Genomic DNA, 72,089 nt, shown 5'->3' on the forward strand with positions numbered 1-72,089 from the left:
AACAACCAAAAGCGTGATAATCACCAAATAAAACTGCACTTTTTTGTAAGATATTGATTGAGGGACGAATTTAAGGCAGGGTCGCTGGAGCGAACTCTGAAGACCCCGACAATACATCTTCCGCACTCTCCTGCAACACAAGTAGAGGAACTCTGTGTCAGAGCGGCACATGGGTCTGAGCTTTGTGACTTTCCACCCTGCGCCTCATCAATGCTTTCTCACATTAAACACAGACAAGCAATCACTCAGGGAAAACCATAGGCAACGTTTACAGAAATACCTCCTTCAGTGAAAAGGAATTTTAATTAAACTCCATTAACCAGCTGGACACTGAATCAATGGAATGGGCGTGATGGACCAAATGGCCTCCTTCTTTGCTGCAACCTCTCTGGGATTCTATAACTTATCTTACGCCACCTTTTGGCCATAAGGGTCGAACTTGGAATCAAAAAGGGGGCAATCACGCTGCTGGGAGTATAGTATAGGCCCCCAAACAGTCAGGATGAGATAGAAGGGCAGATATGTCAGCAAAGGTCTGAGAAATGTAAGAATAATATGGTAATAATATTAGGGGATTTCAACTTCCCCAACTGGGATTGTCAAAGTGTGAAAGGCTTAGAGGGGGTGGAATTCTTCAAATGCATCCAGAAGAGCTTTTGATGCCATTACGTAGAAAGTCCAACAAGCTAGGTGCTGGACCTAGTTTTAGGGAATTTGGATTTCGATTTATTGCCACGTGTACCGAGGGTTAGGGTTAGTGAACCTAAAAGTGAACTCTCGGAAGGCGACGGGTCCTGATGGAGTCCCTGGTCGTGCACTCAGAGCCTACGCGGACCCACTGGTGGGTGTGTTCGTGGACATCTTTAACCTGTCCCTACTCTACTCCGAGTTCCCCACCTGCTTCAAGAAGACCACCATCATCCCGGTGCTAAAGAATAACCAGGCAACCGTGCCTCAATGGCTACCATCCAGTGGCCCTGACATCGATCATTATGAAGTGCTTCGAGAGCTTGGTCATGAGGCACATCAACTCCATACTCCCAGAATGCCTATTTCCACTGCAATTCGCATACCACCGCAATCAGTACACAGCAGACGCCATCCCCCTGGCCCTACACTCATCCCTGGAGCACCTCGGCAAGAAGGACGCCGACATCAGACTCCTATTTACAGCTCTGCCTTCAACACCTCCTCCCTCTGGCTCCTCCCTCTGGCTCCTCCCTCTGGCTCCTCCCTCTGCAACTGGATCCTCGACTTTCTGCCCCACAGACCACAATCAGGAAGGATAAACAAGAACATCTCCTCCACGATAGTTCTCAATACTGGGGCCCCGCAAGGCTGAGTACTTAGTCCCCTACTATACTCCTTATACACACACACAAAATTTGGCTCCAACTCCATCTACAAGTTTGCTGTACACAACCGTAGTTGGTCGGATCTCGAACAACGATGAGTCAGAATACAGAAGGGTGATAGAGAACCTAGTGGAGTGGTGTAGCGACAACAATCTCTCCCTCAATGCCAGCAAAACTAAAGAGCTGGTCATTGACTTCAGGAAGCAAAGTACTGTACACACCCCTGTCAGTATCAACAGAGCCGAGGTGGTGATGGTTAGCAGTTTCAAATTCCAAGGTGTGCACATCACCAAAAATCTGTCCTGGTCCATCTATGTCGACTCTATGACCAAGAAAGCACAACAGCACCCATAGCTCCTCAGGAAACTGTGGAAATTCAGATTGTCTACATTGACTCTTACCAATTTATACAGATACACCATAGAAAGCATCCTTTCGGGATGCATCACAGCCTGGTATGGCAACTGCTCGGCCCAGCACCGCAAGAAACTACAGAGTCGTTAACACAGCCCAGTCCATCACACGAACCTGCCTCCCATCCATTGATTCCATCTACACCTCCCGCTGCCGGGGGAAAGCGGGCAGCATAATCAAAGACCCCTCCCACCCGGCTTACTCACTCTTCCAACTTCTTTCATCGGGCAGGAGATACAAAAGTCTGAGAACACGCACGAACAGACTCAAAAACAGCTTCTTCCCCACTGTCACCAGACTCCTAAATGACCCTCTTATGGACTGAACTGATCTCTCCACACATCTTCTCTACTGAGTAGTACTACACTCCGTATGCTTCACCCAATGCCTGTGTCTATGTACTTCAGACCAGAAAAGGAGTGGGGTCCAACATGACAATCTGTGTGTGGAGCCAGAAGACGAGAGGGAGGTTTTAAATGAGTATTTTACATCTTTTTTCACTATGGAGAAGGACACTGTAGGTATAGAAATCAGAGAGGGGGACTGTGATGTACTTGAACAAATTAACATTGAGAGGGAAGAGGTATTAATGATTTTAGTAGAATTAAAATTGGATAAATCCCCAGGCCCAGATGAGATATATTCCAGGTTGCTGCAAGATACAAGGGGAGGAGATTGCAGAGGCTCGGACAATAATTTTCATCCTCTCTGGCCAGAGGAGAGGTGCCAGAGGCCTGGAGGACAGTGAATGTGGTACCGTTATTTACAAAGGGGATAAGACAGGTAGTTACAGGCCAGTGAGTCTAACATCAGTGGTGGGCAAACCACTGGGAAAATTCTGAGGAACTGAATTAATCTCCACTTGGGGAGGCAAGGATTAATCAAGGATAGGCAGCATGGCTTTCTCAAAGGGAGATCATGACCGGTATTCTCCAAAAATGGGGCTATTCCCCACGCCGGCCTGAAAACGGGCACGAATCACTCCAGACCTTTTTCAAAAAGTCCGGAGTGATTCTATGGCTTTAAGAGGGATAGCAGGGCGCCGACGTGCGCCGCGCAGCTCCTGCTGCTGATACGGGGCCCTGCACCTCTGGCCGTGGGTCCGCACTCCAGCCCCCCGCGCAACATGGCGGAGCCACACAGTGGGCCAGCGCAGAAGACGATAGCCCCCCACCCCCGCCGGATCAATCCCGCCGACGGGTAGCCCCCGATCGCGGGCCTGTCTATTGTGAAGACCCTCCCCCCGGAGTCTGATCCCCCCCCCCCCCACCCCCCCCAACCAGGACGGCCAGCATGGCCACGTGTCTGAGCTTCGGCCGTGTGGAACCAGGTTAGAACCATGGAACCCGGCCGATCGATCGCGGAGAATCGCCACGGGGGCCTGTTTCAACGGGACCCGACCGGCGCTGCGTCGACGCGCGCGCGCGCGGCTGCCAGCAATTCTCCAGCCCGTGGAGAATTGCATCCCGGTGCCGTGGGTCTGAGACCCCATTCTCCACCCCCGCGCCGAGCGCGATTTCGGTGCGGAGGCTCGGGGAATCCCAGCCTATAACTTTGATTGAATTTTTTGAGGAGGTGAAGAAAGTGTAGTTGATGTTGTCTATATTGACTTCAGTAAGGCTTTGGACAAGGTCTCGCAAGAGTGACTGGTCAAGAAGGTAAGAGCCCCTGGGATCCAGGGCAACTTGGCAAATTGGATCCAAATTTGGGTCAAGGGCAGGAGGCAGAGGGTGATGGTCGAAGGCTGTTTGTGTGACTGGAAGCCTGTCTCCAGTGGTGTTCCACAGGTATCGGTGCTGGGCCCTTATTGTTTGTAGTGTACATTAATGATCTGAATGTGAATGTGGGAGGTATGACCAGTAAGTTCTGAGATTATACAAAAATTGGTGCTGGAAACACAGCGAGAAAAGACAGCGAGAAAATACAACGAGAAAACACAGCGAGAAAATACAGCGAGGAAACAGCGATATAACACAGCGAGAAAACACTGAGAAAACACTGTGAGAAAACACAGCAAGAAAACACGAGACAACACAGTGAGAAAACACAGTGAAAAAACACAGCGAAAAAACAAAGTGAGAGAACACAGAGAGAAAACAGTGAAAAAACACAGTGAGGGAACACAGCGAGAAAACACAGTGAGAAAACACAGCGAGAAAACGCAGTGAGACAACAGAGTGAGAAAACACAGCAAGAAAACGATGAGAAAACATAGCGAGAAAAGACACGAAAAGACACAGTGGGAAACAGAGAATACAGCGAGAAAACACAATGACAATCAGTGAGAAAACACAGTGAGAAAACACAGTGAGAAAACACAGCAAGACAACACAGTGAGAAAACACAGTGAAGAAGCAGCGAGAAAACACAGTGCAAAACCATTGTGAGAAAACACAGTAAGAAAACACAGCGAGAAAACACAGCGAGAAAGCACAGTGAGAAAACACAGTGAGAAAACACAGCGAGAAAACACACTGAGAAAACAGAGTGAGAAAACACAGCAAGACAACACAGTGAGAAAACACAGTGAGAAAGGACAGCGAGAAAACACAGTGAGAAAACACAGCGATAAAACACTGCGAGACAACACAGTGAGAAAACACAGCGAGAAAACGCAGCGAGACAACACAATGAGAAAGTACAGCGAGAAAACACAGCGAGAAAACAGCGACAAAACACAGCGAGAAAACACTGTGAGAAAACACTGTGAGAAAACACTGTGAGAAAACACAGCGAGAAAACACAGTGAGAAAACACACTGAGAAAACACAGCGAGAAAACACACTGAGAAAACATAGCAAGAAAACACTGTGGGAAAACACAGTGAGAAAACACAGTGAAAAAACACAGTGAGAGAACACAGTGAGAAAACAGAGTGAGGGAACACAGCGAGAAAACACAGTGAGAAAACAGAGTGAGAAAACACAGCAAGAAAACTATGAGAAAACATAGCGAAAAAAGACACGAAAAGACACACTGGGAAACAGAGAGAATACAGAGAGAAAACACAATGACAATCAGTGAGAAAACAGAGTGAGAAAACAGAGTGAGAAAACAGAGTGAGAAAACAGAGTGAGAAAACAGAGTGAGAAAACACTGAGAAAACACAGCAAGACAACACAGTAAGAAAACACTGCGAGACAACACAGTGAGAAAACAGCGAGAAAAAGCAGCGAGCCAACATAATGAGAAAATACAGCAAGACAACACAGTGAGAAAACACAGTGAGAAAACACAGTGAGGAAGCAGCGAGAAAACACAGTGCAAAACCATTGTGAGAAAACACAGTGGGAAAACACAGTGAGAAAACACAGCGAGTAACTCAGCAAGATAACACAGCGAAAAAACAGCGAGAAAACGCATGTGGGGAAACACATGTGGGATAAAAGTGAGAAAACACAACGAGGCAACGCAGTGAGAAAACATAGTGGGTAACACAGTGAGAAAACACAGCGAGAAAACACAGTGAACAAACACAGCGAGACAACACAGTGAACAAACATAGTGAGAAAATGCAGCGGGAAAGGTAGTGAGAAAACACAGCGAGAAAACACAGTGAACAAACACAGCGAGACAACACAGTGAACAAACATAGTGAGAAAACGCAGCGGGAAAGGTAGTGAGAAAACACTGTGAGAAAACACAACAAGAAAACACAGTGGGAAAACACAGTGAGAAAACACAGCGAGTAACTCAGCAAGATAACACAGTGAAAAAACAGCGAGAAAACGCATGTGGGGAAACATATGTGGGATAAAAGTGAGAAAACACAACGAGGCAACACAGTGAGAAAACATAGTGGCTAACACAGTGAGAAAACACAGCGAGAAAACACAGTGAACAAACACAGCGAGACAACACAGTGAACAAACATAGTGAGAAAATGCAGCGGGAAAACACAGTGAGAAAATACAGTGAGAAAACACAGTGAGAAAACACAGTGAGAAAACACAGTGAGAAAATACAGTGAGAAAATACAGTGAGAAAACACAGCGAGCCAACACAGTGAGACAACACAGTGAGAAAACACAGTGAGAAAACACAGTGAGGGAACACAGCGAGACAACACAGTGAGAAAGGACAGCGAGAAAACACAGTGAGAAAGCACAGTGAGAAAACACAGCGAGAAAACACAATGAGAAAATACAGCGAGAAAACAGCGATGTAACACAGCGAGAAAACACTGTGAGAAAACACAGCGAGAAAACACAGCGAGAAAACACAGCGAGAAAACACTGTGAGAAAACACAGCGAGAAAACACAGTGAGAAAACACAGCGAGAAAACACAATGAGAAAATACAGCGAGAAAACAGCGATGTAACACAGCGAGAAAACACTGTGAGAAAACACAGCGAGAAAACACAGCGAGAAAACACAGCGAGAAAACACTGTGAGAAAATACAGCGAGAAAACACAGTGAGAAAACACAGCGAGAAAACACAGCGAGAAAACACAGTGAGAAAACACAGCGAGAAAACACAGTGAGAAAACACAGTGAGAAAACAGAGTGAGAAAACACAGTGAGAAAACACTGTGAGAAAACACAGCGAGAAAACACAGTGAGAAAACACAGTGAGAAAACACAGTGAGAAAACAGAGTGAGAAAACACAGTGAGAAAACACAGCGAGAAAACACTGTGAGAAAATACAGCGAGAAAACACAGTGAGAAAACACAGCGAGAAAACACAATGAGAAAATACAGCGAGAAAACAGCGATGTAACACAGCGAGAAAACACTGTGAGAAAACACAGCGAGAAAACACAGCGAGAAAACACAGTGAGAAAACACAGCGAGAAAACACAATGAGAAAATACAGCGAGAAAACAGCGATGTAACACAGCGAGAAAACACTGTGAGAAAACACAGCGAGAAAACACAGCGAGAAAACACAGCGAGAAAACACTGTGAGAAAATACAGCGAGAAAACACAGTGAGAAAACACAGCGAGAAAACACAGCGAGAAAACACAGTGAGAAAACACAGCGAGAAAACACAGTGAGAAAACACAGTGAGAAAACAGAGTGAGAAAACACAGTGAGAAAACACTGTGAGAAAACACAGCGAGAAAACACAGTGAGAAAACACAGTGAGAAAACACAGTGAGAAAACAGAGTGAGAAAACACAGTGAGAAAACACAGCGAGAAAACACAGCGAGAAAACACAGTGAGAAAACACAGTGAGAAACACAGTGAGAAAACAGAGTGAGAAAACACAGCGAGAAAACACAGTGAGAAAACACAGTGAGAAACACAGTGAGAAAACAGAGTGAGAAAACACAGCGAGAAAACACAGTGAGAAAACAGAGTGAGAAAACACAGCGAGAAAACGAGAAAACATAGCGAGAAAAGACACGAAAAGACACAGTGGGAAACAGAGAATACAGCGAGAAAACACAATGACAATCAGTGAGAAAACACTGCGAGACAACACAATGAGAAAACAGTGAGAAAACGCAGCGAGCCAACACAATGAGAAAATACTGCGAGAAAACACAGCGAGAAAACACAGTGAGAAAACACAGCGAGAAAACACAGCGAGAAAACACAGTGAGACAACACAGCGAGACAACACAGTGAGAAAAGACAAGAAGAAAACACAGTGAGAAAACACAGCGGGAAACACAGCGAGGAAACACAGTGATAAAACACAGCGAGACAACACAGTGAAAAGTCACAGTGAGAAAACACAGCGAGAAAACACAGCGAGACAACACAGTGAGAAAACAAAGCAAGGAAACACAGCGAGACAACACAATGAGAAAATACAGCGAGAAAACACAGCAAGAAAATAGCGATATAACACAGCGAGAAAACACTGTGAGAAAACACTGAGAAAACACAGCGAGAAAACACAGCAAGAAAACACAGTGAGAAAACATAGCGAGACAACACAGTGAGAGAACTCAGCAAGGAAACACAGCAAGAAAACACAGTGAGAAATCACAGCGAGAAATCACAGCGAGAAACCACAGCGAGACAACAGTCTGAAAACACAGTGAGAAAACACAGCAAGGAAACACAGTGGGAAAACACTGAGTAAACACAGCGAGTAAACACAGCGAGTAAACACAGTGAGAAAACACAGCAGGAAAACACGGTGAGAAAATAGCGAGAAAACACAGTGAGAAAATAGTGAGAAAACACAGCGAGAACACACAGCGAGAAAACACACAGAGAAAACACTGCAAGAAAACACAGCGAGTAAACAAAGCAAGAAAACACAGCGAGAAAACACAGCAAGAAAACAGCAAGAAAACACAGAGAGTAAACAGAGTGAGTAAACACAGCGAGAAAACACAGCAAGAAAACACAGCGAGAGAGAACAGTGAGAAAACACAGCGAGACAACACAGTGAGAAAACAGGGAGAAAACACAGTGAAAAAATACAGTGAAAAAACACAGTGAGAAAACAGGGAGAAAACAGTGAGAAAACACAGCAAGACAATGCAGTGAGAAGTCACAGCGAGAAAACACAGCGAGAAAACACAGCAAAACATCACAGCAAAACATCACAGTGAGAAAACACTGCGAGAAAACACAGCGAGAAAACACAGCGAGACAACACAGTGAGAAAACTCAAGAAGAAAACACAGCGAGAAAACACAGCGAGAAAACACAGTGAGGAAACACAGTGATAAAACACAGCGAGACAACGCAGTGAGGAGTCACAGTGAGAAAACATAGTGAGAAAACACAGCGAGACAATACAGTGAGAAAACACAGCAAGGAAACATAGTGAGAAATCACAGCGAGAAACCACAGCGAGACAACAGTCTGAAAACACAGCAAGGAAACACAGTGGGAAAACACTGAGTAAACACAGCGAGTAAACACAGCGAGTAAACACTGAGTAAACACAGTGAGAAAACACTGAGTAAACACAGCGAGTAAACACAGGGAGAAAACACAGCTAGAAAACACGGTGAGAAAACAGCGAGAAAACACAGTGAGAAAACACTGAGTAAACACAGTGAGTAAACACAGCACGAAAACACAGTAAGAAAACACAGCAAGAAAAGACGGTGAGAAAATAGTGAAAAAACATGGAGAAAACAGAGAGAAAACACTGCAAGAATACACAGTGAGAAAACACAGCGAGAAAACACGGTGAGAAAACAGTGAGAAAACAATGAGAAAATAGTGAGAAAACAGGGAGAAAACAGTGAGAAAACACAGCGAGAAAACACGGTGAGAAAACAGTGAGAAAACACAGCGAGAAAACACGGTGAGAAAACAGTGAGGAAACACAGCGAGAAAACACGGTGAGAAAACAGTGAGGAAACACAGCGAGAAAATACACAGAGAAAACACAGAAAGAAAACACAGCGAATAAACAAAGTGAGAAAACACAGCGAGAAACAGCAAGAAAACACAGAGAGAAAACACAGTGAGAAAACACAGTGAGAAAACACTGCGAGAAAACAGCGAGAAAACAGTGAGAAAACAGTGAGAAAACACAGTGAGAAAACACAGTGAGAAAACAGTGAGAAAACAGAGTGAGAAAACACAGTGAGAAAACACAGTGAGAAAACAGTGAGAAAACATAGTGAGAAAACAGTGAGAAAAACAGTGAGAAAACACAGTGAGAAAACACAGTGAGTAAACACAGCGAAACAACTAAGCGAGAAAACACAGCGAGACAACACAGCGAGACAACACGGCAAGAAAACATGAGTGATTAGGATTTGGAATGCACTGCCTGAGAGGCTGGAGGCAGATTCATTGTGGCTTTATGCCCACCATTGATTGAAGAATTGAAAGGTTACTGGTAAATGGCGGGGCAGAGGCAGTGTGCGAATTGTCCTTGCGAGGGCTGGAATAGACTTGACAAGTTGTCTGGCCTCCTTCTGCGTCAGAACCATTCTGATTCTACAATTTTAGATGGTTTCAGTGATACAGGGTCCATCAAAGGGATTAGTCACAAGGATGTATCATTATTTAGTGATCTGTATGGAATTTTGATAACTTCACCTGTTGAATGTGTGACGCACTCTCCTACTTAAAGATATCAGTGATATTTAAGTTACCACTCTTCGAACAAGAGTGACCAGGAATGATATTCAAGGCTGCAAGTCCAGAGAGAGATGACTGAATTCTGTGTGGAACTACAAAAATGTCACGGCAAATTTCTACCTGCTACACCTTTGTGTAAATTATCATCTAAGTGTAGTACGGAAATGATAAAGTCAGCAGAAACATTTGTCTGCCCACCCATTCATTTAAGGGGAGCGATGTGCAGAGTCGGAAGATATCAATTACAATTATGTAAATTTAGAGCTACAAACTACAGAATTCCTGCGGTGCAGAAGGAGGCCATTCAGCCCATCGAGTCTGCACCGACCCAACTGGGCCCACTCCCCCTCGCCCTATCCCCATAATTCCACCTAGCCTGTACATCTCTGAACACTAAGGGGCAACTTAGCATGGCCAATCCACCTAACCTGCACGTCTTTGGACTGTGGGAGGAAATCGGAGCACCCGGAGGAAACCCACGCAGACATGGGGAGAAGGTGCAAACTCCACACAGACAGTGACCAAAGGCTGGTATTAAACCCAGGTCGGTGGCCCTGTGAGGCAGCAGTGCTAACTACTCTGCCACTCTGCCACCCAACATTGGGCAGCTCATCACCACCTTCCCAGGGGCAACCAGGAAAATTAATGGTGGTCTAGCCAGCGATGCCCCCATGCCTCGAGCACACTTTAAAAACCCAGCCTGCCCAATGTTGCCCAAGCCAATCTAGATGCAGAATTCGGGACAGAGAGAAATTCCACTGTTTTACTTAACCGTGGAAGCTTTAGAAACTATCCAGGATCTTTTCCCATGAGGTTGAATGAAGAGCTTGTCCTCGGTACTGGAGAATGTTTTTCAAACTGAATGGACTTGTTGGATACAAGTGGCCTTCTCCCGATCCTTTGCATAGTTTTTGCATATTCTGATCAGTTAACAGTGGGCCTTTAAATTATAATTTAGACAGTCAGACAAAAGATAGTAATATGTCTGATGTATCTTAGTAATAGATCTAAGATATTGTTGTGTGACTTGGGGAGGGGGGTTACAGTTAATGCATTTGCAATTGTCTCACCTCAGACAGAGTTCAGATTAAACTGTGACGGATCGTTCCTCCGAAGACAATGTGTGAGTTTGTTCAGTCTTAACCCAGTTCCCAAGTTGCCAGCACCAGCTCTCTGCTAAAATCAGCTTTCATTTTAACTTTCTTGTTCTGAGAAGGTATTGGAAGGGACGTGGGTGGAGCGGTGGTTTGTGCATTTAACCCAGTAAAGACAGAGGGGTGTGATTCAGATTAGAGCAGCTAATCGTGAACTTGCAACAACTTAAAATAATAACGTTGGCCAATGTGCGACTCTTAAATATTCTGAGGGAGCCAGAAAACCAAGGATGGAATGAGAGACACGCAACACATGTAATCATATCATATCTAAAAATGAATAATGTTCTTTAAAAACAGCAAAAGGCAAGTGGAATGATGTGAGGAAATTTGTCTTCTCAAAGGATAATTAATACCTGGAATATTATCAGGGTGGATGGAGCAGGGCAGTACGCCTCTGGCGTATTCAAGAGAAAATTGGAGAATTGTAGATTGGTCTTTTACGACTTTATTTATCTTTGTAAGAGTGAGTGCTTCGGTTATTGAGTTGGATGATCAGCCATAATCATAATGAATGGTGGAGCAGGCTCAAAGGGCCGAATGGCCTCAGCCTGTTCCTAGTTTCTATATTTCTATACACAGACGATCCTCAGAAGCTGGACTGTGCCTGACCCTGACCATGTCAGTGCAAGGGAAGAACAAAGAACAAAGAACAAAGAAAATTACAGCACAGGAACAGGCCCTTCGGCCCTCCCACCTGCGCCAATCCAGATCCTTTATCTAAACATGTCGCCTATTTTCCAAGGATCTACTTCCCTCTGTTCCCCGCCCGTTCATATATCTGTCCAGATGCATCTTAAATTATGCTATCGTGCCCGCCTCTACCACCTCCGCTGGCAAAGCGTTCCAGGCATCCACCACCCTCTGCGTAAAAAACTTTCCACGCACATCTCCCTTAAACTTTCCCCCTCTCACCTTGAACTCGTGACCCCTTGTAATTGACAACCCCACTCTTGGAAAAAGCTTGTTGCTATCCACCCTGTCCATACCTCTCATAGTTTTGTAGACCTCAATCAGGTCCCCCCTTAACCTCCGTCTTTCCAACGAAAACAATCCTAATCTACTCAACCTTTCTTCACAGCTAGCACCTTCCATACCAGGCAACATCCTGGTGAACCTCCTCTACACCCTCTCTAAAGCATCCACATCCTTCTGGTAATGTGGCGACCAGAACTGCACGCAGTATTCCAAATGTGGCCCAACCAAAGTCCTATACAACTGTAACATGACCTGTCGACTCTTGTACTCAATACCCCGTCCAATGAAGGCAAGCATGCTGTATGCCTTCTTGACCACTCTATCGACCTGCATTGCCACCTTCAAGGTACAATGCACCTGAACTCCCAGATCTCTCTGTACATCAATTTTCCCCAGGACTCGTCCATTGACCATATAGTCTGCTCTTGAATTAGATCTTCCAAAATGCATCACCTCGCATTTGCCTGGATTGAACTCCATCTGCCATTTCTCTACCCAACTCTCCAATCTATCTATATTTTGCTGATTTCTCTGACAGTCCTCCTCGCTATCTGCAACTCCACCAATCTTAGTATCATCTGCAAAATTGCTAATCAGACCACCTATACCTTCCTCCAGATCATTTATGTATATCACAAACAACAGTGGTCCGAGCACGGATCCCTGTGGAACACCACTAGTCACCTTTCTCCATTTTGAGACACTCCCTTCCACCACTACTCTCTGTCTCCTGTTGCCCAGCCAGATCTTTATCCATCTAGCTAGTACACCCTGAACCCCATACGACTTCACTTTTTCCATCAACCTGCCATGGGAAACTTTATCAAACGCCTTACTGAAGTCCATGTATATGACATCAACAGCCCTTCCCTCCTCAATTAACTTTGTCACTTCCTCAAAGAATTCTATTAGGTTTGTAAGACATGACCTTCCCTGCACAAAACCATGCTGCCTATCACTGATAAGCCTATTTTCTTCCAAATGTGAATAGATCTTATCCCTCAGTATCTTCTCCAACAGTTTGCCTACCACTGACGTCAAGCTCACAGGTCTATAATTCCCTGGATTATCCCTGCTACCCTTCTTAAACAAAGGGACAACATTAGCAATTCTCCAGTCCTCCGGGACCTCACCCGTGCTCAAGGATGCTGCAAAGATATCTGTTAAGGCACCAGCTATTTCGTCCCCCGCTTCCCTCAGTAACCTGGGATAGATACCATCCGGTCCTGGGGACTTGTCCACCTTAATGCCTTTTAGAATACCCAAAACTTCCCCTTTCCTTATGCCGACTTGACCTAGAGTATTTAAACATCCATCAACAGCCTCAACATCCGTCATGTCCCTCTCCTTGGTGAATACCGATGCAAAGTACTCATTAAGAATCTCACCCATTTCCTCTGACTCCACGCATAAATTCCATCTTCTGTCTTTGAGTGGGCCAATCCTTTCTCTTGTTACCCTCTTGCTCCTTAAATACGAATAAAAGGCTTTGGGATTTTCCTTAACCCTGTTAGTCAAAGATATTTCATGACCCCTTTTAGCTCTCTTTATTGCGTGTTTGAGATTCGTTCTACTTTTCCGATATTCCTCCAAAGCTTCATCAGTTTTAAGTCGCCTAGATCTTATGTATGCTTCCTTTTTCATCTTAGCTAGTCTCACAATTCCACCCGTCATCCATGGTTCCCTAATCTTGCCATTTCTATCCCTCATTTTCACAAGGACGTGTCTGTCCTGCACTCTAATCAAACTTTCCTTAAAAGACTCCCACATTTCAAATGTGGATTTACCTTTAAACATCTGCTTCCAATCCACATTCCCTAGCTCCTGCCGAATTTTGTTATACTCTGCCTTTCCCCAATTTAGTACTCTTCCTTTCGGTCCATGAGTATTCTAAAACTTACGGAATTGTGATCGCTATTCCCAAAGTAATCACCGACTGAAACTTCAACCACCTGGCCGGGATCATTCCCCAATACCAGGTCCAGTATGGCCCCTTCCCGAGTTGGACTATTTACATACTGCTCTAAAAAAAACTCTCCTGGATGCTCCTTACAAATTCTGCTCCCTCTAAGCCTTCAACACTACACGAATCCCATTCAATGTTGGGCAAGTTAAAATCTCCCATCACGACCACCCTATTGCTCCTACATTTTTCTATAATCTGTCTGCATATTTGTACCTCTACTTCACGCTCGCTTTTGGGAGGCCTGTAGTAAAGTCCCAGCAATGTTACTGCATTAATAAAGAGGGGTGGAGAGAGAGTGGCAGTGGTGACGGTGGATAAGAGTGAGGGTGGGAGTGAGGATGGTGTGGGGGTGGAAGTGACTGTGAGTGGTTGGGGCAGGTTTGGGGGTGAGAATGGGAGTTAGAGTCACCACTTGGTGCTGACACAGAATTAAAAGTAAAATGCACCATAATCCTTCAAAATGCCCACGTTACCAATATAGGAAAGCATAAAATGTGGCCCAGAAAATCACAACTTAATCTGTGCTCCCTGTTCTTTTAAGCAATTAACATTTTAGTCCAAATGATGTAATTATTACAACATTATCACAGCCTGAAAAATAGACCCCTTCCTGTTATTATCTTATCAGTGAGCTGTTGTAATAAAACATATCTGCAACGCAGAAATAGCAGAGTCAGCGACGCATTGAAATCTCCAGTTTCTGGACAGACAATACAGTCAGTACCTTTCTGGTAAGAGCTACGTCCTGACCAGGACAATGTCAGAAATATTTAGCTATGCTTCACTGGACATAATTACTGGCACAGCAGCCTCGCTCTGCACTGCTGCTAATGGCTCTTTGCTGTTGTCGGAAATCCATTTACCAGAATGTTTCCTCAGCCATTGATCTAATTTGTTGAATCAAATATTTATGTTGCCTCAATGAAAGGGTAATATTTGCCTTACAAAAGTCTTCTTTTCATGTTTTTGCGCTCATCTATAGTTCTTTCTATTTGAACAGTAACTCAATACTAGTGAATATTCCTGGGTCAAATGCGTTGCACAAGCTGGTTGCTGATGCTATCCATAACATTTTTATTGAGTGCATCTCTTAATTATAGGGAACATTCTCAGGGGAATCATCATTAAAGTTAAGATTTCATTCTTTTACCTGAAAGGGACACTGTTGTCGGGCTGGGTCTGGTGAATCTTTATAAGCGCGTGCATTCTGGTCTCTGAGATAGAACATAGAACATAGAACATAGAACAGTACAGCACAGAACAGGCCCTTCGGCCCTCGATGTTGTGCCGAGCAATGATCACCCTACTCAAACCCACGTATCCACCCTATACCCGTAACCCAACAACCTCCCCCTTAACCTTACTTTTTAGGACACTACGGGCAATTTAGCATGGCCAATCCACCTAACCCGCACATCTTTGGACTGTGGGAGGAAACCGGAGCACCCGGAGGAAACCCACGCACGCACGGGGAGGACATGCAGACTCCACACAGACAGTGACCCAGCCGGGAATCGAACCTGGGACCCTGGAGCTGTGAAGCATTTATGCTAACCACCATGCTACCGTGCTGCCCAAGATGGTAGCTTTCTTGGGCAGGGTTCTCCGTTTGGGGCACTTGCCTCTAAATCAGGAGATTGTGGCTGTAAGTCCCACCCCAGGACTGGCATTGAAATCAGCAATAACCATTGCAAGTACTAAAGGAGTGCTGCACTGTCAGAGGCCCTGCCTTTGGATGAGGGGTGTAATAGTTGCCATCCTATCTGTACCCTCGGGAGGGGGGTAAAAGATGCCATGGTGCTATTTGAAAGAAGATCAGAGGACTTATCCCTCAATCAACACCACTCAGCCAGGTTATCACATGTCTGTTTCTGGGATCTTGCTGTGCACCAGTTGGCTGCAACAGTGTCTGCATGTCCACTGAAATGCACAGAAATTCCAGCCGTTGTTTTAAACGAGTTAAAATAAACCAGGTGGAAAATGTGCATCACGTGAAGCTAACAATAATCCATTCAGTCTCTCCTGCCCAAAACAGTGGGAGGAAAGGATATTTGCCAATCACTGCCTGGCCCACAGCCTGCCTTTTATTAATATTTGTATCGTGGAGCAGACCAAACTCAAACCAAAGTCCAAACAGAGTCAGATGTGACGCTGCCAGATCTTTCCGACCTTCACCGTTACCAGTTTATACAGAATGGGGAAGCTGCTCAGTAATACATTCCCACGTCCCGGCCTCCTTGCTCTCATTGTCTGCTGTAGCCGGCCTGGTGATGGTTCTATGTTCAGCCAATTGCAAATCAGGAAGACACAAACCATCCATCACGCCCCTTGTTTTCCAAACTTCGAATGAAAGTGATGCCCATAAGGCTCATGCACCCAGCCTTCTCCAGGTTGGCACGGGGCCTGTTGTAATATGTCTTCAAGGGATATCAGCATGGCATCACTAGAAGGGAATTGTGTCATGTGATCCCTTTCTAGTTTCATAGAACATAGAACGATACAGCGCAGTACAGGCCCTTCGGCCCACGATGTTGCATCGACATGGGAAGTCAAAAACTAAAGGCCATCTAACCTACACTATGCCCTTATCATCCATATGCTTATCCAATAAACTTTTAAATGCCCTCAATGTTGGCGAGTTCACTACTGTTGCAGGTAGGGCATTCCACGGCCTCACCACTCTTTGCGTAAAAAACCTACCTCTGACGTCTGTCCTATATCTATTACCCCTCAATTTAAGGCTATGTCCCCTCGTGCTAGCCACCTCCATCCGCGGGAGAAGGCTCTCACTGTCCACCCTATCTAACCCTCTGATCATTTTGTATGCCTCTATTAAGTCACCTCTTAACCTTCTTCTCTCTAACGAAAACAACCTAAAGTCCATCAGCCTTTCCTCATAAGAATTTCCCTCCATACCAGGCAACATCCTGGTAAATCTCCTCTGCACCCGTTCCAAAGCTTCCACATCCTTCCTATAATGAGGCGACCAGAACTGTACGCAATACTCCAAATGCGGCCGTACTAGAGTTTTGTACAGCTGCAACATGACCTCATGGCTCCGGAACTCAATCCCTCTACCAATAAAGGCCAACACACCATAGGCCTTCTTCACAACCCTATCAACCTGGGTGGCAACTTTCAGGGATCTATGTACATGGACACCGAGATCCCTCTGCTCATCCACACTGCTAAGAATTTTACCATTAGCCAAATATTCCGCATTCCTGTTATTCTTTCCAAAGTGAATCACCTCACACTTCTCTACATTAAACTCCATTTGCCACCTCTCAGCCCAGCTCTGCAGCTTATCTATGTCCCTCTGTAACCTGCAACATCCTTCCACTTTTCGTCAGTATTCACTCAGGAAAAAAATAATGTTGTGGAGTAGAATGCTGAGACCCAGGCTATTAAAATAGATGGCATTGAGGTGCGTAGGGAAGAAGTGTTGGCAATTCTGGACAAGGTGAAAAGGGGGCAGCAGGGTAGCATGGTGGTTAGCATAAATGCTTCACAGCTCCAGGGTCCCAGGTTCGATTCCCGGCTGGGTCACTGTCTGTGTGGAGTCTGCACGTCCTCCCCCTGTGTGCGTGGGTTTCCACCGGGTGCTCCGGTTTCCTCCCACAGTCCAAAGATGTGCGGGTTAGGTGGATTGGCCATGCTAAATTGCCCGTAGTGTCCTAAAAAGTAAGGTTAAGGGGGGGTTGTTGGGTTACGGGTATAGGGTGGATACGTGGGTTTGAGTAGGGTGATCATGGCTCGGCACAACATTGAGGGCCGAAGGGCCTGTTCTGTGCTGTACTGTTCTATGTACACTGTCTACAACTCCACCGACTTTAGTGTCGTCTGCAAATTTACTCACCCAACCTTCTGTGCCCTCCTCTAGGTCATTTATAAAAATGACAAACAGCAACGGCCCCAGAACAGATCCTTGTGGTACGCCACTCGTAACTGAACTCCATTCTAAACATTTGCCATCAACCACCACCCTCTGTCTTCTTTCAACTAGCCAATTTCTGATCCACATCTCTAAATCACCCTCAATCCCCAGCCTCCATATTTTCTGCAATAGCAGACCGTGGGGAACCTTATCAAATGATTTACTGAAATCCATATACACCACATCAACTGCTCTACCCTCGTCTACCTGTTCAGTCACCTTCTCAAAGAACTCGATAAGGTTTGTGAGGCATGACCTACCCTTCACAAAACCATGCTGACTATCCCTAATCATATTATTCCTATCTAGATGATTATAAATCGTATCTCTTATAATCCTCTCCAAGACTTTACCCACAACAGACGTGAGGCTCACCGGCCTATAGTTACCAGGGTTATCTCTACTCCCCTTCTTGAACAAAGGGACCACATTTGCTATCCTCCAGTCCTCTGGCACTATTCCTGTAGCCAATGATGACATAAAAATCAAAGCCAAAGGCTCAGCAATCTCTTCCCTGGCTTCCCAGAGAATCCTAGGATAAATCCCATCCGGCCCCGGGGACTTATCTATTTTCACCTTGTCCAGAATTGCCAACACTTCTTCCCTACGCACCTCAATGCCATCTATTTTAATAGCCTGGGTCTCAGCATTCTACTCCACAACATTATTTTTTTCCTGAGTGAATACTGACGAAAAGTATTTATTTAGTATCTCGCTTATCTCCTCAGCCTCTACACACAACTTCCCACCACTGTCCTTGACTGGCCCTACTCTTACCCTAGTCATTCTTTTATTCCTGACATACCTATAGAAAGCTTTTGGGTTTTCCTTGATCCTACCTGCCAAAGACTTCTCATGTCCCCTCCTTGCTCGTCTTAGCTCTCTCTTCAGATCCTTCCTCGCTTCCTTGTAACTATCAAGCGCCCCAACTGAAACTTCACGTCTCATCTTCACATAGGCCTCCTTCTTCCTCTTAACAAGAGATTCCACTTCTTTGGTAAACCACGGTTCCCTCGCTCGACCGCTTCCTCCCTGCCTGACTGGTACGTACTTATCAAGAACATGCAATAGCTGTTCCTTGAACAAGCTCCACATATCCAGTGTGCCCAACCCTTGCAGCCTACTTCTCCAACCTACACATCCTAAGTCATGTCTAATGGCATCATAATTGCCCTTCCCCCAGCTATAACTCTTGCCCTGCGGGGTATACTTATCCCTTTCCGTCACTAACGTAAAGGTCACCGAATTGTGGTCACTGTTTCCAAAGTGCTCACCTACCTCCAGATCTAACACCTGGCCTGGTTCATTACCCAAAACCAAATCCAATGTGGCCTCGCCTCTTGTTGGCCTGTCAACATATTGTGTCAGGAAACCCTCCTGTACACATTGTACAAAGAACGACCCATCTAATGTACTCGAACTATATCTTTTCCAATCAATATTTGGAAAGTTAAAGTCTCCCATAACAACTACCCTGTTACTTTCGCTCTTTTCCAGAATCATCTTCGCCATCCTTTCCTCTACATCCCTAGCACTTTTGTTTTGAGTAGAGCACACACGCACAGCTCTGATGTCTTTGAGCTTTACACAAATTATAACTGTTCCCATGCGCCTCGTCTTAAAAAATGAACCCACAACATATTTACCCAATCCCTTATGAGTGATTGGCACCTCAGTATCATTAAAACAAAGAACAGAGCCCAGAATTTATTTTTGGCACCAGGGCCCTGGCAATCACTCACAACAAATGTTTGTATTTGTGCGAAAGGCTGAAAGATCGATGAATATATTTAAGGCTGAGATAGACAGATTCCTGATTGAAAGGGGAGTGATTGAATGGCGGAGCAGACTCGATGGGCCCAGTGGCCTAATTCTGCTCCGCTGTCTTATGGTTTTATGGAGGATTATGGAGAGCGGGCAGACAGGTAGAGCTGGGGCGAATATTAAGTCAGCCCTAATCTTAATGATGTGGAGATGCCGGCGTTGGACTGGGGTGAGTAAGAAGTCTTACAACACCAGGTTAAAGTCCAAAGGGTTGTTTCAAACACTAGCTTTCGGAGCACTGCTCCTTCCTCAGGTGAATCTGAGGAAGGAGCAGTGCTCCGAAAGCTAGTGTTTGAAACAAACATGTTGGACTTTAACCTGGTGTTGTAAGACTTCTTACTGATCTTAATGAATGGCAGAGCAGACTCAGTGCGGGTGATGAGAGGCAGTGTGGACCTCTTGTCTGCACATATCTCCAGGGGCAGAACTCCTGGTTTCCTCTCAACCCCCTGATTAAGGAACCAGAATGTGATGAGCAGTGAGTGACGACAAAACCCTGCTCCAGGATGGAACAGTGCCTTTAGAGGGGCGGACGCAAAGCTTGGAAGGAAAAACAAAGACATCTCCAAATTAATGGAAGCCAAGTTGTATTTTTGTTTTTCACAAGTTTGAGTTTCTACCCCGCAGATTAGTAATATTGCTACAATAAGCTTATCATTGTTGTGTATTAATGTGAAATGTAGGAATGGAAATTTCCACTTGGTAATTCACCGAAAACAGGTTGCTTTGCAGTTTGGGTGTGGTGAGGAATGGCGAATTACTGGTGAGGTTTCCGCTGCTCTGTGACGTTGCTGATTAACTCCGTACTGATTGGGAGGTCGGGGTGTGGTGGCGTTGCTCAATTAATTACTCAGCAATAACCAGGCTGAAATGTTCCACACCACAGTGACCTCAGAAACAATGTGTGAACAGAGAAGAAAGGCATTTTGCATAGAGTGACGTCCTCGCAAAATCAGGCCACATAATTTGTGAGTCATTTCTACACAAAGCCAAGAGGATGTGAGTAACTATTTTTAAAACATATTCCATCAGCGTTGGAAACGCCATTACCTGCAGCAATTGCCCTCCATCCTGGAAGTTGACAGAACTTAACTAGCTGCATGGCGAAATCATTGACATTAATTTCAGATGAGGCGTTGGACCCAGAGCTCTTCCGTCCATTCAGCTAAATGAAGAAGATCCCACTACTTCTCGACAGGCAGTTCTCCCAGTGATCTGGCCAACATTTATTCTTCAGCCAAATCCACTAAAAGGGCTCTCTCACCTTTAATTTTGATTTAATTTATTATTGTCACATGTATTAGTATACAGTGAAAAGTATTGTTTCTTGCATGCTGTACTGACAATACATACCGTACATAGGGAAGGAAGGAGAGACTGCAGAATATAATGTTACAGTTATAGCAAGGTGTAGAGAAAAGATCAACTTAATACGAGGTAGGTCCATTCAAAAGTCTGATGGCAGTAGGGAAGAAACTGTTCTAAAGTCAGTTGGTACCTGACCTCAAACTTTAGTATCTTTTTCCTGACGGAAGAAAGTGGAAGAGAGTATGTCCGGGGTGCGTGGGGTCCTTAATTATGCTGGAATTGTAGACAGAGTCAATGGATGGGAGGCTGGTTTGCGTGATGGACTGGGCTACATTCACGGCCGTTTGTAGTTTCCTGCGGTCTTGGGTAGAACAGGCTCCATAACAAGCTGTGATACAACCAGAAAGGATGCTTTCTATGGCGCATCTGTAGAAGTTGGTGAGGGTTGTAGCTGACAATCCAAATTTCCTCAGTCTTCTGAGAAAGTAGAGTCGTTGGTGGGCTTTCTTAACTATAGTGTCGGCATGGGGGGGACCAGGACAGGCTGTTGGTGATCTGTACACCTAAAAACTTGAAGCTCTCGACCCTTTCTACTTCGTTCCCCTTGATGTAGACAGGGGCATGTTCTCCACTACGCTTCCTGAAATTGATGATAATCTCCTTCGTTTTGTTGACATTGAGGGAGAGATTATTGTCGTCGCACCAGTTCACCAGATTCTCTATCTCATTCCTATACTCTGTCTTGTCATTGTTTGAGATCCGACCCACTACGGTGGTGTCATCTGCAAATTTGAAAATCGAGTTGATGGGGAATTTGGCCACACAGTGATAGGTGTATAAGGAGTATAGTAGGGGGCTGAGGACACAGCCTTGTGGGGCACCGGTGTTGAGGATGATCGTGGAGGTGGTGTTGTTGCCTATCTTTACTGATTGGTCTGTGGGTTAGAAAGTTCAGGATCCAGTCACAGAGGGAGGAGCCGAGGGCAAGGCCACGGAGTTTGGAGCTGAGTTTCGTAGGAATGATGGTGTTGAAGGCTGAGCTGTAGACGATAAATTGCAGTCTGACATAGGTGTCTTCTCATTACTGTTTTACTCGAGCATAAAATCTAAAATATTGAGTCAGGAAAACAAAACTGGGTGACTTTAAAAAACCCACCCAGAATTAGAAAAACATATTCAGGGTCAAATTGGAAACTTTATAGAAATAAGAAATAATTCATTATCTGGATCGTGCTGTGCACAAACCATGTTGTGCAACATATAATGACAGCATAGGAAGGATTGTGGGATTTCTTAAAGGCATGAAAGTTGCTTTGGAAATGTACCTTTCAAATCTTTTCTTTGTTTGTTTTTAAAATCCTGCCCATATCTCTCCACCTCCTCTCCACCTCCTCTCCACCTCCACCTCCTCTCCACCTCCACCTCCACCTCCACCTCCTCTCCACCTCCTCTCCACCTCCTCTCCACCTCCTCTCCACCTCCTCTCCACCTCCACCTCCTCTCCACCTCCACCTCCTCTCCACCTCCTCTCCACCTCCACCTCCATCTCCTCTCCACCTCCACCTCCACCTCCACCTCCACCTCCACCTCCTCTCCACCTCCACCTCCACCATATCTCTCCACCTCCTCTCCACCTCCACCTCCTCCTCCACCTCCACCTCCTCTCCACCTCCACCTCCTCTCCACCTCCACCTCCACCTCCACCTCCACCTCCTCTCCACCTCCACCTCCACCTCCTCTCCACCTCCACCATATCTCTCCACCTCCTCTCCACCTCCACCTCCTCTCCACCTCCACCTCCACCTCCTCTCCACCTCCACCTCCACCATATCTCTCCACCTCCTCTCCACCTCCACCTCCTCCTCCACCTCCACCTCCACCTCCTCTCCCGCCTCCACCTCCTCTCCACCTCCACCTCCACCTCCACCTCCACCTCCTCTCCACCTCCACCTCCACCTCCTCTCCACCTCCACCATATCTCTCCACCTCCTCTCCACCTCCACCTCCTCTCCACCTCCACCTCCACCTCCTCTCCACCTCCACCTCCACCTCCACCTCCTCTCCACCTCCTCTCCACCTCCACCTCCTCTCCACCTCCTCTCCACCTCCACCTCCACCTCCACCTCCACCTCCTCTCCACCTCCACCTCCACCTCCTCTCCACCTCCACCTCCACCTCCACCTCCACCTCCACCTCCACCTCCTCTCCACCTCCACCTCCACCTCCTCTCCACCTCCTCTCCACCTCCACCTCCACCTCCACCTCCTCTCCACCTCCTCTCCACCTCCACCTCCACCTCCACCTCCACCTCCACCTCCACCTCCACCTCCACCTCCACCTCCTCTCCACCTCCACCTCCTCCTCCTCTCCACCTCCACCTCCACCTCCTCTCCACCTCCACCTCCACCTCCACCTCCACCTCCTCCTCCTCTCCACCTCCACCTCCACCTCCACCTCCTCTCCACCTCCACCTCCACCTCCACCTCCACCTCCTCTCCACCTCCACCTCCTCCTCCTCTCCACCTCCACCTCCACCTCCTCTCCACCTCCTCTCCACCTCCACCTCCACCTCCTCTCCACCTCCTCTCCACCTCCACCTCCACCTCCTCTCCACCTCCACCTCCTCTCCACCTCCACCTCCACCTCCTCTCCACCTCCTCTCCACCTCCACCTCCACCTCCTCTCCACCTCCTCTCCACCTCCACCTCCACCTCCACCTCCACCTCCTCTCCACCTCCACCTCCACCTCCTCTCCACCTCCACCTCCTCTCCACCTCCACCTCCACCTCCACCTCCACCTCCACCTCCACCTCCTCTCCACCTCCACCTCCACCTCCTCTCCACCTCCATCTCCTCTCCACCTCCACCTCCACCTCCACCTCCTCTCCACCTCCACATCCACCTCCACCTCCTCTCCACCTCCTCTCCACCTCCACCTCCACCTCCACCTCCTCTCCACCTCCACCTCCACCTCCTCTCCACCTCCACCTCCTCTCCACCTCCACCTCCTCTCCACCTCCACCTCCTCTCCACCTCCACCTCCTCTCCACCTCCACCTCCACCTCCACCTCCACCTCCTCTCCACCTCCACCTCCACCTCCACCTCCTCTCCACCTCCACCTCCTCTCCACCTCCACCTCCACCTCCTCTCCACCTCCACCTCCCCCTCCACCTCCCTCTCCACCTCCACCTCCTCTCCACCTCCACCTCCACCTCCACCTCCTCTCCACCTCCTCTCCACCTCCACCTCCTCTCCACCTCCACCTCCACCTCCACCTCCTCTCCACCTCCACCTCCACCTCCTCTCCACCTCCTCTCCACCTCCTCTCCACCTCCACCTCCACCTCCTCTCCACCTCCTCTCCACCTCCTCTCCACCTCCACCTCCACCTCCTCTCCACCTCCTCTCCACCTCCTCTCCACCTCCACCTCCACCTCCACCTCCTCTCCACCTCCACCTCCACCTCCTCTCCACCTCCTCTCCACCTCCACCTCCACCTCCACCTCGTCTCCACCTCCACCTCCTCTCCACCTCCACCTCCACCTCCGCCTCCTCTCCACCTCCACCTCCACCTCCTCTCCACCTCCTCTCCACCTCCACCTCCACCTCCTCTCCACCTCCACCTCCACCTCCACCTCCACCTCCTCTCCACCTCCACCTCCACCTCCACCTCCACCTCCACCTCCACCTCCACCATATCTCTCCACCTACTGAAGTTCACACCGATCCCTCATGGGGACCACCAGAACTTTCCATCCACTCCCAGGTCCCCAATGTGGCTGCACTGAATGTTCTGCCTCAGAACTCCTGCAAAGTTTATGGGTTGTGTAGGAAGGGTGACAATGAACGACAGCTGAAAAGGTTCATTATAAGATCGTCAGCAGCTCTTGCAGAACACTGAATATTCAAATTGCACCAAGCATGAGCGTGGGTCACAAAACTACAAATCTCAAGCGTGCCCCTTTCTCCCCCGTCGACTTTGTAAAGAGACGGCACAGACACACACCTAAGTCAGTGCGTAGTCTTTGAGCTTGGTGCTTAGTCTGTGCAACCGCCCCGAGTGTGTGATGACACCAGTTGGCAATGCTTGGGATGCACCCAGGTTATTGCCCGCGTGACGGGTGGCATCAGGCACACCCAGGGTATGAACAGTGGCTGCTGGGTTTGCCGGATTGGTAACAGGATAGGGCTCCACCTCCTCCCGTGCCGGATTCGCACATTGTGGACTCGGTGTTGACGGTGCTGGCACGGGTCTCTTTAACAGATGACACCGGTTCCTAACATACAGGGCGTCATCTGAGGCGGCCACATAACTATTTGGATAGAGGGCATGGCTGTGAACCACTGCCAGTTTGCCAAAGCCGTGTGTGAACATAAGAACATAAGAACTAGGAGCAGGAGTAGGCCATCTGGCCCCTCGAGCCTGCTCCGCCATTCAATGAGATCATGGCTGATCTTTTGTGGACTCAGCTCCACTTTCCGGCCCGAACACCATAACCCTTAATCCCTTTATTCTTCAAAAAACTATCTATCTTTACCTTAAAAACATTTAATGAAGGAGCCTCAACTGCTTCACTGGGCAAGGAATTCCATAGATTCACAACCCTTTGGGTGAAGAAGTTCCTCCTAAACTCAGTCCTAAATCTACTTCCCCTTATTTTGATGCTATGTCCCCTAGTTCTGCTTTCACCCACCAGTGGAAACAACCTGCCCGCATCTATCCTATCTATTCCCTTCATAATTTTAAATGTTTCTATAAGATCCCCCCTCATCCTTCTAAATTCCAACGAGTACAGTCCCAGTCTACTCAACCTCTCCTCGTAATCCAACCCCTTCAGCTCTGGGATTAACCTAGTGAATCTCCTCTGCACACCCTCCAGTGTCAGTACGACCTTTCTCAAGTAAGGAGACCAAAACTGAACACAATACTCCAGGTGTGGCCTCACTAACACCTTATACAATTGCAGCATAACCTCCCTAGTCTTAAACTCCATCCCTCTAGCAATAAAGGACAAAATTCCATTTGCCTTCTTAATCACCTGTTGCACCTGTAAACCAACTTTCTGTGACTCATGCACTAGCACACCCAAGTCTCTCTGAACAGCGGCATGCTTTAATATTTTATCGTTTAAATAATAATCCCGTTTGCTGTTATTCCTACCAAAATGGATAACCTCACATTTGTCAACATTGTGGTTTGCATTCTGACTGTCTGACCAGGATCCAAAGTGCAGATTCCTTTCCCTCTTTGTCACTATCTATGTCGGTTTCACTCAAGTCGTTTCCACTTTGGGTTGTAACAGGGTTCGTGGCCAAAGGGTCAGGGTTCTGTTGCATCTGGAGATCATTCTCTGTGCTGGCGAGGGCAGCTCCTCTCTGGACAGATTACTCAGACTATGTAGTGTGGAGCAAAGTCTGTCTTGTCACGGAGGCATGTTTCGAGGAGGTGTTTTGCTGAAGGTATGACACACTCCACCAAACAGTTTGCGTGTTGATATAGGGGGCTGTTTGTCACACGTTCAAAGTTCCACGTGTGTGGAAAGCCTTTGAACTTGCAGGAGACAAACTACCAGCCGCTGTCCATCGTTAGATTTTGTGGCGTGTCATGTGCAGTAAAGTGTCCCTTCAGCTGGCCAATCACTGAGGTGGTCTTCATGTCGGGCAAGTCATCAACTTCATTCCACCATGAGAATCAGTCAACAAGAGCCAAATGTTCTCTCCCATTCCACCAAAGCACCTGCTGTGGTGAATGAGCTTTGTGCACGAGCAATGGGCTGGACCATATCCGGCGTGAGACACAGCAGAGTAAGTGTGGTCATCAGGAATTTGAAACAGAGTGGGAATTTAATTGGTACATTTTTTTGTTTTTGTAAGTTTGGCGTTCAGTTACAAGGTTAATAAGGAGTTGACCCACCCAAATAACTCAGTGGTAGTTTCCTGTCAATCGCCTGAAGCCTGGCTAGGAGTCAATAGGTGCTGAAGACATTGTTTTGAAGTTTAACTGGTGTGTGAGTAATCGGATTCAGCTCAGCTCATCTCTGCTCCAAATAAGAAAGGGGCTTCAAAGGGCATTCAACAATGTGCTTTGCACACGAGCAGTGGGAGAACGCACATCCAGAGTGAGGCACAGCGGGAGTCAGCGTGGGTATCGGCAATTCCTAGAGTGGTAATTCAGTGCGGAGCAGGAAGAGGTGCTCTTTGCTTTGTCACCTTGCTTTGTTACTTTTTAAATCTTCAGAGAGGGGCCTTGCCCGGCAGCAGCAGTTGAGGCTACAAGGCTGATTAGTAATTCATCGGTTAAGGTCGGATAGGTCTTTGCTACTTTTATCACTTATCTGGTGAAGACGCAAACAGAGCGGGAGCTGAGAGTCAGAGCGGGAGCGGAGAGTCAGAGCGGGAGCCGAGAGTCAGAGCGGGAGCTGAGAGTCAGAGCGGGAGCTGGGAGTCAGAGCGGGAGCTGAGAGTCAGAGCGGAAGCTGAGAGTCAGAGCGGGAGCTGGGAGTCAGAGCGGGAGCAGAGAGTCAGAGCGGGAGCGGAGAGTCAGAGCGGGAGCTGAGAGTCAGAGTGGGAGCCGGGAGTCAGAGCGGGAGCCGGGAGTCAGAGCGGGAGCTGGGAGTCAGAGCGGGAGCGGAGAGTCAGAGCGGGAGCCGAGAGTCAGAGCGGGAGCGGAGAGTCAGAGCGGGAGCGGAGAGTCAGAGCGGGAGCGGAGAGTCAGAGCGGGAGCCGAGAGTCAGAGCGGGAGCTGAGAGTCAGAGCGGGAGCTGAGAGTCAGAGCGGGAGCTGGGAGTCAGAGCGGGAGCGGAGAGTCAGAGCGGGAGCAGAGAGTCAGGGCGGGAGCGGAGAGTCAGAGCGGGAGCTGGAGCCGAGAGTCAGAGCGGGAGCTGGGAGTCAGAGCGGGAGCTGGGAGTCAGAGCGGGAGCGGAGAGTCAGAGCGGGAGCTGAGAGTCAGAGCGGGAGCCGAGAGTCAGAGCGGGAGCCGAGAGTCAGAGCGGGAGCCGAGAGTCAGAGCGGGAGCTGAGAGTCAGGGCGGGAGCCGAGAGTCAGAGCGGGAGCTGAGAGTCAGAGCGGGAGCCGAGAGTCAGAGCGGGAGCCGAGAGTCAGAGCGGGAGCGGGGAGTCAGAGCGGGAGCGGGGAGTCAGAGCGGGAGCAGAGAGTCAGAGCGGGAGCCGGGAGTCAGAGCGGGAGCTGAGAGTCAGAGCGGGAGCGGAGAGTCAGAGCGGGAGCTGAGAGTCAGAGCGGGAGCCGAGAGTCAGAGCGGGAGCTGGGAGTCAGAGCGGGAGCGGAGAGTCAGAGCGGGAGCTGAGAGTCAGAGCGGGAGCCGAGAGTCAGAGCGGGAGCCGAGAGTCAGAGCGGGAGCCGAGAGTCAGAGCGGGAGCTGAGAGTCAGGGCGGGAGCCGAGAGTCAGAGCGGGAGCTGAGAGTCAGAGCCGGAGCCGAGAGTCAGAGCGGGAGCCGAGAGTCAGAGCGGGAGCGGGGAGTCAGAGCGGGAGCGGGGAGTCAGAGCGGGAGCAGAGAGTCAGAGCGGGAGCCGGGAGTCAGAGCGGGAGCAGAGAGTCAGAGCGGGAGCCGGGAGTCAGAGCGGGAGCCGAGAGTCAGAGCGGGAGCTGAGAGTCGGAGCGGAGAGTCAGAGCGGGAGCGGAGAGTCAGAGCGGGAACGGAGAGTCAGAGCGGGAGCGGAGAGTCAGAGCGGGAGCCGAGAGTCAGAGCGGGAGCAGAGAGTCAGAGCGGGAGCCGGGAGTCAGAGCGGGAGCCGAGAGTCAGAGCGGAGTGTCAGAGCGGGAGCGGAGAGTCAGAGTGGGAGCTGAGAGTCAGAGCGGGAGCGGAGAGTCAGAGCGGGAGCGGAGAGTCAGAGCGGGAGCGGAGAGTCAGAGCGGGAGCCGAGAGTCAGAGCGGGAGCAGAGAGTCAGAGCGGGAGCCGGGAGTCAGAGCGGGAGCCGAGAGTCAGAGCGGGAGCTGAGAGTCGGAGCGGAGAGTCAGAGCGGGAGCGGAGAGTCAGAGCGGGAGCGGAGAGTCAGAGCGGGAGCTGAGAGTCAGAGCGGGAGCCGAGAGTCAGAGCGGGAGCTGAGAGTCAGAGCGGGAGCTGAGAGTCAGAGCGGGAGCGGAGAGTCAGAGCGGGAGCCGAGAGTCAGAGCGGAGAGCCGAGAGTCAGAGCGGGAGCCGAGAGTCAGAGCGGGAGCTGAGAGTCGGAGCGGGAGCCCAGAGTCAGAGCGGGAGCCGAGAGTCAGAGCGGGAGCCGAGAGTCAGAGCGGGAGCCGAGAGTCAGAGCGGGAGCCGAGAGTCAGAGCGGGAGCTGAGAGTCAGAGCGGGAGCTGAGAGTCAGAGCGGGAGCCGAGAGTCAGAGCGGGAGCTGAGAGTCAGAGCGGGAGCTGAGAGTCAGAGCGGGAGCGGAGAGTCAGAGCGGGAGCCGAGAGTCAGAGCGGAGAGCCGAGAGTCAGAGCGGGAGCCGAGAGTCAGAGCGGGAGCTGAGAGTCGGAGCGGGAGCCCAGAGTCAGAGCGGGAGCCGAGAGTCAGAGCGGGAGCCGAGAGTCAGAGCGGGAGCCGAGAGTCAGAGCGGGAGCCGAGAGTCAGAGCGGGAGCTGAGAGTCAGAGCGGGAGAGTCGGAGCGGGAGCCGAGAGTCAGAGCGGGAGCGGAGAGTCAGAGCGGGAGCCGAGAGTCAGAGCGGGAGCCGGGAGTCAGAGCGGGAGAGTCGGAGCGGGAGCCGAGAGTCAGAGCGGGAGCTGAGAGTCAGAGCGGGAGCGGAGAGTCAGAGCGGGAGCGGAGAGTCAGAGCGGGAGCTGAGAGTCAGAGCGGGAGCGGAGAGTCAGAGCGGGAGCTGAGAGTCAGAGCGGGAGCTGAGAGTCAGAGCGGGAGCGGAGAGTCAGAACGGGAGCCGAGAGTCAGAGCGGGAGCCGAGAGTCAGAGCGGGAGCTGAGAGTCAGAGCGGGAGCTGAGAGTCAGAGCGGGAGCGGAGAGTCAGAGCGGGAGCTGAGAGTCAGAGCGGGAGCCGAGAGTCAGAGCGGGAGCCGAGAGTCAGACCGGGAGCCGAGAGTCAGAGCGGGAGCTGAGAGTCAGACCGGGAGCCGAGAGTCAGAGCGGGAGCGGAGAGTCAGAGCGGGAGCGGAGAGTCAGAGCGGGAGCTGAGAGTCAGAGCGAGAGCGGAGAGTCAGAGCGGAGAGCGGAGAGTCAGAGCGGGAGCGGAGAGTCAGAGCGGGAGCGGAGAGTCAGAGCGGGAGCGGAGAGTCAGAGCGGGAGCGGAGAGTCAGAGCGGGAGCGGAGAGTCAGAGCGGGAGCGGAGAGTCAGAGCGGGAGCTGAGAGTCAGAGCGGGAGCTGAGAGTCAGAGCGGGTGCTGAGTGTCAGAGCGGGAGCAGAGAGTCAGAGCGGGAGCTGAGAGTCAGAGCGGGAGCGGAGAGTCAGAGCGGGAGCGGAAGCTGAGAGTCAGAGCGGGAGCTGAGTGTCAGAGCGGGAGCAGAGAGTCTGAGCGGAGAGTGGGAGCGGAGAGTCAGAGCGGGAGCTGAGAGTCGGAGCGGGAGCTGGGAGTCAGAGCGGGAGCTGAGAGTCAGAGCGGGAGCGGAGAGTCAGAGCTGAGAGTCAGAGCGGGAGCTGAGAGTCAGAGCGGGAGCGGGGAGTCAGAGCGGGAGCTGAGAGTCAGGGTGAGAGAGTATCAAATTGAAGGAAAAAGCATATAAAGTGGCAAAGATTGGTGGGAAACTAGAGGACTGGGAAATCTTTAGGGGGCAACAGGAAGCTACTAAAAAAGCTATAAAGAAGAGTAAGATAGAGTATGAGAGTACACTTGCTCAGAATATAAAAACAGACAGTAAAAGTATTTACAAATGTGTGAAACAGCAAGAGTGGCTAAGGTAAATATTGGTCCTTTAGAGGATGAGAAGGGAGTTTTAATAATGGGAGATGAGGAAATGGCTGAAGAACAGAACAGGTTTTTTGGGTCGGTCTTCACAGTGGAAGACACAAATAACATGCCAGCGACTGATAGAAATGAGGCTATGACAGGTGAGGACCTTGAGAGGATTTTTATCACTAAGGAGGGAGTGATGGGCAAGCTAATGGGGCTAAAGGTAGACACATCTCCTGGCCCTGATGGAATGCATCCCAGAGTGCTAAAAGAGATGGCTAGGGAAATTGCAGATGCAGTAGTGATGATTTACCAAAATTCACTAGACTCTGGGGTGGTCCCGGTGGATTGGAAATTAGCAAACGTCACACCACTGTTTAAAAAAGGAGGTAGGCAGAGAGCTTAACTTCGGTAGTAGGGAAGATGCTGGAATCTATCATCAAGGAAGAAATAGCGAGGCATCTAGATAGAAATTGTCCCATTGGGCAGACGCAGCATGGGTTCATAAAGGGCAGTAGATAACGGGGAGCCAATGGATGTGGTATATCTGGATTTCCTGAAAGCCTTTGACCAGGTGCCACACAAAAGGTTGCTGCATAAGATAAAGATGCATGGCATTAAGGATAAAGTAGTAGCATGGATAGAGGATTGGTTAATTAATAGAAAGCAAAGAGTGGGGATTAATGGGTCTGTCTCTGGTTGGCAATCAGTAGCTAGTGATTTCCCTCAGGGATCTGTGTTGTGCCCACAATTGTTCACAATTTACATAAATGATTTGGAGTTGGGGACCAAGGGCAATGTGTCCAAGTTTGCAGATGATACTAAGATGAGTGGTAAAGCGAAAAGTGCAGAGGATACTGGAAGGAGTCTGCAGAGGGATTTGGATAGGTTAAGTGAATGGGCTAGGGTCTGGCAGATGGAATACAATGTGGACAAATATGAGGTTATCCATTTTGGTAGGAATAACAGCAAACGGGATTATTATTTAAACGATAAAATATTAAAGCATGCCGCTGTGCAGAGAGACCTGGGTGTGCTAGTGCATGAGTCACAGAAAGTTGGTTTACAGGTGCAACAGGTGATTAAGAAGGCGAATGGAATTTTGTCCTTCATTGCTAGAGAGATGGAGTTTAAGACTAGGGAGGTTATGTTGCAATTGTATAAGGTGTTAGTGAGGCCACACCTGGAGCATTGTGTTCAGTTTTGGTTTCCTTACCTGAGAAAGGACGTACTGGCACTGGAGGGTGTGCAGAGGAGATTCACTAGGTTAATCCCAGAGCTGAAGGGGTTGGATTACGAGGAGAGGTTGAGTACACTGGGACTTGGAATTTAGAAGGATGAGGGGGGATCTTATAGAAACATAGAAAATTATGTAGGGAATAGATAGGATAGATGCGGGCAGGTTGTTTCCACTGGCGGGTGACAGCAGAACTAGGGGACATAGCCTCAAAATAAGGGGAAGTAGATTTAGGACTGAGTTTAGGAGGAACTTCTTCACCCAAAGGGTTGTGAATCTATGGAATTCCTTGCCCAGTGAAGCAGTTGATGCTCCTTCATTAAATGTTTTTAAGGTAAAGATAGATAGTTTTTTGTAGAATAAAGGGATTAAGGGTTATGGTGTTCGGGCCGGAAAGTGGAGCTGAGTCCACAAAAGATCAGCCATGATCTAATTGAATGGCGGAGCAGGCTCGAGGGGCCAGATGGCCTACTCCTGCTCCTAGTTCTTATGTTCTTATGTTCTACAGGTGTGCTGCAGCAGAAATGGAAAAGTATTTTTGAAAGCAAAACAATGTTTATTCTATGAACTCAAGTTAACATTTTTAAAACATACAGTGAACATCTTAGCAACCATTAATTCAAATACAACCCCCAAAGAATACAACACTAAGTAATCCTTTAAGCTTTCCTTTTAACATCCATATGACTTAAAACACCTTTTACCAGAAGCACATCAGGTTAAAGTCACTACTGTTATTAGTTTTAAATCACCAGGTTCAATTTACAGTCTTTAGATTACAGAGAGAGACTCTAATACACCTTCTGGCTGTGACTGCAGCTATCCAGCTCTGAAAACAAAACTAAAACACACCCTGCAGCAAACAGCCTAAAACGAAAGTAAAAAGCTGACAGACAGCCCAGCTCCACCCACTCTCTGACATCACTGCAGTAATAAACACCCATTTCTTAAAGGTACTCTCACTACAGATATTTATATACACACCCATTTATAAACAGATAGAAAAGGCATGTACAAAAAGGCAATATTGCAATAAGCATGCGGGACCTCAATATGCAGGTGGACTGGGAAAATCAGGTTGGTAGTGGATCCCAAGAAAAGGAGGGCAGGATTCTACCCCCCCCCCCCCCCCCCCCCACACACCCCCAGCCGGGTCGGAGAACCGCCAGGGGCGGCGTGAATCCCGCCCCGCCGCTCCGACGCCGGCTGCTGAATTCTCTGGCACTGGTTTTTTGGTGGGGGCAATGATCGCGCTGCGTTGTCGGGGGCTGTTGGCAGTGGCCCCACCGGCGATTCTCCGGTCCCCGATGGGCCGAACGGCCGCCCGTTTTCAGCCAGTGCCGCCAGTGTGGATTAGACCAGGTCCGTACCGGCGGGACCTGGCTTTGTGGGCGGCCAGCAGAGTCCTCGGGCGGGGGTGGGGGGGGTGGGGGGGTGGGGGGTGGCGTGGGGGGATCTGGCCCCGGGGTGGTCCCCACAGTGGCCTGGCCTGCGATCGGTGCCCACCGATCTTCGGGCGTGCCTGTGCCATGGGGGCACTCTTTCCTTCCGCGCCGGCCTGTGTAAAGCTCCGCATTGGCCGGCGCGGAGAAGAAACCCCCCCTGCACATGCACAGGAAACACGGCAGCAGTTCGGGGAACATGCAGGTACTCCTGCGCATGCGTCAACTTGCACCGGCCGGCGGAGGCCCTTCGACACTGGTTGGCACGGCGCCAACCACTCCAGCACCGGCCTAGCCCCCGAAGGTGCGGAGGATTCCTACAAATGTGCGGAGAATGTCTACAAAAATGATTTTTGGAGCAGTTTGTGACAGAGCCAAAGAGGGAACAGGCACTTCTGGATTTGGTGATGTTAATGAGGCAGACCTGATTAGAGAACTTAAGGTGAAGAAACCCTTAGGGAGCAGTGACTACAATATGATAGAATTTACCCAGCAGTTTGAGAGGGAGAAGCTGCAATCAGATGTAACGGTATTACAATTACAAAAGGGTAACTATAAAGACATGAGGGAGGAGCTGGCCCGTGTTGATTGGAGAAGGAGCCTAGCAGGAAAGACAGTGGAACAGCAATGGCAGGGGTTTGTGGGGGTTATTAGGGAGGCACAACAGAAATTCATCCCAAGGAGGAGGAAACATGCTAAGGGGAGGACAAGGCATCCATGGCTGACCAGAGATATCAAGGACAGCGTAAAAGCAAAAGAAAAAGCATACAAAGTGGCGAGGATTAGTGGGAAGCTAGAGGATTAGGAAGCCTTTAAAAACGAGCAGAAGACAACTAAAAAAGCAATAAGGTGGGAGAAGATGAAATATGAGTGCAAGCTAGCTAGTAATATAAAAGAAGATTGCAAAGGTGATTGGAGCGGCCATCACTAAGGAGAAGGTGCTGGGGAAGTTGAAAGATCTGAAGATGGATAAGTCACCTGGACCGGATGGACTACAGCCCAGGGTCCTAACAGAGATAGCTGAGGAGACTGTGGAGGCATTGGTGATGATCTTTCAGGAATCACTGGGGTCAGGGAGGATCCGAGAGGACTGGAAAGTGGCTAATGTAGCACCCTTGTTTAAGAAGGGAGGGAGGCAGAAGATGGGAAATTATAGGCTGGTTAGCCTGACTTGGTCATTGGTGAGTCGTCCAGTCTCATATATGCCGGAAAGCTTCCCAATAATATCATAGTCAAACAGGTCTTTGTATTCCAGCATCTCTGGGGACTGGTGCTGTAGAATGTGCACATCTGGATCAACCCCAGTGTAATGTTGTCCAGGAGCTCAGGAACAGCTAGACGTCCTTGCCAGCTACATGGAACTGGAACTTGCCCTGTGTACATTGGAGGGTGACTGTTCCTCCACAGCGTGTATGGTTTGTCCATTATGTGCAAGGCGATTGTCAGTGGAGTCTAGTGTAGCACAGGGATCAATTTCCTGCAGAAGCGGCTTCGACAATACTTTGCTTTTTGCCCCGTGTCAGTTTTGTCTTTAAATTTGGCATTGCCTTGATCAATGTTTATTTCACCTTTTCCCGCAATGAAGTCAACATTTTTGCAGTTTTCAGGGATTCACTGCTCTGCATGTTTTGATTTCGCTCCAGCTCATTTACTTCCTTCATGATCTGAACCTTGGAGGGGTGGCCCGCTGCAACGTGACCTGTGATAGCAGCGGGTTGTGGTGGCTTTGGCCAGCAACACTTGGCAAAGAGATTCCATTTGCCACAGTTTTTGCAACACTTACTAAATGTGAAGCACGTGTGTGCGCGTTGGCTGCAGCAAAACGGGCAGCCTGTGTTCTGTAAGGAGAAAACGCCCTTTTCTCCAATTTCCTTGGTGCTGCCCTAGTATTTTCAATGTTGAGGCAGATGATTGTGCCGATCATGGAGTTTCTGGATAAGTGATGTTAAAATCATGTCTGTCCATGATGACAAATTTTATGGGCACGTGTTTCTGTTCAAAGACTTTTCTTAGTACTTCAGGGACCTTTTCCTCCCCTTGAAAGGCAAAGGATTCACATTTTGAAACTGCTTCCGGGCCTGCTAGGTTCAACACCGCGTGTGTTTATATTTTCTTCAATTGATCAAAGAGGCCAGCATGGCAGTATATATGGGCCATTCATTCTCAAACACTTTCCAATTGTCAGCCATGTCCTCGTTGAAGATCAGCAGGTCAATGCGCCAAATCCCTTGTGCCATTTCGACCCACCCCTGACAACATGTAAAGTTGCTGGGTTGTGTAGAAATGGTGATAAAGGTCTACAACCTTAACTACTTCATAAGAACGTAAGAACTAAGAGCAGGAGTAGGCCATCTGGCCCCTCGAGCCTGCTCCGCCATTCAATGAGATCATGGCTGGTCTTTTGTGGACTCAGCTCCACTTTCCCACCCGAACACCATAATCCTTTATTGCTTTATTCTTCAAAAAACTATCTTTATCTGATAAGATCTTCTATAAGATCTTCAGCAGACCTTACACATCATGTCTGTGGCCACATCAGAGAGATCTCCCCCATGGCATGTCCCTTCCTGTATTCAGGTCGTGGCAATATATACATGAACATACATGGTAAAATAGGACTGAGTCAGCACGACTTTGTTAAAGGGAGGTCGTGTCTAACAAATCTGTTCTGTGAGGAGGTAACAAGGCAGTTAGACAAAGGAGAACCAGTAGATATGATTTATTTAGATTTCCAGAAGGCCTTTGACAAGGTGCTGCATAGGAGACTGTTAAATAAGTTAAGAGCCCATGGTGTTAAGGGTAAGATCCCGGCATGGATAGAGGATTGGCTGACCGGCAGAAGGCAGAGAGTGGGGACAGAGGGGACTTTTTCAGGATGGCAGCCGGTGACTAGTGGTGTAGCTCAGGGGTCGGTGCTGGGACCACAACATTTCACAATATACATTAATGATCTGGAAGAAGTTACTGAAGGCACTGTTGCTAAGTTTGCAGATGATACAGAGATCTGTAGAGGGACAGGTAGCATTAAGAAGGCAGGTGGGCTGCAGAAGGATTTGGACAGGCTAGGAGAGTGGGCAGTGAAGTGGCAAATGGAATGCAATGTGGAAAAGTGTGAAGTTATAATAATAATAATAATCTTTTATGTCATAAGTATGAAATTACTGTGAAAAGCCCCTAGTCACCACATTCCGACGCCTGTTATGATAAGCCGGTACGGGAATTGAACTCACGCTGCTGGCCTTGTTCTGCATTAAAAACCAGCTGCCTAGCCATTGCACTTTGGAAGGAGGAATTTAGGCATGGACTATTTTCTAAATGGGGAAATGCTTAGGAAATCAGAAGCACAAAGGGACTTGGGAGTCCTTGTTCACGATTCTCTTCAGGTTAACGTGCAGGTTCAGTCGGCAGTTAGAAAGGAAAATGCAATGTTATCATTCATGTCAAGAGGGCTAGAATACAAGAGCAGGGATGTACTTCTGAGGCTGTATAAGGCTCTGGTCAGACCCCACTTGGAGTATTGTGTGCAGTTATGAGTTGCAAAAAGTTGGTTTACAGGTGCAACAAGTGATTAAGAAGGCGAATGGAATTTTGTCCTTCATTGCTAGAGGGATGGAGTTTAAGACTAGGGAGGTTATGCTGCAATTGTATAAGGTGTTAGTGAGGCCACACCTGGAGTATTGGGTTCAGTTTTGGTCTCCTTACTTGAGAAAGGATGTACTGGCACTGGAGGGTGTGCAGAGGAGATTCTCTAGGTTAATCCCAGAGCTGAAAGGGTTGGATTACGAGGAGAGGTTGAGTAGACTGGGACTTGAAATTTAGAAGGATGAGAGGGGATCTTATAGAAACATATAAAATTATGAAGGGAATAGATAGGATAGATGTGGGCAGGTTGTTTCCACTGGCGGGTGACAGCAGAACTAGGGGGCATAGCCTCAAAAAAAGGGGAAGTAGATTTAGGACTGAGTTTAGGAGGAACTTCTTCACCCAAAGGGTTGTGAATCTATGGAATTCCTTGCCCAGTGAAGCAGTTGAGGCTCCTTCATTAAATGTTTTAAAGATAAAGATAGGTAGTTTTTTTAAGAATAAAGGGATTAAGGATTATGGTGTTCGGGCCGGAAAGTGGAGCTGAGTCCACAAAAGATCAGCCATGATCTCATTGAATGGCGGAGCAGGCTCGAGGGGCCAGATGGCCTACTCCTGCTCCTAGTTCTTATGTTTTGGGCCCCGTATCTAAAGAAAGATGTGCTGGCCTTGGAAAGGGTCCAGAGGAGGTTCACAAGAATGATCCTTGGAATGAAGAGCTTGTCGTATGAGGAACGCTTGAGGACTCTGGGTCTGTACTCGTTGGAGTTTAGAAGGTTGAGGGGGGATCTTATTGAAACTTACAGGATACTGCAATAGAATGGGCGTGGAGAGAATGTTTCCATTTGTAGGAAAATCTAGAAGCAGAGGACACAATCTCAGACTAAAGTGACGATTCTTTCAAACAGAGATGAGGAGGAATTTCTTCAGCCAGAGGCTGGTGAATCTGTGGAACTCTTTGCCGCAGAAGGCTGTGGACGCCAAATCACTGAGTGTCTTTAAGACAGAGATAGATAGATTCTTGATTAATAAGGGGATTGGGGGTTATGGGGAGAAGGCAGGAGAATGGGGATGAGAAAAATATCAGCCAGAATTGAATCGCGGAGCAGACTCAATGGGCCAAGTAGCCAAATTCTGCTCCTATGTCTTATGGTCTAAGATACATCCTATACCTCCCAACAGTGACATGCCCGGGAATAGAAAGTTGCAATAAGTGAGAAAACAGTTTACCAAAACTGAACGATAATGACAGTGACCGTTTAGCAAGAAGCTCCATTTAGATTCATTATCTTATCTTTCCCCTATCTTCCTGTCTTATCCTGCATATTACTGACATAGAATTTACAACACAGGCCTCACCAGGTTTGTGTCAGTGTTTCTGCTCCAAATGAGCTTTCCCCCTCTTCACCTCGCCCTATCAGCATGTCCTTCCATTGCTTCTCGTTTTTGTGTTTATCCAGCTTTCTCTTAAATGTGTTGATACTATTCACCCAACCCCTCCCTGTAGAAGCCGGTTCCACATTCTTATGCAAACATGCAAATTAGGAACAGAAGGACAATCAGTCCCTCGAGCTCGCTCCACTATTTAATTAAACCATGGCTGATCTAATTTTTACCTCACCATCACATTCCTGCCTAACACCCCGATAACCTATCCCCACCCTCCGCTTGCTTATCAAGAAGCTCTCAAGCTCTGCCTTAAAGATATTCGAAGATCCTGCCACGGGCAGCTTTTGAGGAAGTGTAAGGGCCTTGAATGACCACGGCAATCCCAATGGCCTGACCCAGGAATCACCCAGGAAGAAGTGGGACCGAGTTCTGATCAGCAGCAGGAATCTTGGTGATGTGTCTCTTACTCGGAGTTCAGGTCTACTGAGGCTAATTACAGTTTCCTACTTGCTGTCTCGGCTGATCACAGGTCGGCCATGGTACCTGAGATCCTCCTCTTTGACTGCTACTCCAAAGATCTGCAGGGTAGGTAGGTGTGGTGAATGAGATTCACAAGGCATTATAGTTACCAATATCACTCTGTTCCAAGTAGATACATGTATCAATATTGTAAGTACAGTTGCACTACCTGACCACCAGGGGGAGTAGCTCTGGGAGTACTCGAGAGTTTGTACTGGGCTCCCCCCTTGGCTCCGCCTAGAACTCCTCCCCCCTGGAGCTGCTGTATAAAGATCCGTGCCACAGAGTCAGCCAGCCAGTTCACCGAATGTTCAACGGCTAACAGGCTGGCTCTGTTGTAAGTATATTAAAACCGCTATTCTAATCCTACAAGCACGTGTCCGTAGAATTGTTGGTCCCAACAGTAGGGTTCTGGAGTTATGGGGATAGGGTGGGGGATTGGGCCTAGGTAGGGTTTTGTTTCAGTGGGTCAGTGCGGACGTGGTGGGCCGAATGGCCTCCTTCTGCACTATAGGAATTCTGTTACGCCTTTACAGTCTCATTTCATTCACAGAGAAGTTTGAGATATTTGTTCCGTGGCAAGTTGTTGTTTACATGTAAGTTCTTCAGGTGAAAGTTTGTTTGTCTGTTTCTGGTTTCTGTCGTTTCTTTAATAACTCATTATTGCTACGATGAGAGGAGCTGATGGGATAAATGACTTTATGAGATAATTGAATTAGTTCATGATTAAGCAGAAACCTTCAGCTGTTAACTGTCTAAAGGCCTTTTCTCCCGAAAAGAGAAAGTTGAGGGGGTGACTTGATCTTTGAAGTAATGTAAGGGCGCGATAAGGTAGATCTCATGATGTTGGACGGGATTCTCTGTCCCGGCAGCAAGTGATGGGGTTTCCCACTGTGGACCCCCCCCCCCCCCACACCCCCCCCCCCCCCCCCCCCCCCCCCTCCCCACCTCCCCGCACGCTGTTGGGAAATCCGCGGGCGAGAGTGTGTTGTTGCCGAAACGGAGGATCCGGCCAGCAGAGAATCCCGTCCGATGTTGCTAATATTTGCGAGAGACATGGGGCGGGATTCTCCCCTACCCAGCGGGGCGGAGAGTCCCGGAGGCAAGGAGTGGCATCAACCACTCCGGCGTTGGGCCGCCGAAAAGGTGCAGAACCCTCCGTACCTTCAGGGGCTAGGCCAGCCTCGGAGTGGTTTGAGCAGCATCGGCCGGTGGGGAAGGGGCTTGGCTCCATGCCAACCGGCATCGAATGGCCTCCGCCAGCCGGCGCGAGTTTGCAAATGCGCGAGAGCGCCAGAGTGTGCCGGCGTCATCCCAGTGGATGCGCAGAGGGGTTCGTCTCCGCACCGGCAATGGCGGACCAGTACAGCCGCCGGTGCGGAGGAATAGAGTGCCGCCACGGCACAGGCCCGCCTGCGGATCGGTGGGCCCCGATTGTGGGCCAGGCCACCGTGGGGGCACCCCCGGGGCCAGAACCCCCCGCCCCCCCCCCCCCCGCCCCTCCCCCCCCACCGAGTACCCCGGAGGCTGCCCGCGCAGCCAGGTCCTGCCGGCAAATACCTGATGTAACATACACCAGCGGGACCGGCCGGAAAACGGGCGGCCACTCGGCCCATCGCGGGCCAGAGAATCTCCGGGGGGGGGGGGGGGGGGGGGGGGCTGCCAGCAACCGCCGACCGGCGTCATTCTCGCTCCCGCCAAATCCACGCGCCGGAGAATTCGGGAGCTGGCAGGGGCCGGATTCACGCCCCCCCCAGAACTACGGACCACTTATATGAGGCAGCCACTACTAAACCCAACATGGAATTCAGCAGAAGCTTATTTATCCAGAGAGAGGTGAGAATGTGGAACTCGTTACCACAGGGAGTGGCTGAGATGAACAGTATAGAGACAGTTAATAGGAAGCTGGATAAACCCATGGTGATCATGATAATCGCTTAATGTCACGAGTAGGCTTCAGTGACATTACTGTGAAAAGCCCCTAGTCGCCATATTCCGGCGTCTGTTCGGGGAAGCTGGTACGGGAATTGAACCTGCGCTGCTGGCCTTGTTCTGCATTACAAGCCAGCTGTTTAGCCCACTGTGCTAAACCAGCCCCAATATAGGAACAGAAGAATATGGAGATCGGACAAGATGAAGAGAAGGTGGGAGGGAGTTCATGTGAAGTATAAATACCAGCAAAGACTGGTTGGCCGAATGGCCTGTTTCTGTGCTGTAAATACTGTGCCATTCTGTATATCTGACTATTGCCTGAATCATTGTGTATGTGTTACTGTTTTCAAACATTTACATTGATTTTGACACATTGCTCTCATGGTAACCTGACATGACATTGATTAATATCAGTAAGATATCAGTAAACACATCTTAATAAAAAATACCGCTGATTGAAGCTTTGATTAATACAATTATTAGCAGAAGATCTTCCTTGAATGAATCAGACCGATATCTCCTGGCTTTTCCCACTTATCACTGCTCCACTTGTGTCAGATTGGAATTGAGTAATCCGCTGACAGTTTCTCCCAGATAGTTAAGGATTCAGTTCGAGAACAGACGCTGGTGATGATGACATGAGCACGACTGTTGCCCCAGTATGTGTTAGCCTCAGTTACACGCTTCCAGTATTTACATTAGACCCAAACAGTGAAGAAAATGAATGAAAATCGCTTATTGTCACGAGTAGGCTTCAAATGAAGTTACTGTGAAAAGCCCCTAGTCGCCACATTCCGGCGCCTGTTCGGGGAGGCTGGTACGGGAATCGAACCGTGCTGCTGGCCTGCCTTGGTCTGCTTTCAAAGCCAGCTATTTAGCCCTGTGCTAAACAGTAGTAACTGTGAATCTGCAACCCAAGTGACATCACTCCTCACTGACTTCAGTGCAAAGGAGGATGCAGAAAGATAAGGAAGATCATTATCACCTCCTCAGCACCAATTAGCGATGGACAATAAATACTGGCATTGCCAGCAATGCTAATATCCTAATAACAAATGAAAAAAACATAAAACGGGCTGCTGATCCGTCATTGGTGCTTCGGACATCACCAGACAGTCAAAACCTGCCCCACTCTGCACAGGGCTGTTTATGGCAGATTGGTAAAAGGATAGGTTAATTTCAGTTGCTGATTTAATCTTAAATACAATTACGTCACATCCACAACACAGGAACGGGCTATTCAGCTTTAATGGTCTATTACAGTATGTATACTCACACAAATCTATCTCCTTGCAAATCAACTCTTCATACCGTGTCCCCCTATCCCTCCCTTCCCTTTCAGTGAATCTGTGGAATTCTTCACCACAGAGAGCTGCAGAGGATCCCGTTGACGGAGAATCCAGCCCTGTATGTCTCAATAAGGTCGCCTCTCATTCCTCTAAACTCCAATGAGCACAGGCCCAAGCTACTTAAGGAGGTTCACCAGGAGGTTGCCTGGTATGGAGGGGGCTAGCTATGAAGAAAGGTTGAGTAGATTAGGATTGTTTTCATTGGAAAGACGGAGGTTGGGGGGGGACCTGATTGAGGTCTACAAAATTATGAGAGGTATGGACAGGGTGGATAGCAACAAGCTTTTTCCAAGGGTGGGGGTGTCAATTACAAGGGGTCACGATTTCAAGGTGAGAGGGGGAAAGTTTAAGGGAGATGTGCGTGGAAAGTTTTTTATGCAGAGGGTGGTGGGTGCCTGGAACGCTTTGCCAGCGGAGGTGGTAGAGGCGGGCACGATAGCATCATTTAAGATGCATCTGGACAGATATATGAACGGGTGGGGAACAGAGAGAAGTAGACCTTGGAAAATAGGCAACAGGTTTAGATAAAGGATCTGGATCGGTGCAGGCTGGGAGGGCCAAAGGGCCTGTTCCTGTGCTGTAATTTTCTTTGTTCTTTGTTCTCCTGGTAAGAAAATCCTTCCATACTCGGGATCAACCCAGTGAATCTTCTCTGGACAGCCTCCAATGTCGGTATGTCTTTCCTTAGCTGTGGAGAGCAAAGCTATTCACGGTATTGCCTCCACATTCTCCAATACTGCAATTTGAAAGTGGGAATCAGAATGCATCATGTCATGAAGATCATGGGCATAATTGATGCTGAGGTGATGTCTGGGCACAGAAACATGGTAGTGCGGATCAGAATCATAGAATCATAGAATTTACAGTGCACAAGGACCCATTTGGCCCATCGAGTCTGTACCGGCCATTGGAAAGAACACTCTACTTAAGCCCACACTTCCAGCCTATCCCCGCCACCCCACCTAACCTTTGGACACTAAGGGGCAATTTATCATGGCCAATTCACCTAACCTGCACAGTCCAAAGATGTGCAAGTTAGGTGGATTGGACATGATAAATTTCCCTTAGCGTCCAAAATTGCCCTTAGTGTTGGGTGGGGTTACTGGGTTATGGGGATAGGGTGGAGGTGTTAACCTTGGGTAGGGTGCTCTTTCCAGGAGCCGGTGCAGACTCGATGGGCCAAATGGCCTCCTTCTGCACTGTAAATTCTATGATCTATGATCTTTGGACTATGGGAGGAAACCGGAGCACCCGGAGGAAACCCACGCAGACACGGGGAGAAAGGGCAGACTCCACACAGACAGGAGGAAAGAGGGGCCAGCTTCGAGTGAAGAAGTGGAGGTGGCCAATATTAACTGGGGAAAGAATCCCACTGCTAGCTGAGGCAGGTTAGCGTCAACATGAATTGAGAGGGGAAGAGTGCCAGTGTGAGCAAGCATGCCAACATGAACACATTAGCTGAGGGAATGAGTGCCAGTACTAACTGAGGGGTGAAGTAAGGGAGTAAGGGAGGTGTGCCAGCAATCTGCTCAGATAACTGCTTCCAAGCTTGCTCCTTAATTAAGCAAAACAATCACATCGTACAGGAGCTGTATATGATAATTAAATCAGCCTACTATCTATTGTTAAACTAACTCAGAATTTGGCTCTACACCTGTGATAAGTAATCGTATAAAACAATACTGCCTGCATCGGAAATGTATGAGTTAAAGTTTGTACTCTGACTCTTCCGTCTTTTAGGTAAGGCACTAAACTGATGCACAGAAGAAAAAGAGCTGCATTTTTACGGCACATTTCACAACCATCAGAGGTTTCAAACTGCTTGAGAGACAATGGCGGACTTTTGAAGTGTAGTCACCTTACAGGAAGCAGCAGCAGATTCACAGGCAGCCGGGCACTAATCAACAGCAAGATCTCAATAACCAGATCATTGGGATGTTGATTGAAGCATTGGCCAGGACACTGGGGAGAGTTCTTCTTTAACATAATGACATGGGAGTCATAGATTTCATAGAATTTACAGTGCAGAAGGAGGCCATTCGGCCCATCGAGTCTGCACCAACTCTTGGAAAGAGCACCCTACCCAAGCCCACACCTCCACCCTATCCCCATAACCCAGTGACCCCACCCAACACTAAGGGCAATTTTGGACACTAAGGGGCAATTTAGCATGGCCAATCCACCTAACCTGCACATCTATGGACTGTGGGAGGAAACCGGAGCACCCGGAGGAAACCCACGCACACACAGGGAGGATGTGCAGACTCCGCACTAACAGTGACCCAGCGGGGAATCAAACCTGGGACCCTGGAGCTGTGAGGCAGCAGTGCTAACCACTGTGCTACTGTGCTGCCCTTAACATCCACCTCGGTCTTTGACATCCACCTCGGCAGCCAAGTGCAACCTCAGTTTAGCATCTCATCCAACAGACAGCGCGTCGGACAGTGCAGCATTCCCCGGATTATTGTACTCGGAGAGAGTGGGACCGGAAGCTGGAACATTGTGTTGCAGAGCTGAGGGGGTCTGAAACAGAGACAGATCAGGTGAACACGAACGATCCCACATCCCAATGTCGAAGACGAACTCTCTGAGTTCTTGTAATTTCTCAGCCAGCATTGTCAGCAAAACCCTGAGGAGATGTAAGAGGTTTTCTCGAAATGTGCGCCTCCCCTTCCTATTCCCAGGCACTGAAGTTGTGAAACTGAATTTGTGCATTTGTCTATTGACTGTGCTGATGTTTGTAAGGAAGGAGTAGACACTGCTTTCAGCCCCTATCGAAGGCACAGTATCATACACGAGTCAGCACGCTCACACAGACTGACTCATCAGACAGCATTTGAGACCAGAGTGTAGCCAGGGATCCCTCTATGACAGCCCTCCCCCAGTAACTAATTAACACTTAGTTCACTGTAGTATTTTTGTAACCTATCCTGTTCTGCTTATCAGTAAAACATCAGCAGGTCAGGCATTTAACAGGTGTGACTGGGGAACACCATCCACCCCAGCAGAGTCTTGTTTACCTGCTGTTGTACAGGGGAGCAAGAGGATAGCTCAGGACCCAGACCTCCACTCACCTGACCCACACACAGAGATCTTCCTGATCGCAATGCTAATGGCAACCAATTAATTTTAATGACTTATTATCCGTGCCACGATTGGAACAGGCGGGCCATTGTCTCAAAAGTAACAAATTGCAATCTGCTTAATGCTTTCACTATTATGCAATCATTTGTGGTTTATTCAAAGGCAGTTTTAAGCCTAATTATATTGGTTTATATGCTTTTTATAAAACATTGTTTTCTTGGATACTTTGTTATTTCTTCAATAAAGATGGATGAGGGTGTGTTGGCTCTCTTATAGAATCATAGAATTCGTACAGAGCTGACGGAGGCCATTCGGCCCATTGAGTCCACACTAACCCTTTGAAAGAGCACACTACCAAGGCCCACAGCCCCGGCCTAATCCCTTAACCCCATCTAACCTTTTGGACACTAAGGGGCAATTTAGCATGGACAAACCTGCACATCTTTGGACTGTGGGAGGAAACCGGAGCACCCGGAGGAAACCCAGCGCAGTCACGGGGAGAATGTGCAGACTCCGCACAGACAGTGACCCGAGGCCGGGATCGAACATGGGACCCTGGCGCTGTGAGGCAGCAGTGCTAACCACTGTGCTACCGTGCTGCCCATGGAAACTTCAGCAACAACAGCTTGCCTTTACATCGCAGATTCTTCTGGATGAAACGTTAAACGAAGATTCAGTCCGTTTCTCAGCTGGAAACAAGCTTCCGGGGCATTTCTTGAAGAACAGCAGAGGATTTTTGCTGGCTGACAGGTATTCACCAACCTGCAAAACTAAAAATGTTTTAGTGAGGTTGACTGTGGAATAAGCATTGGCCAGGACACTGGGGATAATTCCTCGCCTCAGCAAAATAGTAGTCTGGAATCTTTTTACATCCACCTGAGATACCAGATGCAGCCTCAGTATAATTCTTCATTCGAAAGACAAAAAAGTGCAGCACTCCCTCAGTACTGACCCTCTGACAGTGCAGCACTCCCTCAGTACCGACCCTCTGACAGTGCGGCACTCCCTCAGTACTGACCCTCTGACAGTGCGGCACTCCCTCAGTACTGACCTTCTGACAGTGCAGCACTCCCTCAGTACTGACCCTCTGACAGTGCGGCACTCCCTCAGTACTGACCCTCTGACAGTGCAGCACTCCCTCAGTACTGACCCTCTGACAGTGCGGCACTCCCTCAGCACTGACCCTCTGACAGTGCAGCACTCCCTCAGTACTGACCCTCTGACAGTGCAGCACTCCCTCAGCACTGACCCTCTGACAGTGCGGCCCTCCCTCAGTACTGACCCTCTGACAGTGCAGCACTCCCTCAGCACCGACCCTCTGACAGTGCAGCACTCCCTCAGTACTGACCCTCTGACATTGCGGCACTCCCTCAGTACTGACCCTCTGATAGTACAGCACTCTCTCAGTACTGACCCTCTGACAGTGCAGCACTCCCTCAGTACTGACCCTCTGACAGTGCAGCACTCCCTCAGTACTGACCCTCTGACAGTGCGGTGCTCCCTCAGTACTGACCCTCTGACAGTGGGGCACTCCCTCAGTACTGACCCTCTGACAGTGCGGTGCTCCCTCAGTACTGACCCTCTGACAGTGCGGCACTCCCTCAGTACTGACCCTCTGACAGTGCAGCACTCCCTCAGTACTGACCCTCTGACAGTGCAGCACTCCCTCAGTACTGACCCTCTGACAGTGTGGCACTCCCTCAGTACTGACCCTCTGACAGTGCGGCACTCCCTCAGTACTGACCCTCTGACAGTGCGGCACTCCCTCAGTACTGACCCTCTGACAGTGCAGCACTCCCTCAGTACTGACCCTCTGACAGTGCAGCACTCCCTCAGTACTGACCCTCTGACAGTGCAGCACTCCCTCAGTACTGACCCTCTGACAGTGCAGCACTCCCTCAGTACTGACCCTCTGACAGTGCAGCACTCCCTCAGTACTGACCCTCTGACAGTGCAGCACTCCCTCAGTACTGACCCTCTGACAGTGTGGCACTCCCTCAGTACTGACCCTCTGACAGTGCGGCACTCCCTCAGTACTGACCCTCTGACAGTGCGGCACTCCCTCAGTACTGACCCTCTGACAGTGCAGCACTCCCTCAGTACTGACCCTCTGACAGTGCGGCACTCCCTCAGTACTGACCCTGTGACAGTGCGGCACTCCCTCACTACCGACCCTCTGACAGTACGGCACTCCCTCAGTACTGACCCTCTGACAGTGCAGCACTCCCTCAGTACTGACCCTCTGACAGTGCAGCACTCCCTCAGTACTGACCCTCTGACAGTGCGGCACTCTCTCAGTACTGACCCTCTGACAGTGCAGCACTCCCTCAGTACTGACCCTCTGACAGTGCAGCACTCCCTCAGTACTGACCCTCTGACAGTGTGGCACTCCCTCAGTACTGACCCTCTGACAGTGCGGCACTCCCTCAGTACTGACCCTCTGACAGTGCGGCACACCCTCAGTACTGACCCTCTGACAGTGCGGCACTCCCTCAGTACTGACCCTCTGACAGTGCAGCACTCCCTCAGTACTGACCCTCTGACAGTGCAGCACTCCCTCAGTACTGACCCTCTGACAGTGCAGCACTCCCTCAGTACTGACCCTCTGACAGTGCAGCACTCCCTCAGTACTGACCCTCTGACAGTGCAGCACTCCCTCAGTACTGACCCTGTGACAGTGCGGCACTCCCTCAGTACTGACTCTCTGACAGTGCAGGACTCCCTCAGTACTGACCCTCTGACAGTGCAGCACTCCCTCAGTACTGACCCTCTGACAGTCGGTTCTCCCTCAGTACTGACCCTCTGACAGTGCGGCACTCTCTCTGTACTGACCCTCTGACAGTGCGGCACTCCCTCAGTACTGACCCTCTGACAGTGCAGCACTCCCTCAGTACTGACCCTCTGACAGTGCAGCACTCCCTCAGTACTGACCCTCTGACAGTGCAGCACTCCCTCAGTACTGACACTCTCACAGTGCGGCACTCCCTCAGTACTGACCCTCTGGCAGTGCAGCACTCCCTCAGTACTGACCCTCTGACAGTGCGGCACTCTCTCAGTACTGACCCTCTGACAGTGCGGCACTCTCTCAGTACTGACCCTCTGACAGTGCAGAACTCCCTCAGCACTGACCCTCTGACAGTGCGGCTCTCCCTCAGTACTGACCCTCTGACAGTGCAGCACTCCCTCAGTACTGACCCTCTGACAGTGCGGCACTCCCTCAGTACTGACCCTCTGACAGTGCAGCACTCCTTCAGTACTGACCCTCTGACAGTGCAGCACTCCCTCAGTACTGACCCTCTGACAGTGCAGCACTCCCTCAGTACTGACCCTCTGACAGTGCAGCACTCCCTCAGTACTGACTCTCTGACAGTGCAGCTCTCCCTCAGTACTGACGCTCTGACAGTGCAGCGCTTCCTCAGTACTGACCCTCTGACTGTGCGGCACTCCCTCAGTACTGACCCTCTGACAGTGCAGAACTCCCTCAGTACTGACCCTCTGACAGTGCAGCTCTCCCTCATTACTGACCCTCTGACAGTGCGGCACTCCCTCAGTACTGACCCTCTGACAGTGCAGCACTCCCTCAGTACTGACCCTCTGAAAGTGCAGCACTCCCTCAGTACTGACCCTCTGACAGTGCAGCTCTCCCTCATTACTGACCCTCTGACAGTGCGGCACGCCCTCAGTACTGACCCTCTGACAGTGCGGCTCCCTCAGTACTGACCCTCTGACAGTGCGGCACTCCCTCAGTACTGACCCTCTGACAGTGCGGCACTCCCTCAGTACTGACCCTCTGACAGTGCGGCACTCCCTCAGTACTGACCCTCTGACAGTGCGGCACTCCCTCAGTACTGACCCTCTGACAGTGCGGCACTCCCTCAGTACTGACCCTCTGACAGTGCAGCACTCCCTCAGTACTGACCCTCTGACAGTGCAGCACTCCCTCAGTACTGACCCTCTGACAGTGCAGCACTCCCTCAGTACTGACCCTCTGACAGTGCAGCACTCCCTCAGTACTGACCCTGTGACAGTGCGGCACTCCCTCAGTACTGACTCTCTGACAGTGCAGGACTCCCTCAGTACTGACCCTCTGACAGTGCAGCACACCCTCAGTACTGACCCTCTGACAGTGCGGTTCTCCCTCAGTACTGACCCTCTGACAGTGCGGCACTCCCTCAGTACTGACCCTCTGACAGTGCAGCACTCCCTCAGTACTGACCCTCTGACAGTGCAGCACTCCCTCAGTACTGACACTCTCACAGTGCGGCACTCCCTCAGTACTGACCCTCTGGCAGTGCAGCACTCCCTCAGTACTGACCCTCTGACAGTGCGGCACTCTCTCAGTACTGACCCTCTGACAGTGCGGCACTCTCTCAGTACTGACCCTCTGACAGTGCAGAACTCCCTCAGCACTGACCCTCTGACAGTGCGGCTCTCCCTCAGTACTGACCCTCTGACAGTGCAGCACTCCCTCAGTACTGACCCTCTGACAGTGCGGCACTCCCTCAGTACTGACCCTCTGACAGTGCAGCACTCCTTCAGTACTGACCCTCTGACAGTGCAGCACTCCCTCAGTACTGACCCTCTGACAGTGCAGCACTCCCTCAGTACTGACCCTCTGACAGTGCGGCGCTCCCTCAGTACTGACTCTCTGACAGTGCGGGGCTCCCTCAGTACTGACCCGCTGACAGTGCGGCTCTCCCTGAGTACTGACCCCCTGACAGTGCAGCACTCCCTCAGTACTGACTCTCTGACAGTGCGGGGCTCCCTCAGTACTGACCCTCTGACAGTGCAGCTCTCCCTCAGTACTGACCCTCTGACAGTGCAGCGCTTCCTCAGTACTGACCCTCTGACTGTGCGGCACTCCCTCAGTACTACCCTCTGACAATGCAGAACTCCCTCAGTACTGACCCTCTGACAGTGCAGCTCTCCCTCATTACTGACCCTCTGACAGTGCGGCACTCCCTCAGTACTGACCCTCTGACAGTGCAGCACTCCCTCAGTACTGACCCTCTGACAGTGCAGCACTCCCTCAGTACTGACCCTCTGACAGTGCAGCTCTCCCTCATTACTGACCCTCTGACAGTGCGGCACGCCCTCAGTACTGACCCTCTGACAGTGCGGCTCCCTCAGTACTGACCCTCTGACAGTGCGGCACTCCCTCAGTACTGACCCTCTGACAGTGCGGCACTCCCTCAGTACTGACCCTCTGACAGTGCGGCGCTCCCTCAGTACTGCCCCTCTGACAGTGCGGCGCTCCCTCAGTACTGACCCTCTGACAGTGCGGCACTCCCTGAGTTATACACTAGAGAATGTCATCCAAGATGTTTGGGCTAAAGGCTCTGGAGTGAGACTTGAACTCGGTGTTTTGTGACTCACAGATCAGTGGTGCGGAGCATGGGCCATGACTTACACTTTTTAATATTTCAGGGACTGAGCTGTTGAAATGCACACCGTAAATGCTAGCGGTTCTTATGGATGGGAGGGTGAGCTGTGAGGAGGATGCAAAGATGCTTCATTGTGGTTTGGACAAGTTGAATGAGTGGGCAAATGAATGGGTAGCACGGAAGCATTGTGGATAGCACACTTGCTTCACAGCTCCAGGGTCCCAGGTTCGATCCCGGCTTGGGTCACTGTCTGTGCGGATTCTGCACATCCTCCCCGTGTGTGCGTGGGTTTCCTCCGGGTGCTCCGGTTTCCTCCCACAGTCCAAAGATGTGCAGGTTAGGTGGATTGGCCATGATAATGTGCCCTTAGTGTCCAAAATTGGTCTTAGTTTTGGGTGGGGTTACTGGGTTATGGGGATAGGGTGGAGGTGTGGATCTTGGATAGGGTGCTCTTTCCAAGAGCCGGTGCAGACTCGATGGGCCGAATGGCCTCCTTCTGTACTGTAAATTCTATGATACTGGCAGATACAGTAGAATTTGGAGAAATACGTAGCAGAAACAGGAAGGCAGATTATTATCTGAATGGCCATAAATTAGGAGAGGGGAGTGAGTGTGCAACAAGACCTGGGTGCCCTTGTGCGCCAACCAGCAGTCAGTAAAGAAGACAAATGGCATGCTCACCTTCACTGTGAGAGGATTTGAGTTCAGGAGCAGCGATGTCTTGCTGCAATTGTACAGGGCTTTGGTGAGGCCACACCTGGAATATTGTGTGTGTTTGGGTCGCCTTCTCTGAGGAAGGATGTTCTTGCTAATAATAATAATAATCTTTATTAGTGTCACAAGTAGGCTGACATTAACACTGCAGTGAAGTTACTGTGAAAAGCCCCTAGTCGCCACATTCCGGCACCTGTTCAGATACACTGTGGAGAATTCAGAATGTCCATTCCACCTAACAGCACGTCTCTCGGGGCTTGTGGGAGGAACCCGGAGCACCCGGAGGAAACCCACGCACACACAGGGAGAACATACAGATTCCACAATGATGATGGCCCTGGCGGGAATCGACCCTGGGACCCTGGCCCTCTGAAGCAACAGTGCTAACCACTGTGCTACCACGCCACTCTCTGTGCTATAGAGGGAGTGCAGCGAAGGTTTACCAGACTGATTCCTGGGATGGCGGACTGATCACAGAATCACAGAATAATACAGTGCTAAAGAGTCCCTTCGGCCCATCGAGTCTGCACTGATGCAGGAAACACACCTGACCTATCTACCTAATCCCATTGGCCAGCACTTGCCAAGTGCTCATCCAGGTACTTTTTAAAGGATGTGAGGCAACCCGCCTCTACCCCCCTCCCAGGCAGCGTGTTCCACACCGTCACCACCCTCCCAGGCAGTGTGTTCCACACCGTCACCACCCTCCCAGGCAGTGTGTTCCTGACCGTCACCACCCTCCCAGGCAGTGTGTTCCTGACCGTCACCACCCTCCCAGGCAGTGTGTTCCAGCCTCTCCCACCCTCCCAGGCCGTGTGTTCCAGCCTCTCCCACCCTCCCAGGCAGCGCGTTCCAGACCCTCACCACCCTCCCAGGCAGAGCGTTCCAGCCTCTACCCCCCTCCCAGGCAGCGTGTTCCACACCATCACCACCCTCCCAGGCAGTGTGTTCCTGACCGTCACCACCCTCCCAGGCAGTGTGTTCCTGACCGTCACCACCCTCCCAGGCAGCGCATTCCAGCCTCAACCCCCCTCCCAGGCAGTGTGTTCCTGACCGTCACCACCCTCCCAGGCAGTGTGTTCCTGACCCTCACCACCCTCCCAGGCAGTGTGTTCCTGACCGTCACCACCCTCCCAGGCAGTGTGTTCCAGACCCTCACCACCCTCCCAGGCAGCGTGTTCCACACCGTCACCCCCCCCCCCCCCCCAGGCAGTGTGTTCCTGACCGTCACCACCCCCCCAGGCAGCGCGTTCCTGACCGTCACCCCCCTCCCAGGCAGTGTGTTCCTGACCGTCACCACCCCCCCAGGCAGCGCGTTCCTGACTGTCACCCCCCTCCCAGGCAGTGTGTTCCAGACCCTCACCACCCTCCCAGGCAGTGTGTTCCTGACCGTCACCACCCTCCCAGGCAGTGTGTTCCTGACCGTCACCCCCCTCCCAGGCAGTGTGTTCCTGACCGTCACCACCCTCCCAGGCAGTGTGTTCCTGACCGTCGCCACCCTCCCAGGCAGTGCGTTCCAGACCCTCTCCCACACTCCCAGGCAGTGTGTTCCTGACCGTCACCACCCTCCCAGGCAGTGTGTTCCTGACCGTCACCACCCTCCCAGGCAGTGCGTTCCAGACCCTCTCCCACCCTCCCAGGCAGTGCGTTCCAGTCCGTCACCACCCTCCCAGGCAGCGCGTTCCACACCGTCACCACCCTCCCAGGCAGTGTGTTCCAGACCCTCTCCCACCCTCCCAGGCAGTGTGTTCCTGACCCTCTCCCACCCTCCCAGGCAGTGCGTTCCAGACCGTCACCACCCTCCCAGGCAGTGTGTTCCTGACCCTCACCACCCTCCCAGGCAGCGCATCCCAGACCGTCACCACCCTCCCAGGCAGTGTGTTCCTGACCGTCCCCACCCTCCCAGGCAGTGTGTTCCAGACCCTCTCCCACCCTCCCAGGCAGTGTGTTCCTGACCCTCTCCCACCCTCCCAGGCAGTGCGTTCCAGACCGTCACCACCCTCCCAGGCAGTGTGTTCCTGACCCTCACCACCCTCCCAGGCAGTGTGTTCCAGACCCTCTCCCACCCTCCCAGACAGTGTGTTCCTGACCGTCACCACCCCCCCAGGCAGTGTGTTCCAGACTGTCACCACCCTCCGAGGCAGTGTGTTCCAGACCGTCACCACCCTCCCAGGCAGTGCGTTCCAGACCCTCACCACCCTCCCAGGCAGTGTGTTCCAGTCCGTCACCACCCTCCCAGACAGTGCGTTCCACACCGTCACCACCCTCCCAGGCAGTGTGTTCCAGACCCTCACCACCCTCCCAGGCAGTGTGTTCCTGACCGTCGCCACCCTCCCAGGCAGTGTGTTCCAGACCCTCTCCCACCCTCCCAGGCAGTGTGTTCCTGACCGTCACCACCCTCCCAGGCAGTGTGTTCCAGACTGTCACCACCCTCCCAGGCAGTGTGTTCCTGACCGTCACCACCCTCCCAGGCAGTGTGTTCCAGACCCTCTCCCACCCTCCCAGGCAGTGCATTCCAGCCTCTCCCACCCTCCCAGACAGTGTGTTCCAGACCCTCACCACCCTCCCAGGCAGTGCGTTCCAGCCTCTACCCCCCTCCCAGGCAGTGCGTTCCAGACCCTCTCCCACCCTCCCAGGCAGTGCGTTCCAGACCCTCTCCCACCCTCCCAGGCAGTGTGTTCCAGACCGTCACCACCCTCCCAGGCAGTGCGTTCCAGACCCTCACCACCCTCCCAGGCAGTGTGTTCCAGACCCTCACCACCCTCCCAGGCAGTGTGTTCCAGACCCTCTCCCACCCTCCCAGGCAGTGTGTTCCTGACCGTCACCACCCTCCCAGGCAGTGTGTTCCAGACTGTCACCACCCTCCCAGGCAGTGTGTTCCTGACCGTCACCACCCTCCCAGGCAGTGTGTTCCAGACCCTCTCCCACCCTCCCAGGCAGTGCATTCCAGCCTCTCCCACCCTCCCAGACAGTGTGTTCCAGACCCTCACCACCCTCCCAGGCAGTGTGTTCCAGCCTCTCCCACCCTCCCAGACAGTGTGTTCCAGACCCTCACCACCCTCCCAGGCAGTGCGTTCCAGCCTCTACCCCCCTCCCAGGCAGTGCGTTCCAGCCTCTACCCCCCTCCCAGGCAGCGCATTCCAGACCCTCACCACCCTCCCAGGCAGTGTGTTCCTGACCGTCACCACCCTCCCAGGCAGTGTGTTCCAGCCTCTCCCACCCTCCCAGGCCGTGTGTTCCAGCCTCTCCCACCCTCCCAGGCAGCGCGTTCCAGACCCTCACCACCCTCCCAGGCAGAGCGTTCCAGCCTCTACCCCCCTCCCAGGCAGCGTGTTCCACACCATCACCACCCTCCCAGGCAGTGTGTTCCTGACCGTCACCACCCTCCCAGGCAGTGTGTTCCTGACCGTCACCACCCTCCCAGGCAGCGCATTCCAGCCTCTACCCCCCTCCCAGGCAGCGTGTTCCACACCATCACCACCCTCCCAGGCAGTGTGTTCCTGACCGTCACCACCCTCCCAGGCAGTGTGTTCCTGACCGTCACCACCCTCCCAGGCAGCGCATTCCAGCCTCAACCACCCTCCCAGGCAGTGTGTTCCTGACCGTCACCACCCTCCCAGGCAGTGTGTTCCTGACCCTCACCACCCTCCCAGGCAGTGTGTTCCTGACCGTCACCACCCTCCCAGGCAGTGTGTTCCAGACCCTCACCACCCTCCCAGGCAGCGTGTTCCACACCGTCACCCCCCCCCCCCCCCCCAGGCAGTGTGTTCCTGACCGTCACCACCCCCCCAGGCAGCGCGTTCCTGACCGTCACCCCCCTCCCAGGCAGTGTGTTCCTGACCGTCACCACCCCCCCAGGCAGCGCGTTCCTGACTGTCACCCCCCTCCCAGGCAGTGTGTTCCAGACCCTCACCACCCTCCCAGGCAGTGTGTTCCTGACCGTCACCACCCTCCCAGGCAGTGTGTTCCTGACCGTCACCCCCCTCCCAGGCAGTGTGTTCCTGACCGTCGCCACCCTCCCAGGCAGTGCGTTCCAGACCCTCTCCCACACTCCCAGGCAGTGTGTTCCTGACCGTCACCACCCTCCCAGGCAGTGTGTTCCTGACCGTCACCCCCCTCCCAGGCAGTGCGTTCCAGACCCTCTCCCACCCTCCCAGGCAGTGCGTTCCAGTCCGTCACCACCCTCCCAGGCAGCGCGTTCCACACCGTCACCACCCTCCCAGGCAGTGTGTTCCAGACCCTCTCCCACCCTCCCAGGCAGTGTGTTCCTGACCCTCTCCCACCCTCCCAGGCAGTGCGTTCCAGACCGTCACCACCCTCCCAGGCAGTGTGTTCCTGACCCTCACCACCCTCCCAGGCAGCGCATCCCAGACCGTCACCACCCTCCCAGGCAGTGTGTTCCTGACCGTCCCCACCCTCCCAGGCAGTGTGTTCCAGACCCTCTCCCACCCTCCCAGGCAGTGTGTTCCAGACCCTCTCCCACCCTCCCAGGCAGTGCGTTCCAGACCGTCACCACCCTCCCAGGCAGTGTGTTCCTGACCGTCACCACCCTCCCAGGCAGTGTGTTCCTGACCCTCACCACCCTCCCAGGCAGTGTGTTCCAGACCCTCTCCCACCCTCCCAGACAGTGTGTTCCTGACCGTCACCACCCCCCCAGGCAGTGTGTTCCAGACTGTCACCACCCTCCCAGGCAGTGTGTTCCTGACCGTCACCCCCCTCCCAGGCAGTGTGTTCCTGACCGTCGCCACCCTCCCAGGCAGTGCGTTCCAGACCCTCTCCCACCCTCCCAGGCAGTGCGTTCCAGACCCTCTCCCACCCTCCCAGGCAGTGTGTTCCAGACCGTCACCACCCTCCCAGGCAGTGCGTTCCAGACCCTCACCACCCTCCCAGGCAGTGTGTTCCAGTCCGTCACCACCCTCCCAGACAGTGCGTTCCACACCGTCACCACCCTCCCAGGCAGTGTGTTCCTGACCGTCACCACCCTCCCAGGCAGTGTGTTCCAGACTGTCACCACCCTCCCAGGCAGTGTGTTCCAGACTGTCACCACCCTCCCAGGCAGTGTGTTCCTGACCGTCACCACCCTCCCAGGCAGTGCGTTCCAGCCTCTCCCACCCTCCCAGACAGTGTGTTCCAGACCCTCTCCCACCCTCCCAGGCAGTGCATTCCAGCCTCTCCCACCCTCCCAGACAGTGTGTTCCAGACCCTCACCACCCTCCCAGGCAGTGCGTTCCAGCCTCTACCCCCCTCCCAGGCAGTGCGTTCCAGACCCTCTCCCACCCTCCCAGGCAGTGCGTTCCAGACCCTCTCCCACCCTCCCAGGCAGTGTGTTCCAGACCGTCGCCACCCTCCCAGGCAGTGCGTTCCAGACCCTCACCACCCTCCCAGGCAGTGTGTTCCAGTCCGTCACCACCCTCCCAGACAGTGCGTTCCACACCGTCACCACCCTCCCAGGCAGTGTGTTCCAGACCCTCACCACCCTCCCAGGCAGTGTGTTCCAGACCCTCTCCCACCCTCCCAGGCAGTGTGTTCCTGACCGTCACCACCCTCCCAGGCAGTGTGTTCCAGACTGTCACCACCCTCCCAGGCAGTGTGTTCCTGACCGTCACCACCCTCCCAGGCAGTGTGTTCCAGACCCTCTCCCACCCTCCCAGGCAGTGCATTCCAGCCTCTACCACCCTCCCAGGCAGTGTGTTCCAGACCCTCTCCCACCCTCCCAGGCAGTGCATTCCAGCCTCTCCCACCCTCCCAGACAGTGTGTTCCAGACCCTCACCACCCTCCCAGGCAGTGTGTTCCAGCCTCTCCCACCCTCCCAGACAGTGTGTTCCAGACCCTCACCACCCTCCCAGGCAGTGCGTTCCAGCCTCTACCCCCCTCCCAGGCAGTGCGTTCCAGCCTCTACCCCCCTCCCAGGCAGCGCATTCCAGACCCTCACCACCCTCCCAGGCAGTGTGTTCCTGACCGTCCCCACCCTCCCAGGCAGCGCATTCCAGACCCTCACCACCCTCCCAGGCAGTGCGTTCCTGACCGTCCCCACCCTCCCAGGCAGTGCGTCTAACACCGTCACCACCCTCCCAGGCAGTGTGTTCCTGACCATCACCACCCTCCCAGGCAGTGTGTTCCTGACTGTCACCACCCTCCCAGGCAGTGTGTTCCAGACCCTCACCACCCTTTGGGCAAAACACACTTTCCTCAAATCCCCCCTGAATCCCCCGTCCCTTTTGAACTTGGGTCCCCTTGTAACTGACCCTTCAGCTAAGGGGATCAGCTGCTCCCTATACACCCTGCCCATGCCTCTCATAATGTATGAGGAGAGATTTGAGTCGGTTAGGATTATATTCTGTAGATTGGAAGAATGAGGAGAGATCTCATAAAACTCTAACAGGACTGGACAGGGTAGATGCAGGAAGGATGTTCCAGATGGTGGGTGTGTCCAGTACCAGGGATCACAGTCTGAGGATACGGGGTAAACCATCTCGGACTCTTCACCGAGTTAGAAATTTCTTCACCGAGAAGTGTTGAGCCTGTGGAATTCCCTACCACAGAAAATAATTCAGGCCAAAACATTGTCTGCAGGATTCTCCTTGGGCGGGATCCTCCGCCTCTCCGGCAGCGCGCTCACACCCCTGGGAATCCAGGTGTGGAGGGACGGAGAATCCCGCCCTGTATGTTTTCAAAAAGGAGTTAGATATAGCACTTGGGGCCAAAGGGGGATCAAAGGATATGGGGGGAAAGTGGAAACAGATTATTGAGTTGGATGATCAGCCATGATCATAATGAATGGCGGAACAGACTCGAAGGGCCGAATGGCCTCCTCCTACCCCTATTTTCTCTGTTTTTATTATAAATACACATTCTGTATTTACTGATACCCATAATTGTGCCTCGTGTAAAAACCTTTCCATGTCCCTGGTGAATTCCACAGCTGACATCCATTACTCACAGTTATTAGTTTGCAAATGATTAATTACCCCCATTATAATTAACAGAGAAAAAGATGATTTTTCTTGGCAAGAGCTAAGCATTAATCATACTGAGACAAACACAAATACAAATAGAATCAAGAAGACTTTTGGTAATTTGCAAGCAGATAATGAAGGAGGGATTGGATTTAGCTCGCCCGACAGGATTTCTTTGTCCCTGTCAGTATAAGGACATGATAAAGAATCTTGTCATAGCTTCACGCTGACTACAGTTAATGCACAGATAGGATTCAATTTGATGTGTCTCTGTGAGTTGGTTAACGTTGTTATTAATGGCAGATTAAATACCTGGATGTTAGTCTTTTTAGTGCCAAAGTTTCTCTAATTCTTCATCAAAGCGGCCAGTGTTGATGTGTGAGCTAATGGGAGGTAGCTATTCCAATATGGAAGTTATCGCAGCAAGCTTTGATGTTGTCCTCTACCAAACATACTTAATCCGCTCTATATACCCTTCAAACCATTTCCGTGAGTGGCATTTGGCCTCAATATGAGCTTCCGCCTATATCTCCTTTGCCATAACACCACCTGATTCTGCCTTCATTACATTGCCTCAGTTCGGCTGCTGTTGAAAGCCTCACCCTGCCACTGCTACGTGTAGACTTGACTAATCCAATGCACACCTCCCCCCCCCCCCCCCCCGGTTGACCTCTCGCATTCTAACCTGAGGTCATCCAAAACTCTGCTGCCCATGTCCTAACTGGCACCTTGACTCGTTTACCCATCACCTCTGTGCTCACTGACCCCTGGTCAAGTGATGTCTCAATTGTAAAACTCTTCTCCTTGCTTCCCACTGGGGCCTCATGTTCCTCGCTCTAATCTCCTCCAGCCCCACAACCCTTCAAAGCATCTGCACTCATCAAATTTTTTTAATCGCTCCATCATCAGCGGCCGTGCCTTGGGCTGACTGGGCTCCAAGCTCTGGAAGTTCCTGCCTAATATCCTTCCTACCTCCCTGACCCTCTCTCTCCTGAAAACCTGGCACTTTGCAAAGCTTTTGGTTCATGTCCTAATATCTCCTCATGTGGCTCAATGTCACATTTTGTTTTTGATATCCTCCAGTGAAGCAGTATGGGATGTTTTCTGATGGGAAAGTGCGCTAGGACTACGAGTTGATGTTGATGTCGATTCCCAAATATGATAAAGCAAGTCACCATCTCCATTGATGCCACAGCAGGACAGAAACACCTTATGGAATATTAACATCTGTATTAACAATTTTGCTGATTTGTTTTATTAGCTCATGGGATGTGGGCAGTTTTGGCAATGTCGACACTCCTTTAGGTTTAGAATCTTCACCTTGAACTGCTCCAGTCTTTGTGGTGAAAATGTTACCATAATAGAGATATTAATATCTCTTAATAAATGTGCTTAATAAATGAGTGCTGGGTCTCCTTGTTCAACTACTGCAATCTATCTGGTACCTGTTCAGTTTATCCATGTATTTATTCTAATAGCTTTGATGCAGTCAAATGACTTGCCAGGTTGCAGAAGAGGGCATTTCTTCAATGCCCTGGCTCTGGGGACCTGGGTTCAAATCCCACCTCGGCAGATGGTGAAATTTGAATTCAATAATAACGGCCATTGTCAATTGTCATAAAAATGCATCCCGTTCACTAATGTCCTTTAGGGAAGGAAATCTACCTGTGACTCCAGACCCACAGCAAGGTGATTGACTCTCAAATGTCCTCTGAAATGGAGGATGGGGAATAAATGCTGGCCCAGCCAGCGACGTTGACATCCCATAAATGAGTAAAAAAAGCTGAAACGTGCGAGACGAAGATGGTTATATATTTGTGAGGGATGATTATTGGGGGACCTGGATCGAAGGCAGGTTATTGTAGTTGCGATACAGATCAGTATTGTTTCTGTGCTCACAAAATCAGTTAAGGTAAAGTATAAAAATGGCAGGAGATCCCAGACCCGTGTTATGCTCCTCGTGCTCAATGTGGGAGTTCAGGGACGCGGCCGATGCCCCTGATTCCTTTATGTGCGGGAAGTGTGTCCAGCTGCAGCTCCTGTTAGACCGCATGATGGCTCTGGAGCTGCGGATGGACTCACTTTGGAGCATCCGCGATGCTGAGGAGGTCGTGGATAGCACGTTTAGTGAGTTGGTCACACCGCAGATTAGGATTGCTGAGGGAGATAGGCAATGGGTGACCAAAAGGCAGAGAAAGAGCAGGAAGGCAGTGCAGGTGTCCCCTGCGGTCATCTCCCTCCAAAACAGGTATACCGTTTTGGATACTGTTGGGGGAGATGACTCACCAGGAGAAGGCAGTAGTAGCCAGGCTCATGGCACCGTGGCTAGCTCTGCTGCACAGCAGGGCAGGAAAAAGACTGGCAGGGCTATAGTCATAGGGGATTCAATTGTAAGGGGAGTAGACAGGCGTTTCTGTGGTCGAAAACGAGACTCCAGAATGGTATGTTGCCTCCCAGGTGCACGGGTCAGGGATGTCTCCGATCAATCAGAATTTAGGCAGTTAGGAGATAAGTTAAAAAGTAGGACCTCGAAGGTAATAATCTCAGGATTTCTACCAGTGCCACAAGACAGTCAGAGTAGAAATTCAAGAATAGTCAGAATGAATACGTGGCTTGAGAGATGGTGCAGGAGGGAGGGGGTTCAGATTTTTGGGACATTGGAACCGGTTCTGGGGGTGGTGGGACCATTACAAATCGGATGGTCTACACCTGGGCAGGACTGGAACCGATGTCCTGGGGGGTGCTTTTGCTAACACTGTTGGGGAGGTTTTAAACTAATGTGGCAGGGGGATGGGAACCAGATTAGGAAGTTAAAGGTCAGTAAAGAGGCAGCAACTAGAGCCAGTAAGGTACCAGATAATAAACTCATTGTGAGTAAGGGGAAGAGTAGACAGGGAAGAGATGATGAACGTAAAGGGACAGGTGGTCTGAGGTGCATTTGTTTTAATGTGAGAAGTGTAGCAGGTAAGGCAGATGAATTTAGGGCTTGGATCAGTACCTGGGAATATGATGTTATTGGTATTACTGAGACTTGGTTGAGGGAAGGGCAAGACTGGCAACTTAATATCCCAGGGTATAGATGCTTCAGGAGGGATAGAGAGGGAGGTAGAAGGGGTGTAGGAGTTGCATTACTAGTCAGAGATGATATCACAGCTGTGATTAAGAAGGGCACGATGGAGGATTCGAGCACTGAGGCAATATGGGTAGAGCTAAGAAATAGGATGGGTGCAGTAACATTGTTGGGACTTTACTACAGACCTCCCAAAAGCGAGCGTGAAGTAGAGGTACAAATATGCAGACAGATTATAGAAAAATGTAGGAGCAATAGGGTGGTTGTGATGGAAGATTTTAACTTCCCCAACATTGAATGGGATTCGTGTAGTGTTGGAGGCTTAGAGGGAGCAGAATTTGTAAGGAGCATCCAGGAGAGTTTTTTAGAGCAGTATGTAAATACTCCAACTCGGGAAGGGGCCATACTGGACCTGGTATTGGGGAATGATCCCGGCCAGTTGATTGAAGTTTCAGTCGGTGATTACTTTGGGAATAGCGATCACAATTCAGTAAGTTTTAGAATACTCATGGACAAAGACGAGAGGGGTCCGAAAGGAAGAGTGCTAAATTGGGGAAAGGCAGAGTATAACAAAATTCGGCAGGAGATCGGGAATGTGGATTGGAAGCAGCTGTTTAAGGGTAAATCTACATTTGAAATGTGGGAGTCTTTTAAAGAGAGGTTAATTAGAGTGCAGGACAGACATGTCCCTGTAAAAATGAGGGATAGAAATGGCGAGATTAGGGAACCATGGATGACGGGTGGAATTGTGAGACTAGCTAAGATGAAAAAGGAAGCATACATAAGATCGAGGTGTCTTAAAACTGATGAAGCTTTGGAGGAATATCGGGAAAGTAGGACAAATCGCACAATAAAGAGGGCTAAAAGGGGTCATGAAATATCTTTGACTAACAGGGTTAAGGAAAATCCCAAAGCCTTTTATTCGTGTATAAGGAGCAAGAGGGTAACTAGAGAAATGATTGGCCCACTCAAAGACAAAAGATGGACTTTGGTTAGGCCACATTTGGAATACTGCGTGCAGTTCTGGTCGCCACATTACCAGAAGGATGTGGATACTTTAGAGAGGGTGCAGAGGAGGTTCACCAGGATGTTGCCTGGTATGGAGGGTGCTAGCTATGAAGAAAGTTTGAGTAGATTAGGATTGTTTTCGTTGGAAAGACGGAGGTTGAGGGGGGAACCTGATTGACGTCTACAAAATTATGAGAGGTATGGACAGGGTGGATAGCAACAAGCTTTTTCCAAGAGTGGGGGTGTCAATTACAAGGGGTCACGATTTCAAGGTGAGAGGGGGAAAGTTTAAGGGAGATGTGCGTGGGAAGTTTTTTACGCAGAGGGTGGTGGGTGCCTGGAACGCTTTGCCAGCGGAGGTGGTAGAGGAGGGCACAATAGCATCATTTAAGATGCATCTGGACAGATATATGAACGGGTGGGGAACAGAGGGAAGTAGATCCTTGGAAAATAGGCAACAGGTTTAGATAAAGGATCTGGATTGGCGCAGGCTGGGAGGGCCGAAGGGCCTGTTCCTGTGCTGTAATTTTCTTGGTTCTTTGTTCTTTGTTCCACACACAAATTAATAACCTATTTTCAAATTAATTTAGCATCTTGCTATGGTGGGAATTGAATTCTGTCTGACTTGCAAACTCAGTAACCACAACCACTGTGTACTCATTGGTAAAATATGACTAACTCGCCACTGATCAAAATTGGATAGCTCTGTAGGTTATGAAAGTTGTCTTAATTTAACCTGACAGAGATCCACGCTTCTTAAATATTTTAGTGGAAACATTGCCTGCCTGCTTTGTGTGGGATGTAATTTAGTATCAAGCTGTGTCATTTTCCTTTCTTTCCACTGGAAGGATTAGAGATCCTCCTTCCCTCCTTCCCTCCCTCCCTCCGTCCTGTCCCACTCCCCCCCATCCTACTCTGAAAGTTAAAGCCAATTCATCCATTACTGAGTGAGAGTGTTTGAATGTTCTGCACTCTGCATTTTAATGGGGACCATTTGTTGCCATTCCTGTTACTGAATCTGGAGCACCTGCAGATATCAGCTCCATTCTCTGTGCTTTGCAATTCCATTTACACCTTGCAGAGCCTTGCTGGAGTCTACCTATTCCTCCGGCAGAGGGAAGCTTCCTGAGTGGGGAAGATCATTTTGGCAGGGGGCCAGTCCCTTGCCAAGGGGGATTAACTTTCCCAATTACATACTCGGGGCTTTAAAGGAGGGTTCAGCTTCCCAATGAGCCGTGTCGGGAAGCCCTTTAGCAGATATTTGCATATCATGTACGCTCAATTGTGCCAGAATTGAGTGCCCCCCCGAAGAATAACTTCCCCACCAGTCAGAAAACATTCACATTTCTGACTGTAACACCTGCAAAGAAGATGCTGACTAGATGTGTAAATGTGGACAGGCACTGTCAATAAACAATAGTTTATTAATTTGCTCTGCAACTACTTCAACACTCATGCTCTACCCGCACTCCTGGGAATCACTCCCGGGAATCTCTCCCGCGTTCCCGGGAATCTCTCCCGCGCTCCCGGGAATCACTCCTGGGAATCTCTCCCGCATTCCCGGGAATCTCTCCCGTGCTCCCGGGAATCACTCCCACGCTCCCGCGAATCACTCCCGCGCTCCTGGGAATCACTCCCATTCTCCCGGGAATCACTCCCGCGCTCCTGGGAATAACTCCCGCGTTCCTGGGAATCACTCCCGTGCTCCCGGGAACCACTCCCACGCTCCCGGGAATCACTCCCACGCTCTCGGGAATCACTCCCGCGCTCCCGGGAATCACTCCCACGCTCTCAGGAATCACTCCCGCACTCCCGGGAATCACTCCCACGCTCTCAGGAATCACTCCCGCGCTCCCGGGAATCACTCCCGCGCTCCCGGGAATCACTCCAGCGCTCCCAGGAATCACTCCCGCGCTCCCAGGAATCACTCCCACGCTCTCGGGAATCACTCCCGCGCTCCCGGGAATCACTCCCACGCTCTCAGGAATCACACCCGCGCTCCCGGGAATCACTCCCACGCTCTCAGGAATCACTCCCGCGCTCCCGGGAATCACTCCCACGCTCTCAGGAATCACTCCCGCGCTCCCGGGAATCACTCCCGCGCTCCCGGGAATCACTCCCACGCCCCCGGGAATCACTCCCGCGCTCCCGGGAATCACTCCCACGCTCTCAGGAATCACTCCCGCGCTCCCGGGAATCACTCCCACGCTCTCGGGAATCACTCCCGTGCTCCCGGGAATCACTCCCGCGCTCCCGGGGATCCTTCGCGTGCTCCTGGGAATAACTCCTGTGCTGTTGGGGATAATTCCCACGCTCCTGCCACTTGACTTCCTTTGTAGCCGTGCCATCGCGTTCTCGCGTTCTCATCTTCCCCGTTTAGCACAGTGGGCTAAACAGCTGGCTTGTAGGCAGAATATGGCCAGCAGCGCGGGTTCAATTCCCCTTCCAGCCTCCCCGAACAGGAATATGGCGACGAGGGGCTTTTCACAGTAACTTCATTGAAGCCGACTCGTGACAATAAGCGATTATTATTATTAACACCCAGTGGCATGAGTTGCGACAGTGTGCACACATGTTCAGACCATTGTAACATACATGTTAAATGAGCTGACAACGTATAACTGTTTGCAGAGAGTGAGATACGGACTGAGCTGTTGCAGATGCTGCATCACCATCGCCCAACCTTCCTCGTTGTGGAAAGATGTGATTCGAAGGCTAGTTCTGGATTAGACGGTAACACGGTTCTGGAACCACTCGTTCTGTTTGCTGAGGTGCCCGAGTGTGTGTTTACGCTGATTGTGGTGTTGGATTCTTTCTCAGGCTGGTGTTCTGTCAGTGTGGACGACCTTAGGGGTCCCGTCAGTGTGTTCTGTTGGTGCAGGGGTCACGGTGTAGGCTCTGGAGGAGTCTGTATACCCACTGGTGTAGGGGTCTGTGTTGTAGGCCGGATGGCTGAAGTGCTGCGTTGTCTGTTGGTGCTGGTTCTGATATGTAGTAGGTGATGGCGGGTACATTGTGGACACCACCTGAGATTACCACGTAACTGTTTGGTTGTGGGGCATGTCTGTGTACCACTGCCAAGTTGTCATGGCCGAGGACAGTCTGAATCCTGACCGTTTGACCGGGTGTTAGAGGCCGGGTCTGTGGGTGCTTTGATCAGACTGCGTTTTGCTTCTCAACCTGCGTGACAGGAGGGCATCATTCACGGTGGTTTCACGTTTGAGCTGCAGCAGATCCTTTGCAGTAGGAATGGTGGTCCTGGGCTCCTGGGAAAGAGTCACTGTGCTGACAAGGACGGGGCCTGTCGGGGGGGGGGGATCTCACAGGCTGAGGGGAGCAGCAGAGTAACCTGTGTGATCCCGTGCACATTTCTCTAGAAGAAGCTTAGCTGAGCGTACCGCCCGTTCCACCAGGCCGTTGGACTGTGGATGTAGGGAGCTGCTCGTGATACAGTCAAAATCCCATCTGTGCCCAAAGTTTCCCAATTTAGCGGAGGGGAATTGGCCTCTCCTGAGTCTCTGAGGGGTGCTGGGTGTGGCAAAATGTCTCTTGAGATTGCTGATCTCGGTGTTAATCGCCATGTTTGGCAGGTAGTTGGATTCAAACCACCCGGAACACAAATCGACTCAGATTGTTTACCATTCCATTCGATGATATTAGCTGCTGTGATTGGCCACAGGAGGTCCGGGACCTGATGTAAATGCAGCTGTTCTTTCACGAGATGCGGATTAGTGTATTGCACGGTGCACATCAGGAAGCTCCTCCTTCCGTGTGGGTGTACATAGGGGGGGGTCAGGACAGTGATTCCTTGGCCCTGTATCTGATGGTTCCAACCCGGGGTGTCCCTGGTGAGGTTTGGGTGAAGTATCTCTGAAGAGCAGTGGGGATGATGAGTCGCCGGCCACGCAGTATTAGTCATTCCTGCACTGTTAGTTCATCTCTGACAATGGAGAATGTGCGGAGCTCATGGGGAAGCTGCCTTGATGATTCTGGCCAACCCTTCATGACGATGGTGTGTAATTTTGTGTATGTGATGTCCACCTGAAAGGCAGCTTTGAGTTCCTGGATTCTATGAGAGGACGGCACCTCTATTGTCAGGGTGTCTCTGTCTTCCTCACAATCTGCCAGGTCTGTAGTGGGTGGGGAGGCTCTGGGGAGAGAATCAGCCAAATCCGGCTCCTTCCAGCTCCATGACCTCCAAACCTCCTGACCACGTTTGTGGACAACACTGAGATTGTAACGTTGCAGTTTCAGCATCAGGTGTTGCTGTTGTACAGACGCAGTGTGGAGAGGCTTTTTAAAGATAGTTATGAGCAGCTGATGATCAGTTTCAGGATGGCTAGATAGGAAGCTGTGAGATTTCTGACTGGTGAAGATTACAGTGAGGAGTTCCTCCTCGATCTGAGTGTAACGAGTCTCCGAGTCAGTGAGGACCCTTGTAGCAAAGGCTATTGTTCTGTCATTCTGGATGCAGACTGTACCAAGTCCGTGCTGGGGGGTGTCGGCTGATATAAGTCCAGGTGCTCGAACGGCAGAGTATTGCGGCACCGGTGGGGCTGTGAGGGCCGGTTTGAGTTGTTGAAGCCGCTGTGAGGTGCCCTTGCCAACAACATTCAACATCCTGGTGGAGAAACTGATGAAGCCGTCCAGTGACCTCACTGTAACTCGGGAGATACTGAGAAAGATCATTTGTCATATCGATGAAGCGTTGTAGGGTGTGTTTGTCCACAGGAATGGCCATTGTCTTGTCTGGATCGGGCCTTACACCATCGGCTGTGAGTAGATGGCCCACGTAAGGAACTTGGTTAACCCCGAATTTCACAGGGTTACGTTTAATTGGGTGGTCCTGATTCTGTCAAGGACGAGACAAAGATGTGCATCACGTTCTTGCAAAGAACAACCCCAAAACCAGGATGTCATTAACAATGGTGTCGCAAGGTTGGCCTGTAAAGAGTTGCTCCGTGCCACACCTCGCTGCCAGTGGAGATCCCATTGGGCAGACGAAGGATACAATATCTGCCGACTAGAGATATGGATGAATGTGGTTAGTTTCAAAGATTCTTCATCTGACGGGATCTGCCAGAACCCACATTTTGCATTCAGAATCTGAACACTTTGGTATTTGTTCTGGTGTCACCTGTTCCACTCTCTTCATCTCATTGCAGCCTTCCTCTGGTAGGTCAATGTTAAATTTGAAGAAGGACAGCCAGGAACGATTGGACGCGCATACCCTGCCATTCTCCTAACATCTAGGGAAGCCTCTGGGTTCTCTGTTGTTAAGCCACAGTGGACAGCTTCACTCTTTTAATCCTCACACTGCATCTGCAGTATTCCTTGCTCGTCGCATTAACTGTTTAACTCCCCTTCTGCACTCTTCCCACCTCGTGTCTCACATCACTGCCTGTGGTAGTAGTTGAGTCGGAAAGGGAGTGTAGGTTAACTTCTTAAGGGCAGCACGGTAGCATTGTGGATAGCACAATTGCTTCACAGCTCCAGGGTCCCAAGTTCGATTTCGACTTGGGTCACTGTCTGTGTGGAGTCTGCACATCCTCCCCGTGACTGCGTGGGTTTCCTCCGGGTGCTCCGGTTTCCTCCCACAGTCCAAAGATGTGCAGGTTGGGTGGATTGGCCATGACAAATTGTCCAAAATTCTATGATTAACCTAGGACAAAAGTTTGGCGCAACATCGTGGGCCGAAGGGCCTGTTCTGTGCTGTATTTCTCTATCTATCTATCAGGGCAACACGAGCAGGAGATGCAATGACTTTGCTGCAAACTCTGTGCAGACATCATTATCAGGGCCTAGGACATGTTGGGCTGAAAGTAATGTGTTCCCAGGTCCTCACACTCACAAATGATGTTTAAACATCCTCTTGTGGAAATATTCAGTAATCTCGGTCTTGTTAATGTGAGAGAGGCCGGAACGTAGGAAATTATTGGACTTTAATGCCCTACAGCCATAAATTCCCATGGCCAATGACGCAATGAGCAGCAAGGTGAAATACAGGAAGCATCCAGCCACTGCACAGGAACATATATTTATAAACGCCAAAACTGTATACAATGGTTGTACACCTGCGTGCCTCCAAATCCTCTTCATCGTCACCGTTATGCCTCGGTGAAGCCCCACCAACTACAGCTGAGGTGGTGACAGTCGGCTGATCGCTATCCACTGTTGACTGCGATCGCTTTGGCAGGGATCCTCTGGTAGCCAAAGGCTGATGGAGCCCAGCCTACTGAGGGTCTCCTGCTCAGGTGTAGCTGCATCCTCCTCACTTTGACCTGCTGAAGGTGATGGGACAGTGGAAGAGGGGACGTAGAGTGGCAGGGCACCCTTGGAGTGTCCTGGGATGAAGCCCCCAGGGGTGCCTAGCTGGCCCTCCTTCTCCCTGTAGGTGCTGCTTTTCCAGTGGGGGCGGGATTTACGATACCCTACCCCCCCCCCCCCCCCCCCCCCCCCCCGCCCCCCGGCAATTCTCTGGGCCCCGATGGGCCGTGTGGCCATCCGTTTTTGGCCAGTCCTGCCGGTGTGAATCACTCAACTCACGTACCGGTGGGACCCGGCAGGTAAGTCGGCAGGGGCAGTCCTCGGGGGGAGGCATGGGGCGATCCGACCCCGGGGGGGGGGGGGGCCTACGGTGGCCTGGCCCACGATCGGGCTCCACCGATCTGTGGGCAGGCCTCTTCCATGGGGGCACTTCTTCCTTCTGCGCCAGCCCCTGGAGGGCTCCGCCATGGCCAGCGGGAGAGGGGCACTTCATCAGTGCCCTCACCCCCTTGACAACCCCCCTCAGGCTCTACCATGCCAGGGCTTTAACTTGGCCAACCTCGCACCAGAGTCTGCCCAGTTGATTTTCTGATGAGTGGGTCGCGGCATCAAGGTGTTGGGGGGGCTGCGGATAATCAATACTGGGACTCCCGGTGGTCATGTCACGGGACCCAAGCTAAAGCATGGGTTCAAATCCCAATGAAGCAACTGGTGGAATTTAAATTCACTGAATGAATGGCGCCAGAGTGTGGCGACTAGGGGCTTTTCACAGTAACTTCATTGCAGTGTTAATGTAAGCCTACTTGTGACACTAATAAAGATTATTATATTATAAAGCTGCTCAGTAATGGTGACCGTGATACTATCAATGTCCTTTAGGGAAGGAAATCTGCCGTCCTTACCCGATCTGGCCTACACGTGACTCCAGACCCACAGCAACGTGGTTGGCTCTGAACTGCCCTCTGAAATGGCCGAGCAAAACTCTGAGTTCCAGGATAATTAGGGATGGGCAACAAACGCTGATTTGTTGGCGACGCTCACATCCCGTGAAAGGATAAATATTTTAAAAGTAATTGTTGCCAACTTCCAAAGCTGACATTCAACAAGTAAGTTGAAATCTCAACCTGTTTCCCCATTGGTTCCAAAATGCGAAGCTCGGTGGCCGAACACGAGTTCAGGGGAAGTTTACAAACTTGTCACATCTGCTAGAGTGCTGGATGCAAATCTGGTAACTGAGGTAATTTATTCACTGCCAAATCCAGGGGAAGAGCTCATTAATGAGTAAATATTCAAAGTCACTGTTCAGAAAGTCTCTTTCTGAGGTGGGAATAATGAAACAGAGAGAGGGGAAGGCAATCATTTGTTCTCAATACTGATCATTACTCCCAGTAATTACTCCGTAATTCCTGCCAATTTCAGGTCACACAAACTGACCAGGATGGTGTCCGATACTCGCATTGCAGAGAGCTGCACTCCCAACACTACAGGCTGACCTGAGGAGGGAGATGCACTCCGAAAGCTAGTGATTCCAAATAAACCTGTTGGACTTTAACCTGGTTGTTAGACTTCTTACTGCCCCCAACACAAGGCAGCAGAGGGTAAAACAGCGCAGAAGCACATTCATTGTAAAGTTTTCAAACTTTGCACAGAATGTTTTTTTCTCCCACAAACTGGAGTATAATGCCTGAAGTTATGAAACTTTTCAGTGAGAAAGAAAACAAAGAAAGCAGTGGAAACCATTCATCTCCAGCAGAGAGTTGCTGAGAAGCTGAGTGTGCACGCTTCAGAAACAGGAAAATCAATACATTGCTCAGGTTCTGATGAGTTTCACAGCTACAGACATCCATAATATATCAGTCCAGTGTCCAGAAATAGCCCCAGTGGCATTCATTAAAGTGGAATAATAAGTCGAGAAGTACCTTCAGTCGAAAGCACTGCCCCTCCCTGAGATGGATTATTCACAAAAAAATAAGCCCGATAACATAGCGCTTCTGTTTTAGATCTTCGGAACTGGCCTCAAAGAGAAGCTCAATGCCGATGTCCCAGAGAGAAAATCTCCCTCTCTCTCTCTCTCTCTCTCTCCCCGCCTCTCTCTCTCTCTCCTCCTTCTCTCCCTCCCTCTCTCTCTCATCTCCCCCTCGCATCTCGCTCTCTCTCACCGCTCTCTCCCTCTCTTTCTCCGCTCTCTCTCCCTCTCTCGCTCCTTCTCTCACTCTCTCCCTCTCTCTCTTTCTCCCGCTCGCTCCCTCTCTCTCTTTCGCCTGCTCTCTCTTGCTCTTTCTCTCTCCCTCTCTCTTTCTCTCCCTCTCTCTCGCCTCTCCGCTCTCTCCTGCCTCTCTCTCTACTCTCCTCTCTCTCCTTTCGCCACGCTCGCATCCCGAATCTTTCTCTGTCTCCCTCTCTCTCTTGCTCTCTCTCTCTCTCTCTCCCTCTCTCTTTCTCTCCCTCCCTCTCCCTCTCCCTCTCTCTCTCTCTCCCCTCTCTCTCTCCCCCCCCTCTTTCCCTCTCTCTCCTGCTCTCTCTCTCCCTCCTCTGTCTTTCTCCCTCCCGTTCTCTCTCCCTCCCTCTCTCTCTCTCTCTCTCCTTCTCTCCTCTCTCCCTCTCTCCCTCCTCTCTCTCTCTCCTTCTCTCTCTCTCCTCTCTCTCTCGCCTTCTTCTCCCTCCCTCTCTACATCTCTCTCACCTCTCGGCGCTCTCCTCTCTCCTCTCTCTCTCTCTCCTCCCTCCCTTCTCTTCTCTCTCCCTCCCTCTCTCTCTCCTTCTCTCTCTCCCCCCCCTCTCTCTCCCCCTCTCTCTCTCTCCTTCTCTCTCTCTCTCCCTGTCTCCCTCCCACTCCTCTCCCTCTCTCTCTAGAGCTCTCTCCCTCTCTCTCTCTCCTTCTCTCTCTCTCTTCTCTCCTCTCCTCGGCGCTCCCTCCCCTCTCTCTCCTCTCCAGCTTCTCTTCTCCCTCCCTCTCCCTCTCTCGCTCTCTCTCTCCCTCTCTCCGCTCTCGTCTCCCCATCCCGTCCCCTCCTCACTCTCGTCTCGCCCCTGCCCTCCTCTCCTCATCTCTCTCGTCTCCCTCTCGCTCTCTCGCTCCCCCATCCCTCCTCTCTCTCTCCCTCCCTCCCACTCCTCTCTCCTCGTCTCTCCCTCTCTCTCTCTCTCTCTCTCCCCCTCCCTCCCTCTCTCTCTCCCTCCCTCCCTCCCTCTCTCTCTCTCTCTCCCTCTCTCTGTGAGCATGCTAGTGTAGTGGTTATGTTGCTGGATGAATAATGCACGGAGGGTGAGTTCAAATCCCTGCCAAACGGTGTGAAAAAGTGAAGCTGTGTAAAGTTTGAAGCTGTTGGATTATCATAAACGGCCAATCATCCACCAGCAGGTTCAATGG

Source organism: Scyliorhinus canicula, chromosome 7 (genome assembly GCF_902713615.1).
Source record: "Scyliorhinus canicula chromosome 7, sScyCan1.1, whole genome shotgun sequence".
NCBI classification, from domain to species: domain Eukaryota; kingdom Metazoa; phylum Chordata; class Chondrichthyes; order Carcharhiniformes; family Scyliorhinidae; genus Scyliorhinus; species Scyliorhinus canicula.